Source organism: Urtica dioica, chromosome 7 (assembly GCF_054948205.1).
Source record: "Urtica dioica subsp. dioica isolate 48M chromosome 7, U.dioica_male_clone48M_v1_H2, whole genome shotgun sequence".
NCBI classification, from domain to species: Eukaryota; Viridiplantae; Streptophyta; class Magnoliopsida; order Rosales; family Urticaceae; genus Urtica; species Urtica dioica.
In genome coordinates, this window is record NC_142762.1 from 36,516,313 (window position 1) to 36,585,942 (window position 69,630).

The following is a 69,630-nucleotide window of genomic DNA, read 5'->3' on the forward strand; positions in this document are numbered from 1 at the left end:
GCTAAAACCCTCGAGTGCCGATGCAGTGTCTCCAGTGACAAGAACAGTGACAGACGGCTGTTGTCGAAGCAAAGAGACAACCTTTCCATGCATCTGCAGTTATGGCTGCACTCATATTTGAGCTGCCTACATACCCTCTCTCTCTCTTCTTTTTAGGGGAGAGAGAGAGAGAGATAGGGATCAAGCCCTTAGTTCGTATATCGACATGGCATGAAAAGTAAAATATGTCAGAAACCAAATGCAAATACAATATACAATGTCAACAATACATCAATGCATAATCTCAAGATCCTCAATTCCAATCTCCAACATTAAATTTTTCGGTACAAATTATTTTTGGGGTATAAATATATATATATATATATATATATATATATATATATATATATAGCTATATTTGAAAATCAAAGAGGTTGGTTATGCTCCCTGAACAGTTTAAAAAAAAATTAAAATTTCGGCCGGCCGGCACTTTTAAAAAAAAATAGAGTCAGTCAAACAAATAAAGGAGAGGATAACCGATCAATTTTTTATATAAAATGTTATTTCCCTTTTGTAATCAATTTAGGAATTTTGTGAACGAAGTCAAAGTTGAGAATCTCAAGATTATGCATAGAGGCATAAGTGAAAGATAGAAAGCATTGAACCTAATTATGTGGTCGTGTTCCTCGCCAACGACCCCACCGCCTGACGAGCACCGATCCGTCGCGTCCCACCGAAACCACAGTTACTGCTCCTCCAAATTCACATAGTAATCGTCCACCAAATCCTACTATTATGAGCGAGATTGAGTGCATATCAATCATGTGTGTCTATTAGCAGATCGAAGAGATCAGTTACAAAGATTTAATTATTATAATAAAATTAAATGAAATATTATCGACTTGACTTGAAAAATTTTATTTTATAAAAGAGAGTAGTTATAGGTTGATACCCAGAGGTGTTTCATCATGTGGCTATATCTTTTCAGTACCCAAAGAGGAAGAAAATTCGCCTCCACTTATAGCTGCAATTTATTCCGAGTTGTATTATTCTTTTTCGGCATGTATAATTTGGTTTACCAATTTTTGTTTACATTTAATACGTAATTGTTTTAATTGATAAATTGTAAGAAAAATAGTCAAGTAGTTACCCTCAATTAAAAATACAATCCAAGTATTCAAATATTAAAAATACAACTCAACTCCTCTCCTACCTAAGTCTGAGTCTGCGTGATGTCTAATTACAGTCGCGTATTATGATGCATGCGTGATGGAGATATTCCTTCACTAGGAAAACTCACACGACGCAAGCGTACGTATAGTTAAGTAATAGTGAAATTTAGATGTAAACTCACTAGCTTTTCTTTCCAAGTTATGAAAATGTAAATATCAAGGGTTTTGATGATTTTGAGAACAAAACAAAGTTAGATACTAAAGTAAATAAAAGCAATTAACAATTATTCAAAACAATAAGGAAAATAAAGGACGCGACTTTGTTAGTTCATCTATTTGGTTGAATTTGGTAACGATTCTAAGCTCGGGTTAGAGTGATGAATTCATTTTGTGTTAATATTTTCAAAATAGTATAGATAAATTATAATGTATTTAGATTAATTATATCATAATTATGATATATCTAAGACTAACACATTACATATTAATAAGTGGTATATTTATTCACACTTATCTTCGCATTTTTAAGCAAGAATCGAAGCTTGTTCTTAGGATTTTTTATATTGTTTAGTAGTTTTTAGTATATTTTCAGGTATATATATAAGAGAGTGAGAGTAGGTTGTGGTGCAAAAATGAGCTAAATCGGAGCTAAACATAGTAAATTACGGCCCTCTTAAATCAAGAGTCAAAGTTGAAAAGTCAACAAAAGTAAACGCGACGTGTCCACGCGACACAGTTTTGAACAGCCTTTTACGCATCGGATGCGCTCAAGGTTGCGCGACGCGTTCAACCTACGTGACGCGTCTGTCACCAGACGCGGCTCGTCCGGGCGCGGAGACAGTTTTTTAAAAGCTCATTTTTTGAGCTGCTCTAAGCCCTTGGATCTCATCCAAGGGTCACAAATGATCCGGAAACACACCTTTAAGAGCCTTGTTGATGCGTTATTTATTGGCTTTATTTTTTAGTGCAAGATGTGTGAAAGATGTCGGTTGCTATGTTTCATCTTCTGGTATGACATCTTTCCTCTAGTGTGCAGACTCTTTTTCAGGCAAGTTTCCAGTTTTTGACAGATTGCTTCGCTGGTGACTTATTGATGAGTTATTGCCTCGCTGCTGTCTTCATTACGAGATATCTACCTCGATGGTGCCTTCATTACAAGATATCTCTCGCTGCTGTCTTCATTGCATGATATTCGCCTTCTGGAGTCTTTACTTTGTGATATTCGCTTGAGGCCTGGTAAGGAAACCCGAGATACCTTCCAGGATTGTTCAGCTGCTATAAAAGCCATACGTTTTCCCTTAGCAGCTTCGACGTTTTTCATCAAACACTCAGAGCTCTTAGACGTGCAAGACTGGCAGACTGGGAGGCTGTCTGTTTTGGTGATAAGCGGTGTTTTCTCTCAAACACTATTCCACAAAGATTGAGTGTCTGTGAGAGTTGGGTTTTGTGTTATCGTGATTGAAGGTTCACGTACAGTTGAAGGCTAAAGGTCATTCGAGCCAGGAGGTTGCTCGAATGGTGGAATTGAGACGGAGCTCAAATTCAGGGGGAGTCCCTGACTAGGTGATCACTGGTGGTAATAGTCTCTAGGTTTTATTGATTTGTTGATTGTAATCGGATATAAACCTTGTGTGTACTATTGACTACAAGATAGTGAAAAACCTTTCCACTGGCAGCGTGCCCCCAGATGTAGGTGTGTTTCACCGAACTGGGTAACCATATCGTGTGTACTTTGTTTACTGCACTGTTTTGTTGTCTATCCATAATCTGTGCTCAAGTAAGTTGTCGGACACATTGTCAACACATTGTGTGCGACATCTTGTCTGTGCGTCTAATCAGAATTTCAATTGGTATCAGAGCAGGCACCTTGATCTTTTTGGTGGTTTCCTGGATTTTTTTTTATTACCTATTATGGATAGTTCCCGAAAGGGAGGTTCTGTCAATCACCCTCCAGTACTCGACGGAACCAACTATGGTTACTGGAAGGCACGCATGACCGCTTTCATGAAGACCCTTGATAGCCGAACATGGAAAGCAGTGATACACGGGTGGGAAGCTCCTGTGACTACTGATGACAAAGGAGCCCGTACTGGCACGAAACCTGAAAAGGACTGGACCCCCACTGAAGATGAGGTGGCCCTTGGTAACTCTCGTGCTCTTAATGCTATATTTAACGGAGTCGATAAAGATGTTTTCAGTTTGATAAATACTTGCACTAGTGCCAAAGAGGCCTGGGAAATCCTCGCTGTTGCCTATGAAGGAACTCAAAGGTCCGTGAGCAGAAGCTTCAATATCTCACAACCAATTTTGAAAAACTCATGATGCTCGAGGATGAATCAGTTGCTGAGTTCAACGTTCGCATCCGTGATCTTGCCAATGAATCATATTCTCTCGGGAAACCAATGACCGACGAAGATCTTGTCCGAAAAACCCTGAGAGCCTTGAGCCCTAGGTTCAAAATGAAAATCACGGCCATTGAGGAAGTTCATGACCTAAACACGTTAAAGTTCGACGAGCTCATGGGATCCCTCATGACTTTTGAGCTCTCTCTTCCTAAGGTGGAAAAGAAACACAGAGGGATGGCCCTCAAAAGCTCTGTTCATGAACAAAAGGAACAGGTATACTCAGACTCTGACAATGATATTGACGATACTATAGCTATGCTTGCAAAAAATTATAGCAGGGTCATGAAAAGACTCAATCAGATGAATGGGAAAAATGTCTCGCAAGATGTCAATGACAATTTCCAACAACGATTCCAGAAGAATGCTAATCCTCACAGGAATAGTAAAAGTGGTGAACGATCTGGCAAAGGCAAAGGCATTCAGTGCCACGAATGTGAAGGTTTCGGACATATTCAAAAGGAGTATCCCAACTTCCTCAAGAAATAGAAAATGGGATACAACGTTACTTTCTCGGATGAAGAAGATGAAGATAGCGACTCAGATCAGATAAGTAACTTTGTAGCCTTTACTGCCTCTGTCCATACTCATGAGTCCACTAATGAATTTGGTGAATGCTCTCAGAAATATGTTCTAAATGAAGAACTATCTGACGATGCTATGAATGAAGCATACAATACCTTGCACACCAAATGGGTTGAGGAATCCCAGATTCTCGACAAACAGAGTGCTCTTATTCTTACTCTGACTGAAGATAAGGCAAGGCTCCTAGAGACGATTGTGGATCTGAAGAAGGAAGTCAATCGGCTGAATGGTGAACTTGATCAAATGACTAAATCAGTCAAAATGCTGAACTCTGGGACTGACAGCCTTGACAAAATCCTCACCATTGGCAAACCTGCGAAGAACATGAAGGGGCTTGGATATGCCCGTGGAGCTTCATCATCCCAGACTACGTTCGTTCCCCAAAAGCAGACTGGCCAGATGTCGCGAAACATGCCTCAACCATTTGGTAATGACAATGCTCATGATTTTCCTCGGAATCATCTCTCTCTGGACCAATCAGGTCTCTAGTCAACAGACATCGTTGGGTATGCCATTATTGTGGTAGAAAGGGCCACATTCGACCTTTTTGCTATCGTTTATACGGGAGAAATATCCGTCAGCAAAAGTCCAGTTACAAGAATGTCCTACCTCGTCAACAAACTTCTACTCGGCTCGAATGGAGAGTGAAAAATACGTCCTATCATGCCAATATTGCTTACACATCTCTGAGTGCTTCCACGGGGAGTGACTGGTATTTCGACAGTGGTTGCTCTCGTCACATGACAGGTGATCACACCTTCCTGACCAACGTGAAACCTTACTCTAACTGTCATGTTACCTTTGGAGATGGAGTAAAAGCCAAAATTTTGGGTAAATGTCAGTTAAACTATCCTGGTATGTCTTGCTTGACTGAGACGTTGTTGGTAGAAGGACTTACTGCTAATCTTATCAGTATTAGTCAGCTTTGTGATCTAAACTTACGTGTCAATTTTACTCGTGATAAGTGTGTGGTGATTAATGAGGAACAGGATGAACTTATGCGAGGAACCAGATCACGTGACAACTGCTACATATGGTCACCCGTACCAAACAACAATTGCCTCTTGACCAAGGCTGACGAAACCAAGCTGTGGCACCAAAAACTTGGTCACCTTAATCTCAGAAGCATGCAAAAAATTGTTTCAGAGAAGGCCATCATCGGTGTCCCAAATCTGAAGATTGTTGAAGGAAAAATCTGTGGTGAATGCCAGATTGGGAAACAGGTCAAGAAGTCTCACAAGATGGTGCAACATCTTACCACATCTCATGTTCTTGAGCTTCTTCATATGGATTTGATGGGACCAATGCAGGTCGAAAGTCTCGGAGGGAAGAGATACGTGTTTGTGTGTGTGGATGACTACTCCAGGTATACGTGGGTTGAATTTATTCGTGAGAAATCTGACACTTTTGCTGTTTTTGAAGCTCTTTGTAAGAAGGTTCAGAGAGAAAAAGGAGAGAGCATCGGCAAAGTGATCAGAATTCGGAGTGATCATGGGAGGGAATTTCAGAACATGAGCTTCGCTAAGTTTTGTACTGAAGAATGGATAGCCCATGAATTTTCTGCTCCTATCACACCACAACAAAATGGAATTGTTGAAAGAAAAAATCGAACCCTCCAAGAAATGGCTAGAGTAATGATGTTGGCTAAAGACATTCCACCACATTTCTGGGCTAAAGCTCTTAATACTGCCTGCCATATTCACAATAGAGTTACTATTCGTCCAGGTACTTCAATCACTCATTATGAAATATGGAGGGGGAGAAAGCCTAATGTGAAGTACTTTCATGTCTTTGGTTCTGTTTGTTATATACTTGCTGACAGAGATCCTCGACGTAAATTTGACCCTAAAAGTGATGAAGGTATATTTCTTGGATATTCTAGAAATAGTCGGGCCTATCGTGTTTTTAACAAACGCACTAAGACTATGATGGAATCCATAAATGTGGTGGTAAATGATGATCATGATGTTACTAACAGTACTAACGATGAAGATGAAGTTTTTCCTAGTAACACAGATGTCAGGACAGATGCTGAAAACACTTTGGACAACATATGTTCTGGAAACCCAAATATCAGGACTGGTGCGGATGACAAAGTAAGCGACATTATTCCAGATGAAGGATCTCCACCTGAGACTGAACAACGAATTCCTTCCAGAAGAATCCAGAAAAATCATCCTGCTCATGAGGTGATTGGCGAAATCAGTGAAGGAATAAAGACTCGTCCAAAACCTCCTGTCAACTATCGGGAGATGATTGGTAATCTCTGCTTTGTTTCTAAGATTGAACCTAAGAATGTTAATGATGCTATTGATGATGAATACTGGGTCAATGCTATGCAAGAGGAACTTGTTCAGTTCGAAAGAAATGAAGTATGGGAGCTAGTTCCTAAACCCGACAATGTGAATGTCATTGGAACTAAGTGGATTTTTAAAAATAAATTTGATGAACATGGTAATATAACTCGGAACAAAGCTAGACTTGTGGCGCAGGGCTATACACAGGTGGAAGGCGTAGACTTTGATGAAACCTTTGCCCTTGTTGCGAGACTTGAAGCAATCAGACTCTTGCTTGGCATCTCTTGTCACCTGCACTTCAAGCTTTACCAGATGGATGTTAAGAGTGCTTTCCTCAATGGATACCTGAATGAGGAAGTCTATGTAGCACAACCAAAAGGGTTTACAGATCCTAGCTTACCACAGCATGTCTACAAACTCAGAAAGGCTCTCTACGGCCTTAAGCAGGCTCCTCGTGCATGGTATGAGAGACTGACCCAGTTTTTTGTGCAGAATGGTTATACCCGAGGTGGAGTTGACAAGACCTTGTTCGTGAAAAAGGAGAATGGCAATCTCATGATAGCCCAGATCTATGTTGACGATATCGTCTTTGGAGGAATGTCAAACAAGATGGTGGATCTTTTTGTTCGACAAATGCAGTCAGAGTTTGAAATGAGTATGGTCGGTGAGCTAAACTACTTTCTGGGCTTCCAGATCAAGCAAATGGAAGATGGCATTTTTATCTCCCAAAGTAAGTATGCAAAAAACTTAGTGAAGAAGTTTGGCCTGGAAAAATCCTCCCACAAGCGGACACCTGCCTCTACTCACATCAAACTTACTAAGGATGAGCATAGAGAATCTGTTGATCAAACCTCTACAGGAGTATTATTGGTAGCCTCCTTTACCTCACTGCCAGCCGACCAGACATAGCCTACTCTGCAGGTGTGTGTGCGCGATATCAAGCCAATCCCAAAGCCAGTCATCTGGCTCAAGTCAAGCGAATCATAAGGTACATCTCAAGAACTGCCAATTTTGGCCTCTTATATACTTATGATACTTCTTCTACGCTTGTGGGATACTGTGATGCTGACTGGGCAGGTAGCACGGTCGATAGACAAAGTACCTTTGGTGGATGTTTCTACCTTGGAAACAATCTCATCTCCTGGTTCAGCAAGAAGCAGAACTGTGTTTCCTTGTCCACAGCTGAAGCTGAATACATCGCCGCTGGGAGTAGCTGCACTCAGCTTCTCTGGATGAAGCAGATGCTAACTGAATATAATGTTGGACAAGATGTCATGACATTGTTCTGCGACAATGATAAGTGAGATTCATTCACACTTATCTATGGCTCTTAGATAAGAATCGAAACTTGTTGTTAGTGTTTTGATGTTATTTTGTAGTTTTATTATGTTTTCAGGATAAATAGAGTGAGAGAAGGCTGTGGTGCGAAAACGGGCTGAATCGGAGCTAAATCGAGGAAGTTATGGCCTTTTGAAGTCAAGTCAACAAAAGTCAACGATGGTCAACAAGAAGTCAACGTTTCAAGGGTGGAGCGCCGCGCCTGTTGTATGGCGCGCCGCGCCCTGGTTTTTAAATTTTACACCGAGAGCTCGAGCAGACGACGCGCAAGAGAAGCGCGGCGCGCCTTCAGAATTTCACGAGTGGCGCGCCGCGCCAGTTACCTTTTCAGCATTTTTGGAGCTCGTCTTTTAAATCATTTTTGGCCCTTGGATCTCATCCAAGGGTCCATATTTTCTCCGAAAACATCTCTTGAACCCTCATATACACTTGTTCAAGTGGGAGAGAAAAGGTTTTTTGGAATAGAACACTTTTTACTTTTGTTTTGAAACCTTGAGAGAGAAAGGGAGAGAGAGAAAGCTAGGGTTGAAACTCATTTTGTTCTTGAGCTTGGGAGTGAAGAAGAAGAGGGAGAAGTGACAACCTCCATCATCCTCATCACCTCCATTTGTTCATCCTTAACTCTATCTCTTTTATTTATTGTTATTTATTTATTTACTCCACTTATTGCTTTGTTGAACATATTTTAAGCTTTCAAGCATTCTATTTGAGTTTGTGTTGACTACTTTTATCTATTGAGCATTAAATATTGTGATTACTTTATTGTTTTATCTAAGTGGAATATTGAAGTAGTGTTTGAGTTAATGAAAGCTTTATTTGGTTGTTGAGATTAGCATTCAATGTCTTGTTTCTTTATTGTTTTACTTCTTTTACTTATTTCAATTTTACTTTGTTTATTCTTAATCATGAGTAGCTAAGTAGATTTGGGGTGCGATGTAGTTGAGTAGTTGAGTTGGTTGGTCAAACATTTGGATTAGATTGGTGCTTCATGGTTGGGTTGAGAGTGAAATTCTATGGGTATGGGTTGTGTGTTAGCGCTAACTAGAGTAGCTACCTAGTTAGTGAATCTTAGACGAGTTTAGACACCGAGAGGTAATAAACGAGTGAGCTCTACCCAATCCCATCTTTTACCTTCCTAAAGCTATAGAAAGACTAGGGGGTAGTTGTAGTTGATTGAAATCCCGGGCTAAATGCGGTTTTGTGTTTGAATAGAACCCAAACCGAGAGGTGTAAGTTCGACACATAGCTAGATTCCTAAAGACTCGAGAGAGATTAGTGAATGTTATAGAAGGGATTGAGACTAAGTTTTAACACTCTAAACCCGAGCTTAGAATCGTATCTTGACCGACCGACTCGATGAAATAACAAAATCGTACCCCTTTCTTTTAACTTGTGTTTAAGTATTGTTTTCACTTTTGTTTACATTTCATCTTGTTCTCAAACCAATCAAAAACCCCCATTTTTCATTTCTATAACTCGAAAAAGAAAGCTAGTGAGTTTGCTTCGGAAATAGTCTAGAGTCCTTGTGGGATCGATATCCGTGCTTTTGCACTCTATAACTTGACGACACGTTAGCTTGCGTCGTGTAGAATTTTTCTTTAGTTAAGAAAATTCCCATCAGACAACATTAGCGCGATCAACATCTCAAAGAATCCTGTTCAACACAGTAAGACCAAGCATATAGAGATCAGACATCATTTTATTCGAGATCTTGTAAAGAAAAGAAGATCAAACTCGAATACATTCACACCGAAAAACAGCTTGCAGATATTTTCACCAAGGCTTTGGATGCTAACCGGTTTGAAAATCTCATATCCTCTCTTGGTTTGTGCGTTATTGATCAATAGCAATTACTGTTTATCGGAAGGATTTTTGGTCTTATCATCTGTGCTGATTCCTCTATGATTCTTGTGAAAGTTCTCTCATGGGCCCATTTATCTGGTTGGCCCATTCGACTGTTTTGCCGGGCTAAAGTGCCAATTGTTGTTTCTCTGGGCCGAAGATCGATCAAGGCCCACTTTATGTCACGACGTCGTATTTCTCCGTGTTTTGCTCTCATTCATGCAGACGGTTCCATTCTCGAGAAAGAAGGGGAAGTTACTTCTCATTTGAACTTTGAAATTTCCCGTTTTTCTTCGGTGTTCTTAAGCTTTGTTTCCCATTTTTGCTCGCTTACCCTTTTCGACGGTTACCTGTGTGGAAGTTTTAAGAAAATTCTATTCAAAATGGTTGGCACCAGAAGCGGGATCAGCACAACCACTCCCTCAGAGAAAGTGAAAGCCACAGTGAAAAAGAAAAATGTCGCGACAAGGAAACCTGGCGCTGAAAGCAACATGCACGGGGTTAGGGTACGGGGACTGCGCCCCAGTGAACGCACCGATGGTCAGGCCGGAGGTGCAATCGCTGGGTCATCAGTTCCCCATGAGAATCCATCCCTCTCCGCCATCAGAAGCGCCATGCTCAAGAAAGCCGCTCTCTCGATCACCGACATTACAGGAGATGTAAGCTTCAGCAGTTCGTCTGATGAAGGAAGAAAAGATGATGATGCCCCAGAAGGAGAAACCCTCACCGGTGGATCTCCCATCGAAAGCCATCACCAGATTGTTCAAGGTAATCCTGTAGCCTCTGTCACCACTACTGATATTCCTAGGGATAGGGATTCGCTTCCCCTTGCTCAAGAGCCCATTCCTGAGGATGCCGTTGGAGGCATGTTGGGTTTGAGTCAAGAGGTCGCGAAAGATGTGCCAACATCTTCTCTGGGGCAAGAAGGAACGACTAAACAAGTCCAGGGTGTTGAAAAGGATATTCTTGCTTCTCTGAAAGAGAAGGTTCAGAAAGATGATGACGTGTGCCTAGCCACTCTTCTGTCGGAGAAGAGAAAGAAGAAAAGAAAGGTGGTGGAAGAAAGTGATGCTGCCACTCCCATCCTTGCTAAGAAGAAGATGAAGAAACCGGCGAAGATGGGTTTGAACAAGAAAAAGCTGAAGGGAAAAACTGTTGAGGAGCCAATTCCAGATGTTCTGAAGGATATTGAGGAGGAAGAGGAAGATACCCGTCTTGAGTTCGTGTCCCACATCTCCCTGAAGTCTGTTGGAGGTCAAAAGCTTCCTAAGGATGTTCCCGCCGCCCCTCTGGATAATGTCTCCTTTCATGAGGAAGACCGCGTCAGAAAATGGAGTTATGTCTATCACAGATCTATTTTTCCGGAAAAGGAACTGTCTAAGGAAGCCCTGAAGATTGATGTGATCATGGAACTTTTGTCTGATGCTCAACTCGGCAAAACTGTCTCTGGAATCGGGTCTTATTATCCTAAACTGGTGAAAGAGTGCATAGTCAATTTGTCCTCTGAAGTTGACCAACCTCATCACCCTGAGTTTGGGAAAGTCTACGTGCTTGGCCAATGCTTTGATGTCTCCTCCACTGCAATCAACGAGTATCTGGGAAGAGGAAAAATTGTCACTATCGATCGGCTTCCCTCCTTGGATGTGATTGCCAAAGAGCTCACTAACGATGAGAAGAAGACCTGGCCTACTAAGGGTTCTCTGCGTTCCTCAGACCTCTTGGTGAAATACTCGGTTCAAGCATCAGGTCAGACCTGGCATGCCTCATTTATCAGATTGGTACCCGGGCGTCCTTCGACTTTGGGGAGTTTGTGTTCAACCACCTGGCCAAGCATGCTAAGTCCTATGCTGTGAAGCTTCCTATTGGTTTCCCCTCTCTCTTGTCAGGTATGCTGGTGGCTCAGAAAAGAGATCTGCTAAGGTCTGATGACATTACAGGTAAACCTCCCAGTGAACTCTCCTTCAGTCCTAAGTTATTTGAAGGGAAACATGCCAGAGATCTTGTTATGCCTTCTGTTGCAACTTCTGTCTCTCTTGGTCGTACCATCAAAGTTGCTCCCCTATCGGAAAATGCCAAGAGCGATATTCTCAAAGGCCTGTTGGAAGAAGTTGCTGCTCTCAAGGAAATCATTGACATCTCTACTCGAAGGAAGACCGCTTGTGAGCGACTTATCTCTGTCATGACTCCCTCATCTACCATGGATGGTGCAACTACCTCTCAACCGAGTCCTTCTGTTTGTCCTGATGATGAAGATACAGAGGATGATGTCAGTAGTGACTCACAGGGTCCTGAAGGTCATACCAACGATGTTTCTAATCCCTCTAGTTGATGTTTATTTTTTCTGGTCTGTAACATCTAACTTCCTCCTAGACATCTTCTTGTTGGTTTTTCTTTGCTACTGTTGCTTGTGTTTCAGATTGAGTGTTCTCTCTGGATGTTTTGTAAAACAGTTTTCTCGTACTTTTGCTGGTTTATGATATGCTGTTGTTCTAGTTCTCATTCCTTTACAGGCTGTTGTTCCCCCCTTCTGTGTTGGTCTATCCTTCCATTTGGTATTTTTTTGAGGCAATCAGGGGGAGAGGCGTCATAAGGTCATTTATTTTGACTCTCTTCTCTGGTCATGACGCTTGTATGAGAACTGGTCCTGGAAGTGCTTGCCTAAAAAATAGCCAAAGGGGGAGATTGTTGATGCGTTATTTATTGGCTTTATTTTTTAGTGCAAGATGTGTGGAAAGATGTCAGTTGTTATGTTTCATCTTCTGGTATGACATCTTTCCTCCAGTGTGCAGACTCTTTTTCAGGCAAGTTTCCAGTTTTTGACAGATTGCTTCGCTGGTGACTTATTGCTGAGTTATTGCCTCGCTGCTGTCTTCATTACGAGATATCTGCCTCGCTGGTGCCTTCATTACAAGATATCTCGCGCTGCTATCTTCATTGCATGATATTCGCCTTCTGGAGTCTTTACTTTGTGATATTCGCTTGAGGCCGGGTAAGGAAACCCGAGATACCTTCCAGGATTGTTCAGCTGCTATAAAAGCCATACGCACCCCCTTAGCAGCTTCGACGTTTTTCATCAAACACTCAGAGCTCTTAGACGTGCAAGACCGGCGGACTGGGAGGCTGTCTGTTTTGGTGATAAGCGGTGTTTTCTCTCAAACACTATTCCACAAAGATTGAGTGTCTGTGAGAGTTGGGTTTTGTGTTCTCGTGATTTAAGGTTCACGTACAGCTGAAGGCTAAAGGTCATCCGAGCCAGGAGGTTGCTCGAAGGGTGGAATTGAGACGAAGCTTAAATTCAAGGGGAGTCCCTGACTAGGTGATCACTGGTGGTAATAGTCTCTAGGTTTTATTGATTTGTTGATTGTAATCAGATATAAACCTTGTGTGTACTATTGACTACAAGATAGTGAAAAATCTTTCCACTGGCAGCGTGCCCCCAGATATAGGTGTGTTTCACCGAACTGGGTAACCATATCGTGTGTACTTTGTTTACTGCACTGTTTTGTTGTTTATCCATAATCTGTGCTCAAGTAAGTTGTCGGACACATTGTCAACACATTGTGTGCGACATCTTGTCTGTGCGTCTAATCAGAATTTCAAGCCTTATACTATTTGCTAGGTCTTCACGAAGGAGATAATTCATCTTTTAGCTTTGATTTTTGAAAACCTAAGTTTTGAGAGAAGCTTTTTGAAGTTTTTGAGCTTTGGAGTGAAGAAGAAAAAAGGAGTTAATTGACACCCTCATCTCCAATAGTTTACTTTTTTTCTCTTTCTCTAGTTTATTTTTGTGTAGTTGAATTCATTTTCATTTCTTTATTGCTTTTGAACTAGTTCCAGTTTCATAGTTTTTATGAGCATTGAATATTATTAGTTGTTGATTTGTTATCTTGTTGAGTTGAATATTGAGACCTTGAGTTGAAGTTAATGCAATTTATTTTTGCTTGTTGAGTTTAGCATTAATGTCTCCTTTGTTTCTTTTACTCATTTCTCTTTTCCTTTGTTTGTTCATCACGAGTAGCTAAATAGTAAAATGGGTGCGATGTAGTTAGTGATTTAATTTCAGTTGGCCAATACTTAGATTAGAATTGTTCTTCATGGTTAGGTAAAATAGTGATAAGGAATTGAGTTGTGTGTTATCTCTAGTTAGATTAACTATCTAATTAGTGAGTTAATAAACAAGCGAGCTCTACCCGTCCTATCATTCACTTACCTAGAGCTATAGAAAGACTAGGGGGTAGATGTAGTTGATTGAAATCTCAGACTAAATACGGTCGTTTGTTTTATAAGAATCGTTACCAAAGTCAACCGAATAATGAACTAACAAAGTTGCGCCCCTTATTTTCCTTATTTTCTTTGAATCATTGTTAATTGCTTTTATTTACTTTAGTATCTAAATTTGTTTTGCTCTCAAAATCATCAAAACCCCTCATATTTACATTTTCATAACTTGGAAAGAAAAGCTAGTGAATTTACATAAAAAAAATTGGCCTAAGTCTTTTTGGCATTGGTATCCGTGTTCTTTGCACTTTATTACTTGATGATACGTACGCTTGCGTCGTGTGAGTTTTCTTAGTTAAGGAATATCTCCATTACGCATGCATCATAATACGCGAATTACACATCACGCAGACTTAGGTAAGAGAGGAGTTGTGTTATATTTTTAATATTTGAATACTTGGATTATATTTTTAATTGAGGGTAACAATTTGACTATTTTTCGTATAATTTCTCAATTAAAAAAATTTAATATTGAATGCAAACAAAAATTGGTAAAACAAATTATACATGCAGAAAAAAGAAGAATACAACTCGGAATAAATTGCAACTACAAGTGGAGGCGAATTTTCTTCTTCTTTGGGTACTGAAAGTATATACATGATGAAACACCTCTGGGTATCAACCTATAACTACTCTCTTTTATAAAATAAAATTTTTCAAGTCAAGTCGATAATATTTCATTTAATTTTATTATAATAATTAAATCTTTGTAACTGATCTCTTCGATTTGCTAATAGACACACATCATTGATATGCACTCAATCTCGCTCATAATAGTAGGATTTGGTGGACGATTACTATGTGAATTTGGAGGAGCAGTAACTGTGGTTTCGGTGGGACGTGACGGATCGGTGCTCGTCAGGCGGTGGGGTCGTTGGCGAGGAACACGACCACAGAATTAGGTTCACTGCTTTCTATCTTTCACTTATGCCTCTATGCATAATCTTGGGATTCTCAACTTTGACTTCGTTCACAAAATTCCTAAATTGATTACAAAAGGGAAATAACATTTTATATAAAAAATTGATCGGTTATCCTCTCCTTTATTTGTTTGACTGACTCTATTTTTTTTTAAAAGTGCCGGCTGGCCGAAATTTTAATTTTTTTTAAACTGTTCAGGGAGCATAACCAACCTCTTTGATTTTCAAATATATCTATATATATATATATATATATATATATATATATATATATATATATATATTTATACCCCAAAAATAATTTATACCGAAAAATTTAATGTTGGAGATTGGAATTGAGGATCTTGAGATTATGCATTGATGTATTGTTGACATTGTATATTGTATTTGCATTTGGTTTCTAGCATATTTTACTTTTCATGCCATGTCGATATACGAACTAAGGGCTTGATCCCTATCTCTCTCTCTCTCTCTCCCCTAAAAAGAAGAGAGAGAGAGGGTATGTAGGCAGCTCAAATATGAGTGCAGCCATAACTGCAGATGCATGGAAAGGTTGTCTCTTTGCTTCGACAACAGCCGTCTGTCACTGTTCTGGTCACTGGAGACACTGCATCGGCACTCGAGGGTTTTAGCACCGATTGCCATTACCCCCAAATTCAAGATCTCTCTCTCTCTCTGTTTTGTTTTGTGTTTGTCTTCTCACTGTATGTATTTTTTTTAAACGGTAACTTCATTATATATATTAGAAAAGGTGAAAGCCACTTCACAAAAGATGAGACGTTTATAGCCTGCTCACCGGATCCAACGTCGATCGAGCACGCGAACCTGGTCTGAGCAAAACCAGAAAACAAAACCACAACCAAAAGCTGGCCTTATAGGCCGTTGCACAGAGGAAAGGTGAAGCTTAGATACAAAAACTAATCTAGTGTCTGTCTTAGCGAGACATCAACCAAAAGGGACCGTATAGGTCTTTGTACATATGAACAAAAAAATTCTCTAAAGGGTCAAAAGCTCCCGCCCCTGGTAACCGGGAGAAGACACAAAACAAAAGGATGTAACTTCTTTCTTTTCGGCTTTCATATGGCGCTTGCCCAATCTCTTTGTAAATCCGCCAGAGAGTAGCCTTTGAAATCTTTCTCTGAGCTGTGAAGCCAAATAGTTATAAATCTGTTAGATGTCTCTTGAAGAGCTTCTGCGTTCCAGCCTTCGTCTTCGAAAATGCATTTATTGTTGGAAATTAAGTAAAATTAAATAGGTGTTTTAATTAGCTCAATTTAATTTATTCATTAAAAGACAAAATAGTGTGTTGTTGATTGAGAAAGTGAGTTTGTGAATGAGGAAGTGACGAGCTCGACTGGGGCGAGGTCGTCAGCTCGACTGGGGCGAGGTCGATTGAACGAAATGACGAAGTCATTTCAGTTCGACTGAGGGCGAGGTCGACTGGTCGACCTCCTGGCGAGCTCGACCTCCAGATGAGCTCGGCCTCCAGGCGAGCTCGACCTCCTGGCGAGTTCGACCTCCAGGTGAGCTCGACCGCATTTTCGCGGAAATTCTCGCCAACGGTCGAACCTCCTCATTTAGCAGTTATTTGTGGTTACCGTTCGAACTAACGGTCACGTCTCTTCAAAACGAACTATCGTTTGGCCAACGGTCGTGTCGTTTGAGACTATAACCGTAGTTCGACCGAAACGGTGCGTCTGTTCGCAGTTCGACCGAAACAGTGCGTCTGTTCGTAGTTCGACCGAAACAGTGCGTCTGTTCGCAGTTCGATCGAAAAAGTGCATCTGTTCGCGAAGACCGTTAGTTCGACCGAAACAGTGCGTCTGTTCGTCGAACCTCTTCGCGAACAGGTACGATTGATTATATAATCCGATTTCGGATTCAGTAATCAACAGGTTTTCGAACCAACTTTCTCAATTCCCGAAACACTAATCCAGAAACACAGTTCTTGCTTATTTTCGGATTTTCACTCTGTCTTGGTGCAGTCCGAATTAGGCTTGTCGTATCCTGCGGTATTCTTGTACAATAAACCTTAAGACACTTTGGGGTACTCGAAATACTATAAGAAAAGCGTTCCTATGCGTGATTCAAGCCTCGAAGTCTTCAATTTCGAAGAATTATCCAACAATCTTGTAGTATCTTGTGCTATGGCTACCGAGGCGTCAGTTTCGAGTTTGAAAGTGATGAGCCAGGACTTCGTCAAGTTGGATCGCTTCGACGGCACCAACTTCACCCGCTGGCAAGACAAGATGCGTTTCTTCCTCACCGCCATGAAGATCTTCTACGTGCTCGACCCGACTTTGGTGCCCATCCCAGAGCCGACGGACGAAGATGATGAACTTAAGGCGGACCGGAAGAAGCGTCAAGAGGACGAGCTGCTGTGCCGGGGTCACATTCTGAACACATTGTCAGACCGACTCTACGATCTCTACACCGACAATCCATCGGCGGTCGAGATATGGAAGGCTCTCGAGTACAAGTTCAAGGCCGAAGAAGAAGGTACCAAAAAGTTCCTTGTCTCGAGTTACTTTGATTTCAAGATGTTTGATGACAAGCCTATACTTGCTCAAGTTCATGAATTGCAAGTTATAGTCAACAAATTGAGGGCTATGAAGATAGATATTCCGGAGTCTTTCCATGTTTGTGCAATTATTGCGAAGTTGCCCAATTCGTGGAAAGGCTATCGAAAGAAACTTCTTCACAATACCGAGGACTTCTCTTTGGAGCAAATCCAGAAACATCTTCGAATCGAGGAGGAATCGAAGATGAGAGAGAAGACGTCGGATGCCGGTACTTCCAAGGCCAATGCGGTGAGCGCTAAAGGCAAGAGGAAGTGGAATGACAAGGAAGGAATTTCGGGTTCCAAAAAGGACTCGAAGAAATTCAAGCATTCCGGCAAATCCAAGTCCGGTAACAAGCCCGGATCCAAAGGGTCCAAAGGGGGCTGCTATGTGTGTGGCAAACCCGGTCATTATGCTCGAGATTGTCGACACCGCAAGACGGATGTAAAAAAGGTCGACGCCACTATGACCGACACTAACATAGTCGCTACGTTGAGCGAACTCATGGCGGTCAAAGGCAAGGTTCAAGGGTGGTGGTACGACACTTGTGCTACCGTTCACGTCGCCTATGATAGGGCTGCCTTCAAAACCTATTCTGAAGTCAACGATGGACAAGCGGTTCAGATGGGAAACGAGCATCGTTCTCAAGTTGTCGGCATCGGGAACGTGGATCTCAACTTCACCTCCGGGAAGACGGTCACTTTGACCAATGTTCTCCATGTTCCGGATATGTGTAGGAACCTAGTTAGTGGCGATCTCCTAGGCAAACCGGGGATCAAATCTGTGTATGAGTCGGGCAAGCTTATTTTGACCCGTAATGGTGTATTTGTTGGCAAAGGCTATTCCAGTGAAGGGATGGTCAAATTATGTATAATTGACAATGTTATCAATGAAATTTCTCCTTCTTCTTATATGCTTGATTCTGTTTCTTCATGGCATAGTAGATTAGCACATATTGGTTTTAGCAATATGAAAAGGTTAATTAAATGTGGATTAATTTCGTGCAAATCTGATAAATTAGATAAATGTGAAATATGTGTGAAATCTAAAATGATAAAGAAACCGTTTTATAGTGTAGAGAGAAATTCTAAGGTGTTAAATCTTATACACTCTGATATATGTGAATTTAATGGCATGTTAACCCGTGGGGGAAATAGGTATTTCATTACCTTTATTGATGATTGCTCTAGATTTACATATGTGTATCTTTTGAAACATAAAGATGATGCTTTTAATGCTTTTAAGGTGTATAAGGCTGAAGTAGAAAATCAATTAGGAGTTAATATTAAAGTCCTTAGAAGTGACAGGGGCGGTGAATATTTTCCTAGTGATTTTAATACTTTTTGTGAAGAAAATGGTATTGTTCATGAATGTTCTGCACCTAGAACACCACAACAAAACGGCTTAGCCGAACGTAAAAATAGGACACTTCAAGAGATGATAAATGCCATGTTAACGCATTCTGGATTACATTTTAGTTTGTGGGGTGAAGCTTTACTATCCGCATGTCATATTTTAAATCGTATTCCTTTAAAGAAAACCCAAATATCTCCGTACGAGGTATGGAAAGGGCGAAAGCCTAATATTGGGTATTTCAAAGTGTGGGGGTGTCTAGCCTACTACAAAAACATGGATCCTAAAAGGACCAAGTTGGGTCCTCGAGGGATGTGAAGTGTTTTTATTGGCTATGCTATGAATAGCAAGGCATATAGACTTCTAAACTTAGAGTCTAATGTCATAGTAGAATCCCGAGATGTGGAATTCTTTGAGAATCTTAACTCGACAGGAAAAGAACCTCAAAATTCCACTTATGAAGAACCTCGACCAGGCGAGCTCAAACCCCTGGCGAGCTCGACCAGCAGGGAGGCTCGACCTCCAAGCGAGCTCGACCCCAGGTGAGCTCGACCCCTGGCGAGCTCGACCTCCAGGCAGGCTCGATGCCTCGAGAGGAAAGTTCTTCTAGGGTAGTTGTAGAACAACCCGAACTTCGGAGAAGCAAAAGAGTCCGTAAGTCTAAGGAAATAGATTCTCGCATCATTTCTTTTTACCTAGTAGAAGGAAATAGAGAGAGTTTTGCACGGAAAATTCATATTATTCTTCTTATTGAAGACGATCCTAAGACTTATAATGAAGCTGTGGCTTCTCGAGACTCTGCCTTTTGGAAGGATGCTATCCAAGATGAAATGGATTCTATTATGTCAAACCACACTTGGGAAATTGTCGATCTACCCAAAGGGTCTAGACCTATTGGGTGCAAGTGGGTGTTCAGAAAGAAGTATCATAGTGATGGTACTCTTAATACTTACAAGGCTAGATTAGTAGCCAAAGGATTTCAACAACGGGAAGGAATTGATTACTTTGACACATATGCACCGGTAGCAAGGACAACAACAATTAGAGTGTTGTTTGCTTTGTATAACCTCAATGTTCATCAAATGGATGTCAAGACGGCATTCTTAAATGGAGATCTCGATGAGGAGATTTACATGGAGCAGCCGGAAGGTTATGTGCTTCCGGGTAATGAACAAAAGGTTTGCAAACTTGTTAAATCCTTATATGGATTAAAACAAGCACCCAAACAATGGCATCAAAAGTTTGACTCAGTCATACTTTCGAATGGATTTGTTCCTAACGTTTGTGACAAGTGTTTGTACTCAAAGGTGCGTGGTAACCTTGTGATCTTCATATGTCTCTATGTTGATGATATGTTGATCATTAGCAACGAGATGAAAGGAATATTAGAAACGAAGAGGTTTCTATCTTCCACTTTCAAAATGAAAGATCTTGGACAAGTTGATACTATTTTGGGTATCAAGGTTCGTAGAACAAGTGGGGGTTATGAACTTAGTCAATCACACTATGTTGAAAAAGTGCTTGATAAGTTCAAACATTTAAATTTTAAAGAAGTGAATACCCCATTTGATCCAAGTGTAAAACTTGAAAAGAATGATGGAAGGGCTGTGGCTCAATTGGAATATATGCTAGTGCGGTTGGTTGTCTTATGTACTTGATGCAATGTACTCGACCAGACATAGCATTTGCCGTTAGTAAAATGAGTAGATTTACCAGCAATCCAAGTGCCGAGCATTGGAAGGCCATTGGGAGAATCTTTTGATTTCTTTTGAAAACCAAAAATCTTGGACTTCAATACGGTCAGTTTCCTGCCGTACTAGAAGGATATACTGACGCAAGTTGGATATCGAGCGTCGGAGATAACAAATCTACGACAGGATGGGTGTTTACACTTGCCGGCGGGGCAGTTTCTTGGAAATCAAAGAAACAAACATGTATCACTAATTCGACCATGGAATCAGAGTTCGTGGCTCTTGCTTCAGCAGGTCAAGAGGCTGAATGGTTGAGGGATCTTCTTTTAGAAGTTCCATTGGCTAAAGACAATATATCAACCGTGTCGATACATTGTGATAGTCAATCAACTTTAGCGAGAGCATACAGTGAAGTGTATAATGGAAAGTCTAGACATATTAGTCTGAGACATGACTATATGAGGAAATTGATCAAAGATGGAATCATTTCGCTCACATATGTAAGATCAAGCTTTAATATTGCTGATCCGTTCACTAAACCTCTTGCAAGAGATTTGGTGAGATCGACCTCGAGAGGTATGGGTCTTAAACTCCTTGAGTAGCGATCTGACAATGATGGCAATCCAACCTAAGGTTAGGAAATGACTAACTATAGGTTCAATGGGTACGAACAAGTCATTGAATTGGATATTCATAACATTATATAATAATGTTGACTGTTACAATCGGGAGGTTGAGTTTCTTAACTCTTAATGAAGTTCAGTCTTGAGGACAAGTATCTATACGTAACAGAGATACTGTAAGAACTTCACCTATGTGAATTTTGGGATGGTGCCGTCCCAAAGTGAGAGTTAGAGTTTTCTCTCATAAAAAAATTCACGAGACATGATGAGCACATGGCCATTAACGGTGCTAAGCGTGTGATATAGGCGAAGAACACTAAAGAGTATGGGTTGAGTAACACCGATTTTATCACAAGGAAAATAGGTTCAAAGCTTGGCTACCTAATTTCCGATAAAGTCTTGTGTTGCTTATACTAAGGATAAGTTCAAATCGAAAGATACTTATCTATACTAACATTCTTTGTCTCTTTTCTGGATTCTATCTTGTTTTTCTGAACAAGTGGGGGATTGTTGGAAATTGAGTAAAATTAAATAGGTGTTTTAATTAGCTCAATTTAATTTGTTCATTAATAGACAAAATAGTGTGTTGTTGATTGAGAAAGTGAGTTTGTGAATGAGGAAGTGATGAGCTCGACTGGGGCGAGGTCGTCAGCTCGACTGGGGCGAGGTCGACTGGTCGACCTCCTGGCGAGCTCGACCTCCAGATGAGCTCGGCCTCCTGGCAAGCTCGACCTCCTGGCGAGTTCGACCTCCAGGTGAGCTCGACCGCATTTTCGCGGAAATTCTCGCCAACGGTCGAACCTCCTCATTTAGCAGTTATTTGTGGTTACCGTTCGAACTAACGGTCACGTCTCTTCAAAACGAACTATCGTTTGGCCAACGGTCGTGTCGTTTGAGACTATAACCGTAGTTCGACCGAAACGGTGCGTCTGTTCGCAGTTCGACCGAAATAGTGCGTCTGTTCGTAGTTCGACCGAAACAGTGTGTCTGTTCGCAGTTCGACCGAAACAGTGCATCTGTTCGCGAAGACCGTTAGTTCGACCGAAACAGTGCGTCTGTTCGTCGAACGTCTTCGTGAATAGGTACGATTGATTATATAATCCGATTTCGGATTCAGTAATCAACAGGTTTTCGAACCAACTTTCTCAATTCCCGAAACACTAATCCAGAAACACAGTTCTTGCTTATTTTCGGATTTTCACTCTGTCTTGGTGCAGTCCGAATTAGGCTTGTCGTATCCTGCGGTATTCTTGTACAATAAACCTTAAGACACTTTGGGGTACTCGAAATACTATAAGGAAAGCGTTCCTATGCGTGATTCAAGCCTCGAAGTCTTCAATTTCGAAAAATTATCCAACATTTACTTCTTAGAAGCCAAATCGCCCAAAATCTCGCAAGCACTCCTGCTTTTACTGCTGCCACCCATCGAGCCTTTTTCCTAGTGGCTGTGTGAACCTGGAAAAAATCAGCCAACAAAATAACAGAAGAAGCATGGATACCGACTTTACCGAAGAACCATCTCCACCAACTCGCCGCTGCAGGACAGTCAATAAATAAATGTTGATCATCCTCTGCAGCACGTTTGCACACCATACAGCAACTGGGAGACAAAACCTGATGTGGATTTTGCCTTTGGATGCGTTCAGCCGTGTTGACTCATTTGATAGCAATCCTCCACCCAAATTGGCGATATATATCGAACAATCACAATTCACAATCACAATCACAATAACAATAACAATAGTCTCATAGTAACGTATCATATTCAATTTTATTTGATTTCAATTCAATTCAATTCATATCGAAGATCACCATTCACAATTCATAATCATAATATCAATAGTCTAATAATAATGTATCATATTCAATTTTATTTTATTTCAATTCATATCAAACAATCACAATTGCCAATCACAATAACAATAGTCTCATAATAACATATCGTATTCAATTTTATTTGATTTCTATTCAATTCATATCGAACAATCACAATTCACAATTCACATACACAATATCAATAGTTTCATAATAACGTTTCGTATTCAATTTTATTTGATTTTCATTCAATTTCATTCAATAATATCGAACAATCACAATTCAGAATTCAAATTATCCTAAAAAATTTATTAATTCACTTTACCTTACCAATGTTATTTTTTTATGTAATTAAAAAACTAATATTATTTCATATAATTATAAACTTCTATTATTATTTCATGTAACTATGAATTTTTAGATTAATATTAAGATACTCTATATAGTATATCCCTCCATAACATTCCCTCATTTTTTTCAATGAAATTTCAATCTAATATTTTTATTTTGTTTTACCTCTCTTACTTTCCCTCTCTTTTTCAATTGATAAATAAACAAATAAGTCTGACCATTTAAAAAGTACAACACGTCAATTCATTGTCATTAAAAGTCATTGAGCAACTTGCAACGGTCAACAGAGTTTGAAAAGGGAAAGAAAGAAAATAGGGATATCAATATCACCGACCGATTTAGGAGAGAAAGATACAGAGACTTCAAAAAAAATAGAGATAAGTTGTAACAGAGAGAAATCGAGAGAGAGAATGTTGAGAATGTTGAGACGTTTATGTAAATATTTTATAAGTTTTTCTTGTAAATGTTTTCCGGAAGCGCTTCCACCACGGTTTTCATGAATTTTATTTTTTGTTAAGCAACATACGAAGATCTCTGCCGCGGCTCGTGGGCGAGCTAAGGCTCGCGGGTCGTGACACGGTTGTTGAGAAATTAGAAGTTCAAATTTTCTCGTCAGAGTTGTAAAGATTGAGTTTTCGGGGGAACGAAAAAAAATTCGATAGTCGAAAGTGAGTAAGATGGAATGATGTTGAGCATGAGAGAATGAGATGCCAAATAGTAAAAAAAATGGTTAAAAGAGTAAAAAAAATTGAAAAAACACCTAAAATTGTTTTATGATTTCTTTCACTAAAACAAAATACAACTTGAAATTTTTTTTGAATCGCATTATTAAAATTATAAAATAAAAAATGAAAGTATTTTTGTTTTACTATTTAAATTTTAAAAAAAAAAGTTTTCAAATTATCAAAGAAATAGGGCTCAAGTGTTCCAAAATAAAGTTAAGCATATGATTCTGTGTCCTTTGAGCAAAAATATGCATCAATATTTTTATAAGAATAAGATATACTAATATGAGTAATAAGTCCAATAATCGTGAGCATCTAATTAATCAATTTAAATGTCTTGACTTAAATTGGATGAGTAGACTCAGTCGTCATTTCGAATATATATGAAGACTTTGACTGAATGTCCCCACTCTGCAGGTCCAATCACATTCACCACCATTACTGCATTAATTGATTTGATCGCTTATTCCATGCAATCTCGAAGGTATGTAAACACAACCAAGTTGTCGTGTCCACTTGGTGACTGCCAAATCAAATTGCAACCTATGCAATCTCGAAGGTATGTAAACACAACCAAGTTGTCGTGTCCACTTGGTGACTGCCAAATCAAATTGCAACCTTTGTATTTTACCTAGGATTTCAAATGCCGAAGTTGGAGAAATTCGACGACGCCGCTGCTACTGAAATCTTAGCGGCCGACAAACATGGTATTTTTCGTTTCATTCGAAAAAATGAAATGTCGTTTCGCAAATAAACGATCTCCAAATTTTGATATATAAATCCTTAAAAATCGCACTGTTTTCATTGTTTATTAAGTGAAAATCGGACGAAAAGAAAAAAAAAACGATTTTTAGAGAAGTTTTTTTTGCTGAAGAAGATGAGAGAGAGAGAGAGAGAGAGAGAGAGAGAGAGAGAGAGAGAGCTGCAGAATTAAATTGGGGAGTGGGAAAAGAAGTGACAACTACAACAATAAATGTGGGAAAAGAAGTGACAACTGCACCAATAAATGTTTTGAAAAAATATTAAACAATAAAAATAATTTGATGTTGATGCATGGAAAATGAAGATGAGAAGACATTGACGTGAAGTGAGACTATGTACACAAATATTAAAATAATATGTTAAAATTTTTGCGTGAGATAAAATAATATATGGTCGTCGCCCCAGGTATTAATGTCGTGATTTAATTAGAATCAGTCTCTTAAACCGTGCGTGTGAGATAAACCAGTACGTGCATAGAATTTCGAGGCGCATACGACTGATCTTAAGACCTCACTTGTATATAAGCAGCTATATATTGCTACTTCTTCATCAACTCTCTTTATCCACAGCTTTGCATTTTAGCAATTGAAACATGAAACATAAACTTCTTTTAGCGTCAATAATACTGCTATCCAGTCTGCTGCTATCTACATATGCCTTCACTGCAAATGCCCAAGATCAAACTGGTAAGTAATTAATAACACCAACTACATAAATATTCATAACACGAATTCATTTATTACGATCTTATCACTAATAGTTAATACTTTTACTCAGGGTTTATCAGCATAGATTGTGCTTTACAAAGCAACGCTTCTAGGTATAACGAGTCAACGACGGGGTTGACCTACATTCCAGACGAGGGATTCGTGGAGACGGGTGAGAATCGGATGATAGGCGAGAAGTACAGAGATCAGAAACAACAGCAATACCAGTCTCTACGGAGCTTCCCAAAGGGAGACAGAAACTGCTACAGAATAGAGGTGGTTCAAGGTTCCAAGTACTTGGTGAGAGCCGGGTTCTTCTATGGGGACTACGATGGCCAAGAAATGCCTCCAGCATTTGACCTATATCTCGGCCCGCACTTGTGGAGTTCGATCAAGATCGAGAACTCCTCGACCAGCGTGGATGAGGAGATCATACACGTTATGACCCAAAACTATGTCGACGTTTGCCTCGTCAATACCAAACAAGGAGTTCCGTTTGTCTCGACCATCGAACTCCGGCCTTTAGATGGATCGGGTTACCAAACCCGGTTCGGGTCCTTGAAACAATATCTTCGTCTCGACATCGGTTCTAGTGAAGGATATAGGTAACGTGTCTGCTCTCCTCTTTACACTTCCAATTTTATTATCATTTATATAGTTACTTGTGTACCCTGGATTTTATTCGATCGTAATCCTCCCTTAAATTTTAAATTATTACTTATTGTTAGAAATTTATCTCTTAATTTTCATGTTGGTTAAACTTTTGCTATTAATTTACACAAATGACACGTCTCGGTCATTGGTAAACTTCTGAAGAAAAAAAAATGTAATATATATATATATATATATATATATATATATATATATATATATATATTAATTAACATACAAAAGTAAAGCCAAATGTCCATAGACATGAATAAATTTCAACAATTAAAAAAAAAACATAATGTTAATTTGATTATAAACGAAAATGTGAAAAGATGATTGACTTTAAAATGTTTGAGCATTAAATTATGAAAATAGTCAATTTAAACGTTTGACATTGCTAAATAGTCAACGTTCAGTAAATTTTAGGTAAATAATCGTAAATAATGATGTGACCTAATATATGGAAATGGCTATTTATCTAAGATTTACGTCTGTAAATACATGAAAATGACTATTTACGTAAGATTTACCAAACGTTGGCTATTTAGCAATATAAAACATTTAAATTTACTATTTAATTTCTTAATGGACCTCAATTTATTATTTGCTAAATAGTCAATATCTAATTCATTATAGTTAACTAACTGCTAATTCTATTAATAAAGCGACATATACGAATGATATTTTTTAATAATAAATTAGTCAAATATATTACTTTTTGTGGAACCAATTTAGTTTTGGAATGAAATAATTATTTTTTTAAACAGATCAGGTTATCAATATCTAGTTTATGTTCACAGTTCACAGTTTTCATAAATTAAATTATTCATTTTTTTATTTTTACTAAATTTAAAGATTTGCATATATAACTCCTAATTTTGAAATTATTTTTCATAATTTTTTATATCCATTCTAATCCGCATCACATGGAATGTAGCTGAAAATTTTCTCCTCATACATGGTATTTAAAAAAAAAAATTACACTAAGTAAGCAACAGAAAACATTTAGATTACAATTTAGCTAACATTTATAGTAAGAAAAATATCACCGATATCTTCTGCGTTCAATCGAAATACGATATTTATACCCTCAGTTTTTAAAAATATAAAACATCTCCTTTCAGTTTAATATAAATGACACATACCATTTTCAATGATTTTTTACAAAAAAAAAGGTTGAACTCCCCAAAATTCTCTTAATGAAATAACTCTTTATTTTCAATTTTATATATAAAAAAAATTAAATCAAAATCTTTCATTATAAAAAGTTAAAGATTTTTTTTATAAAAAGAGATTTTGATTTTTTTAATAAAATAGTAAATAAATATTTATTTTTTTAAAACATCTTTGGGAAGTTTAAATTAAAAAAAAAAAAAAAAAAAAAAAAAAAAAAAAAACGGTGGTATTTGCTACATAACATATTATTAGGGGATGTATGCATCATTTATATTAAATTGAAAGTGATGTCTAATATTTTTGGAAACTGAAGGGATAAATTTCGATTAAACGAATGAGATAATCTTAATATTTTTCCTTTATAGTAACTAGAATAGAGAATGTATTTTCTTTCTTCCTAATTAATAGTCCGTGTAAAGATAATCTATAGCCCACACTTGATAGGTTTTTAACAAAAATGTCGGCTTAGATCAGATATAACATTCCAATATTGAAAAAATGACGCCTTGTGTTTTAATAAAATATCGAAGTTAACCTTTAGTTTTTAAAAATATCGATTTCATACACTATGTTTAGCTAAAATGACGAAATTATACTTTGAAATAAATAACAATGCCATGAATCTTCCTTTTATTGAATTTTTCTTGACTTTTCATTGACGTTGACTATAATATTCATATGTAAATATCAACTATCTTTATTCATTCGCGCCATATATGTAATTATTTAAATTAAAAAAAAATACAACAATCTCTTAATCATAAAGAACACAGAAAGAGACAAATGGGTAAAAATCGACAGTTGATAGTCATCAAAATCACATATTCGAACAGAGAATCTATGATTTAGAGTTGTAAATTCGAACACAGAATGAAGTCATCTCTTAGAAGATATGAATTTTATAATTTAATTTCAATTTAATGCTATTTTTATTTCAAAATTGAGAATTTTGAAGTTAGGGTATTGGTTTGAATTTGATTCGCTTTTTCTTATATAAGAGTTTAATATCAATGAAAACGAGATTTGTGACACTGTTATTCACTTCAATGTATAATTTCGTCATTTTAGTTAAACATAAGGTATGAACTTGACATTTTTTAAAACCAAAGGTTAAACTCGATATTTCACTAAAACACATGGTATATATATATGTTATTTTCCCTTCAATATTTGACTTTTATTTCCTATAATTTCAGGATGTGGTTATTTCTTATATCTCGTTATTGATTATTTAAATTTTTTTCTTTGTGGTGCACTAACTTTTTTTTATCTTTTATTTAGATATGGAACCGGGAAGGATGTTCATGACCGATTCTGGTATCCGGGCACGGTGTACGCTGATTATTGGGCAAGTATTAACACTAGTGAAACCATAGACTCTGAAGCAGATCCAAACAACCATTTCAATGTGCCGTCTGTAGTTATGAGCACAGCTGCAACACCCAATGTCAGTTCTTTAGATATTTGGTGGGATGACTACTCTAACGCCAATTTGAGCCAATATATGTTATTCATTCACTTTGCTGAGATCGAACGGCTTAGAGCAAACGAGTCAAGAGAGTTCAACATCCTCTATAACGGCGCCTTCTTCCACGGCCCCATCTCCCCCTCCTATTTGGAAACCACTACGGTGTCAACTCCAACTCCTCTCTCAGGAGCTTTGCACAATTTCTCGTTACGCGAGACTCCAAATTCGACTCATCCGCCCATAATCAATGCCTACGAGGTTTACAGCATCATGTATTTCCCACAGTCAGAATCTAGCCAACAAGATGGTAATTGGGTCTTTCTTTTATGTTTGGTCTTCAATTGCTGTCAATTTTGTTTAAAACCTGTTCTTGGATATATGTGGAGCCAAAAAATCAAATTTTGGGGACTGGATGTCAAAAAGAACATAAGAGGGGGAAAATATGGGCAAAAAGTAATCCTTAAAAAAGACTCCAATTTTTTATTTTATTTTTAGTACATTTTGGGACTATGAAAAATATTATCCAACCATACAGAGTTCGTGTTGAAATAAAGTTAATAAATATTATTTATTAACATGTGGATGGTTGATTTTGTGGCAACAATTTGAGTGGGATCCACTCATCGGAATTGGATAATTCCAAGTGATACTTTGCCAAAATCGGACCTAAGGTGAATGAGAAAGTGACGAGCTGGTCTGGACCAAGTCGACTGGACGAAGTTCCAGCTCGACTGAGCGAAGTCGACTGGACGAAGTTCCAGCTCGACTGGGCGAGGTCGACTGGACGAAATGACGAAGTCATTCCAGCTCGACTGGGCTAGGTTGACTGGACGAAGTGACGAAGTCATTCCAGCTCGACAGGGCGAGACCAACGTACTCGAAGTGACGAAGTCATTCCAGCTCGACTGGACGAGCTCGACCAGACGAAGTGGTGACGAAGTCATTCTAGGTCGACTGGACGAGCTCGACCAGACGAAGTGATGAACTGTACGTTTGAGAATTAAAGCTAACGGTTTGTGTGCTTTAATTCAATGGTTTTTGAGTTTTAAATGCGCATTATTGCTGTATGATAATGCCATTAAGGCTGAAAAAACGTTGGACTGTTCGCTTGGTTTGAATTCAGAACGTTGTGTTAAATGGTTGTAATAACCTGCGTTAAATGCCTTTAAGGCTGGACGTTTTGAACAACCAACATAGCCTAGCCTTGGCCTATATGAAGAGGCTTCAGCTCTCATTCAAAACACACAGAGATATACGAGATTTCCATTTGTATTCCCCACTGTTCCCGAGCTCTCTTCTTCCCCAGAAATTTTTCTTTTGGTTTGTCGTGGTGGTAGTTTTCTCACAGGTTCTAGTTCGCCGAAGCCGAGTCTTGTGGTGCATTGCTCGTCTTGTAGTCGTTGTATCCTGGGAGGCTTTCGCTCACGAAATCCAGCACCCGTGGGAGGGCGATAAAAAGCTTCAAGGAGACCGTCCAACGGGCCTCGACTTTTTCCTTTCCGTTGTGTTTTCCGGTTTTTTTAAGGTTTAGCCGGTTGTGATGTAATCTTTTTACGTGTATTTTTCCTTGCATGCGATTTGTCTTTTATTTACGTCAATATTACAATAATATTGCTAACAATCTTGAAGCTTTTTAGTTGTTCTAACACAGGTTGCAAGGAAGGAAAAATAAGTTATTTTTCCAATATTTATTCCGGTTTGTTTTCAAGGTTACTGACTTGTGAATTTCTTTTGTAGAAAAATGTCTAACGTAAACGACTCGATGAACGTGAGTGTTGGAGGGAACGTCATTGACAACCCCTCGTTGGTGGACAACCTGACGAACTTGATCAACATCGGCCAAATCCCCGTGGCTTTGGGACAAGGCTCGATGGCGGCTACGGCCGGGAACGGACCCGCGGGTCTCGTTCAACCGATGGCAGGTTTGGGCCTAGATGGTCCGAACATGGGTGTGGCTCGAGGGCCTCCCACGGTGATGCCGGCCGAGAGTCCTGGGAAGTTTGACGGGCTCAACTTCAAACGTTGGCAACAAAAGATGGTTTTCTTTTTGACAACCATAGGACTTGCTCGGTTTTTGACCGAAGATCCTCCGGCCACTCCTCGTGAGGGTGAAGCCGACCCACAAGTGCTTAGGGCCTATGTGGGGTAGAACGAATCCGACTACCTATGTCGAAACCACATGTTAAATTGTCTCGCCGACTCTTTATACAACGTGTATAGCTCTAAAGCCTCGTCTAAAGAGCTTTGGGATTCGTTGGATCGAAAGTACAAAACCGAGGATGCGGGCTCTAAGAAGTACATTGTGAGTCACTTCCTAGAGTACAAAATGGTGGACACGAAGACCGTGGTGAGTCAAGTGCAAGAGCTTCAACTCATTTTCTACGAGATTCAAGCCGAGGGAATGACCATTAGCGAGTCTTTCCAAGTTGCCTCCGTAATTGAGAAATTGCCACCTGGGTGGAAGGAGTTCAAGAACTACCTCAAGCACAAGCGAAAGGAGATGAGTCTTGAAGACTTGGTTGTGCGCCTTCGAATCGAGGAAGACAACCGTGGCTCCGATAAAAGACTAAGAACCGTCTCCGAGCGAGCCAATGTCGTCGAACATGGCGAGAACTCGAATGGGAAGAAGCACGCCCACCAGCTTGGTGTCAAGGGAGAGACGTTCAAGAAGAAGTACCAACAAAAGATTGTTGGTAAATGCTTCGATTGCAACAAAGTCGGTCACCGAGCTGCCGATTGTAGAAAGCCAAAGAAGAAGAAGGAGGCCAATGTCATGGAGGATGATAATGACCTCCTCGTCGTTGTGGTATCTGAGGTCAACATGATTGACTCGAACCCGAAGGAGTGGTGGCTGGACACTGGAGCTACCCGCCACATCTGCGCTGACAAGAACTCCTTCTCCACCATTGAGCTGCTAGGAGATGGAGAAAAGTTGTTCATGGGCAACTCTGCCACCTCTGAAGTCAAGGGGGAAGGTGAAGTCTTCTTGAAGATGACCTCTGGGAAGGAGATGAAGCTCACCAAAGTTCTCTACGTGCCTGATATGCGGAAGAATCTTATCTCTGGGACTGTGCTGGATAACCATGGTTTTAGGATGGTTTTAGAGTCTCAAAAACTTGTATTGTCTAAGAATGGCATGTATGTGGGCAAGGGCTATGTCAAGAATGGCATGGTCAAAATGAATGTAATGGCCATCAAGGCAACAAGATATGAATAAAAGTTCTTCTTCCGCTTATATGATTGAGTCGTCTAATTTATGGCATGGTAGACTAGGTCATGTAAATTATGACACACTGAGGAAATTGATTAATTTGGAGTGTATTCCAAAGTTTAATATTGACTCAAATCATAAATGTGAAATTTGTGTTGAAGCAAAACTCACGAGAACATCCTTTCATAGTGTCGAAAGAAGTAATGAATCTCTCGACTTAATCCATACTGATTTATGTGATTTAAAGTTCATGCCCACGAGAGGTGGTAATAAATATTTTGTGACTTTTATTGATGATTGTACAAAATATTGTTACGTATATTTGCTTAAAAGCAAAGATGAAGCAATTGAGAAATTTGCTATATACAAATTGGAAGTTGAGAATCAACTTAATAAGAAGATTAAGAAAGTGCGAAGTGATCGAGGAGGTGAATATGTTGAACCATTTGGTGCTTTTTGTGCACAACATGGAATTATTCACGAAGTCACTCCACCTTATTCTCCTCAATCAAACGGCGTGGCCGAACGTAAGAATCGCACTCTCAAGGAGATGATGAATGCGATGTTGTTAAGTTCTGGGTTACCCCAAGAAATGTGGGGGGAAGCGATCTTGTCTGCAAATTATCTTCTGAACAAGATACCCCGAAAGAAGGAGGATAAGTCTCCGTCTGAGCTATTTATAGGAAAAAGACCTTCCTATAAATACTTACGAATGTGGGGGTGCTTGGCCAAAGTAATGGCTCCCGCTCCAAAGAAAATGAAGATAGGACCAAAAACTGTAGATTGTATCTTCATTTGGTACTCACACCATAGTAATGCATATAGATTCCTTGTGTATGACTCGAAAAACCCCGATATACACAACGATTCGATTATGGAATCTAAAAATGCTTCGTTCTTTGAACATGTATTTCCTTATAAGTCTAAGGAAGATGAACCGAGTTCATCAAACCATTTTCTTGAGGATATTGAGGAAATAACTCAAGATAATGATGAAGAGTCCGAAGAAGAGATAGAGTCCGAGGGACTTAGACGAAGCAAGCGAGCGAGGGTAGAAAAATCATTTGGTTCTGATTTTTTCACCTATATGCTGGAGGCTCCACCTCTAAATTATAAAGAGGCCGTGAACTCTGTTGAGGGTCACTTATGGAAAGAAGCCATAAGAAGTTAAATAGACTCTATCATGCAAAATCATACTTGGGAGTTGGTTGATCTTCCTCCTGGAAGTAAAACACTTGGATCTAAGTGGATCTTTACGAGGAAGATGAAAGTCGATGGCTCAATTGATAAATATAAGGCACGACTGGTAATCAAAGGGTATAAACAACAAGAGGGTGTTGATTACTTTGATACTTATTCTCCTGTGACGAGAATAACTTCTATTAGATTAATAATTGCAGTTGCTGCTTTACGCAATCTTGAAATTCATCAAAATGGATGTAATAACAGCTTTTCTTAATGGAGATCTCGAAGAAGAGATATATATGAATCAACCTGAGGGTTGTATTGCACCTGGTCAAGAAAAGAAAGTCTGTAAACTAGTCAAGTCGCTTTATGGCCTTAAACAAGCCCCAAAGCAATGGCATGAGAAATTCAACAACGTTATGATGTCGAATGGATTTAAGATCAACGAGTGTGACAAATGTGTGTACATTAAAACCTCTGAACATGGATATGTGATTCTGTGTTTATATGTAGATGACATGCTCATAGTGGGGAGTAATGATCGTATGGTCCAATCCACAAAAGATATATTGAACTCAAGGTTTGATATGAAAGATCTGGGAATTGCTTATGTAATTCTGGGGATCAAGATTACCCGAACACCCAATGGGATCGTACTGGATCAAACAGACTACGTTGATAAAATTCTAGACAAGTTTGGAAAGGACGATTCTGGAGTCTCGAGAACTCCCATAGACATTAGTCAACACTTGTCTAAGAATAAAGGTGAAAGCATCTCTCAAATTGAATATGCTAGAGTGATAGGCAATCTCATGTACTTGATGAGTTGCACGAGACCGGATTTAGCCTACACCGTAAGTAGACTAGCTCGATATACGAGTAATCCAAGTGATGAACACTGGAAAGCAATCGTAAGAGTATTAAGGTATCTACGATTCACTCGTGATTATGGTCTACACTACACGAGATATCCTGAAGTAATTGAAGGTTACACTGATGCAAGTTGGATATCTGATATTCAAGATTCGAAAGCCACGAGTGGTTATGTATTCACTCTGGGAGGTGCGGCCATATCTTGGAAATCCTCCAAACAAACTGTGATAACGAGATCCACGATGGAATCTGAGTTTGTTGCATTGGATAAATGTGGGGAAGAAGCCGAATGGCTAAGGAACTTTGTGGAGGATATTCCTAATTGGACAAAACCTATGCCTGCAATATGTGTATATTGTGATAACCAATCTGCTATTGGTAGGGCACATAATGTGATGTATAATGGTAAGTCTAGACATATCCGTCGAAGACATTATACCATTAGACATCTTCTCTCATCTGGAGTCATTAGTATTGACTATGTTAGGTCCAAAGAAAATATTGCGGATCCGCTAACCAAATGGTTATATAGGGACCAAGTAGAGAAGACATCCAAAGGAATGGGGCTAAAGCCCATGGCAAATAAAGCCAAGGCAAAGGAAACTCAACCATGATGACTGGAGATCCCAAGATCTTGGTTCAAAGGGACAACCTAATTGTCAAAGGCTATGTGAGGTCACTGTGGGGGAAAACCCCGAGTCCTATTCCTATATTCAAAAAGTGACTCCCGTACGAAGTTAAGCTTAGAGCTTTTAATGATTCTGTGAAATCGGATTGTTGAGATTCCGAATGAGTAATGCGGGATTACTCTTGATAAAAGAATCACCTATGTGAGAGAGAAGTGGGGCCGCTTCGAAGGAGAATTAATTGGGCTTAATTCTTTAGAAACTCTTGCAGAACCAGGCTGATGTTCAGGGCCAAAATGAACATAACCATGAGAACTGAACCTGTGTCTGGGAAATATCAGTGGGGGGTATGTGTATCGTTTATACAAAACGGCTAACAGTTCAAGGACAACGTGTCTACTGAGTAGTCAGTAAAGGTGGCATATCTTTCCGAGGGAAGGTTCAAAGGCTTTGCCTACCTATCCTATACTGGTATTGACCGTAGAATCTATCACCACATCGAGTCGTGTCTTTATAATTGTCGTCTCAATTTCATTCATGTGGGGGATTGTTGGAATAAAGTTAATAAATATTATTTATTAACATGTGGATGGTTGATTTTGTGGCAACAATTTGAGTGGGATCCACTCATCGGAATTGGATAATTGCAAGTGATACTTTGCCAAAATCGGACCTAAGGTGAATGAGAAAGTGACGAGCTGGTCTGGACCAAGTCGACTGGACGAAGTTCCAGCTCGACTGGGCGAAGTCGACTGGACGAAGTTCCAACTCGACTGAGCGAGGTCGACTGGACGAAATGACGAAGTCATTCCAGCTCGACTGGGCTAGGTCGACTGGACGAAGTGACGAAGTCATTCCAGCTCGACAGGGCGAGACCAACGTACTCGAAGTGACGAAGTCATTCCAGCTCGACTGGACGAGCTCGACCAGACGAAGTGGTGACGAAGTCATTCTAGGTCGACTGGACGAGCTCGACCAGACGAAGTGACGAACTGTACGTTTGAGAATTAAAGCTAACGGTTTGTGTGCTTTAATTCAATGGTTTTTGAGCTTTAAATGCGCATTATTGCTGTATGATAATGCCATTAAGGCTGAAAAAATGTTGGACTGTTCGCTTGGTTTGAATTCAGAACGTTGTGTTAAATTGTTGTAATAACCTGCGTTAAATGCCTTTAAGGTTGGACGTTTTGAACAACCAACATAGCCTAGCCTTGGCCTATATAAAGAGGCTTCAGCTCTCATTCAAAACACACAGAGATATACGAGATTTTCATTCGTATTCCCCACTGTTCCCGAGCTCCCTTCTTCCCCAGAAATTTTTCTTTTGGTTTGTCGTGGTGGTAGTTTTCTCACAGGTTCTAGTTCGCCGAAGCCGAGTCTTGTGGTGCATTGCTCGTCTTGTAGTCGTTGTATCCTGGGAGGCTTTCGCTCACGAAATCCAGCACCCGTGGGAGGGCGATAAAAAGCTTCAAGGAGACCGTCCAACGGGCCTCGACTTTTTCCTTTCCGTTGTGTTTTCCGGCTTTTTTAAGGTTTAGCCGGTTGTGATGTAATCTTTTTACGTGTATTTTTCCTTGCATGCGATTTGTCTTTTATTTACGTCAATATTACAATAATATTGCTAACAGTTCGTTTATGATTTTAATATTCTCCTAATAAAAATAATATCATCCTGATATATGGAAAACGTACAGTCGATGCGATTACGAAGATAAAGTTAAGTTCTAGAATAAGTAGAAACTGGCAAGGAGACCCATGCTCTCCGAAAAAGTACTCATGGGAAGGTTTAACTTGTACTTATGATGGAGCCCCAAGAATTTCATCCTTGTAAGTGCAAAGTGTATTTATACATGCCTTTTTTTAATCTACTACACCTACAATATTATTGGATTTGCCCTTTGAGCTAAGTAACTAAAATGCATTTGAGATATTCTCAGGAACTTGTCAGCAAGTGAACTAGCAGGGGAGATACCTTCTTCAATAGCCAAACTATCAATGATAGAAGTATTGTAAGTATATAATATTTTTATCATCTTATAATTAATGCGACTATGTATTTCGTCTGAATTTTTACTTTGATCTCAGAGATCTGTCGAACAACAACTTTACGGGATCAGTTCCAGACTTTTTGTCAACATTACCAAACCTAAAAATCATGTACGCAGAGCAACTTCATCGTCGTAAATCTCGCTATACATGTAAAATGACATGCTTTAATAACAATGACAGAAACTTGGAAAATAACCAGCTCAGCGGGTCAGTCCCATATGAACTCATACAGAAACAGAACAAAGGCTTTCTATCTCTAAGGTGAATTTTTTTACACTTCAAAACATGAACCTAGTTTGAACCTGCTTAAAAGCTGTTGCATGTTTCCTATTATTAACGTATCTAATTTATCTTTAACTATGTAGTATAAATGGGAACACGAATCTATGCGCATCAGCTTCTTGCACAAAGAAAAAACCTGCATCACTCTCAGTTATGGCAATTATAGCAATCGCCGCTGCCGGATCTTTAGCATTGATATCATTTGTTGCAGTTGCTTGGTGGGTTCTTATAAGAAACAGACAGCGTGGTAAGCCCTCTCGAATATCATTTGCACGCTAGATGTACCCTTAAACGAAAATAAGAATTTTGATTTATAATTTTCACTTTTTTTAAGCTAGGTTAATTTTAACCGATAAAATTAAGGCCACCTCTGCTTTGGAAAAGAGTTTTCGTGTTTAGGAAAAGTATTCGAAATTGAAAATATTAAAATTAAAGAAGTAGTAGAACTTTTAATGGAAGAGAGAACTTTGATTAGATTGATTGAAAAAGTTAAAGAGTTTAAATATCCATAGTACTGAATCTCTTGATACAACTTTTACTAGAGAATTCTCGTAATTCATAATTATCTAAGAATTACATGATTATTCTAAAATTTATTTACTCTCTAATCACTCTAGATATATTAAAGAATATTCTAAATAATGACTATTATATAAGAGGTCAATATACTACAAGCTCATACTACAAACCAGAGATAACTAAACCCAAATACTATGACCCAAATCAAGTTTATATTTCAACAATTCAAAAAAAAAATAATAAATAAACGAAATAAAAGGTCTACTCTTTCTAGGAAATTTTAGAATGTGAAAAGTGACAATAAAATGTTGGTTTACTTAAACACCGTTGACATTTTTTACAAGGTTAACCGAAATTCAGCTCTTTCTTCTTCTCATAAACATCAACAGAAACTTTGGGTTGATATTAACTGAAATTAACATTTTCCTCACCGCTACTTATAACTAATTTTCAGGTGTGGCCAAGGCAAATGATGCAAAATTTGGGAAATATCACGAAGGATCATTAAAAAAACAATTCAGCTTCTCCGAAATAAAAAAGATGACCAACAACTTTGAGAATATGATAGGCAAAGGGGCATCAGGTATGGTTTATCACGGTCACATTGGTGATGCTCAAGTCGCTGTCAAATTGCTTTCATCCACGGCGGTTCAAGGGTATCAGCAATTTCAAGCTGAGGTACTTGAAAGATTACCAAAGTTTAGTTTTATTATGTTCTTTACTTCCATCAATATATAAATAATAACATTCTTTTCTAGGTTAATATTCTACTGAGAGTCTATCACAGAAATTTAACGACTCTTGTCGGCTATTTCAACGATGAAAATCGCTCTGGCCTTGTCTACGAGTACATGGTCAACGGAGACTTACGCTCTCATCTTTCAGGTTTTTCCTTCAACACATAATTGAATAGCAGTAGCCTTTTATTAATTTTGTAAGCAAAATAGTCCTTAATAAATTATTAATTTTGTAGCATTTTAGCCATGTAACAACATATAATTTTTTTAAATGAAATTCAACATCTAAATAAAATCACCCTATTTAAAAACTTGAGTAACTTCTTTATAATTTAAAAAAAAATCATCAAATCACATTTTTTTTTCCTAATAATCCAAATTAATTAGATTAACTTTTATTCAGTGAGTCTTACTTAGATTATTATATTATTACTCTTTTTTTATTAACCTGATGATAGATATCATTGAATATTTTTTAAATATTATAAAATGGATTCTATAGATATATAGCCTTATAAACATAATAAAATTTCTTTATAGCCAACCTTTCATTAAATGTAAGCAAATAATCATGTTTTTTAATTTAATATGGCCAAATTTATGTGATGCTCAAATGGGTATAAAATGTTCGAATTGTCCAGATGACGACACATTATCCGAATGCTTATTTATTTATAATTAACAAAAAGTTGACTATTTAGTAATTAATTAGAAATTTATTATAAATTGAAGACTATTTTCCTAAAAAGTTAGTTTAATCAGACACCAAATTAAATATCACTCGTACTATAATATGCGCCAAAAAACCGAATTTATGAAACTATATGAGACAATCCCTTTAACCATTTCTAATATGGGTATGACTGCAGCTCATGCAGATGGTCAAAATGATTCTACTCCCACAATATTGACATGGGAGGAGAGACTTATGATAGCAATAGATGCAGCGCTAGGTTTGTATATCAATTATTGACCATCTATAGACATTATGTCTCATTTAATTATGCTTTAGCTAAGTTGGGTTTGGTTTAAACATATGTAGGGTTGGAGTATCTACACCAAGGTTGTAAGCCTCCTATAGTCCATAGAGATGTCAAGTCTTCCAATATTTTGTTGAATGAGAACTTTCAAGCAAAACTCTCTGATTTTGGAATATCAAAAACTTTTCCAACCGACTCTAATGCTGCTTATGTTTCTACGATTGTCGTTGGAACCCCCGGATACGTTGACCCCGAGTAAGTTTACCTAAAAAATAATTCTTATACGTATAGATTTATATAAACTACATTTGTATATACTTACGTTTCAAAAATAAGAGAACTAATCCTATGTCATTTATGATTTATTTCGACAAAATAACTCAGCCGTAAAGAAAAAACCATAAAAATATATCTTTGTATTTCATATAACTTATAGTTCTTAGTAACATTTATTTTACGGGTAACTCACGTTCAATACATTTAATTCACAATGAAAGTCAAATCCATATGTTATCAAAGGGAAGTTTTAATCAACGATTTTGTTACAGGTACTACAAATCAAACAGACTAAACGAGAAGAGCGATGTGTACAGCTTTGGAGTATTGTTGTTGGAGATCATCACAGGGAGACCTCCAGTATCCAAAGGCATGTGTATCGGAAATTGGGTTGCTTCGATGATCGGAAAAGGCCTCATCGATCACGTCGTAGACTCGAGGCTACAAGGGAAATTCAACCTCAACTCTGCTTGGAAAGTTGTTGAAACAGCAATGAGTTGCGTGTCTCTGAGGTCGGCGGATCGTCCAAACATGTGCGAGGTTGTGGGAGAACTCAAAGTGTGCTTGCAAATGACACAGAAAATGGAAGCCATGGAGAGAGATTTAATAGATCAATCGAGTGTAACCATTCCTTTGTATTTCAACACTGATGATTATCTTACAACTCAACCCTCAATAAGGTAGCTTCACTTGTTTAGCTCTTTCTACCTATCTGTTTTATAAGCTCTTGCAATGTTCAACATTATTATAAGAGGAGCATAAAGATTATATATTGCTGTACAAGCTAAATATGGCTACTAGTAAAGTAAGTTTATTTGTGTTATTTCATTGATCGGCTATGTTTGTTGTTTGAAAAATCTGCCCGAGATGACCCGAGAAATTTTCATTTTTTAGTTTAAAAATATTAAATTTTAATTGGAAGTTATTCTTATTTCTAAATCCTTTTTAAAAAAATTAATGATATTTTAGTTATCTCCAATTAACTTAATTAGCATAATCTTTATTGAAATAACTTCACGTGATTAAGATAGTTGTTCAACTAGCGTGTGGAACAACTTGTTGCATAACTGATTGCTTTTAATAGTTTTAATCAAGGTGATAAACAAACAAAACAATCGAGCAGAAAGCAATAAGGACACACAAGAATTGGTAACCCTGTTCAGTATAAACAACCTATTCAGGGGGACTGATACGTCCGGGTGCGGGGTGCAAATAATCCACTATAATCAATCGTCAAATGAATATAAATATTAAGTTTGACAAAACTCTCTTTTTCAAACACCGTCGTCTTTGACCTCTTCAATGGATGTAGATCTGGGCTCTCCTCATATTAGAGACTCTCTTTCTATGTTTCACCCAATCTTTACCCGAAGATTATCAAGAACGTCAATGCAGAAACACGCACTTGCAAATATATGAAAGTATTGAAGGCTTCTTGTCATTCCATAGTTCACAATATATAGGTCTTAGCAGTACCAGTACGAATGGACACCATGTTTATCATGTAGCAAGCTGTATGAACAGCTTAAGAATAGTTCGATTCTTGCGCTCTACAACTTCATTTTGCTGTGGAGTGATCGGTGAGGAGAATTGATGAAAAATCCCTTGTGATTCACAATAATCAGAGAATGCCTTGTTCTTGAACTCCCTTCCATGATCGCTGCGAATAAAGGTTATCCCAATCATTTTTCCCCCTGAAGCTTGGTAACAAGTTAATGAAGACTTTAACTGCTTTTGATTTTTCTCTGAGAAAATCCACCCAAGAGTATCGTGAGTAGTCATCAACACAAACAAAAACATACTTCTTAGCCCCCTAAACTTTCTACCTGCATGGGACCCATCAAGTCCATATGTAGAAGTTCAAGAGGTCTTCTAGTGTTGATCTAGGGGTAGCTTTAATGAGCAGTCTTTGTCTGTTTGCCAATCTGACACTTTCCGCAAACAATACTGAGATCTCATGTGAGTTCAGGGATGCCTTGAACAAGACCACAAGTAGTAATTTTCTTCATATACCTATAGTTCAAATGCCTCATTCTCCTATGCCAGAAGCTCATCTCATCAGACTTGCTGATCATACAAATTGCTTGAGAAGTAGTTCGACCAACTTCTAGAAGATAGAAATTGTTAGAAATTCTATTTCCTTCCATGACACATTTGTTTCCTTTATCAAACACTTGACATCTTTCTCTTCTACACTCAACACGATGATACTTGTCACAAAACTGACTGATGCTCAAGAGATTTGCCTTTAATCGATCAACATGATTAAGATAGTTGTTCAACTAGTGTATGGAACTACTTGTTGAACAATTGATTGCTTTAATAGTTTTATCAAGGTGATAAACAAATAAAACAATCAAACAGAAAGCAATAAGGACACATAAGAATTGGTAATTCTGTTCGGTATAAACAACCTACTCGGGGGGGTTGATACGTCCGGGTGCAAACAATCCACTATAATCAATCGTCAAAGAATATGATTATTAAGTTTGACAAAACTCCATTTTGCAAACACCATCATCTTTGACCTCTTCAATGGATGTAGATCTGAGCTCCCCTCGGATTAGAGACTCTCTCTCTATGTTTCACCCAATCTTCTCCCGAAGATGGATCAAATACGTCAATGCATAAAACACGCACTTGCAAAGTCCGATCAAGGGATAATCAAGAAACTTGCAAGAATCAATAGCTAGTTGTCGATGAAAATCTTCGTGTAGAGAGACTATCTAAAGGTATAAGGCAGCGTGAATTTACCTACCAAAAAATGACAATGACCTAATTCACTCAGAATGAGCTTTATACTAGGTCATGTCTCAAATCTCTCACGTATCTCACATAATCTGAAACCAAATATCAGATAAAATATACCCAATATATTCTAAACTGAGAAACATGAAGTTTCCAGTTTTGGTCGCACGACAGAACATCATAGAACAAGTAGCCCGAGTCTTGTACATCTTCTTGCAGCTTCTCTCAAACAACTTTAACATAATATTGATTTGCCAAACAAATCATGCCACATAGGAACTAACATCTATCTATGTGAAAGTTTTAAATAAATAGATATTTTGACTCTTTTGCTTCATCACCCTTAGCAAAAACTACTTTATATATTTTTTTAAAAAGTTTATCACCGATTCGGTCACTTCAAACATAAATTTTTTTATATAATCAAGGTTTAGAAAAACATTAAACAAATAGCTAGGCTGACGTGTAAATAATCCTTTGTTGTTCTTCTTATAACTAGTTAATTATATTTTACTTAAAAAAACATAATTTATATAAAAAAATCTTTAATTTCAAATCACAGAATTGCTACATACGTTGAGCTTAATCATCTTATATTTGAGCATACCTGTCAAGGTTTATGGAAAATGCATACTAATTCTATGTGGTTTAATTTAATTTAATTTTAATTTTTGTATTGTTTTTGTTTTCATTTTTCTCTTTGTAAGGCATGATTCAGAAGCAGAGAGATTGGTGCGACTAGACCACATCGGTGCAACGGCGTGCACATGGGCATGGAAGTTCCTTAATAGGATTAGGTTTCAGCCGCAAGAGCGATACTTTGGGCTAATACAGCGACGACAACCGGAGATTAGGTCATTGTCGATCAGAGGCTTAGAGCCGTAGATGAAACGACGACAACATCATAAATTTTAGATTTGTTAGGTAACGCTAATAGGTGCTGATTTTATAGAGTTTACAGGTTTTATATTTATGAATCGTTAGTATTTTTTTTTTTGTTAATTGTCGTTACTAGCAGCTGGTCTTGTATAGTTTCGGGTTTCTTTACTTGTGAATCATGAGTAATTTTTTGTTAATTAACGTCAATAGAAGGCTCTGATTATGGTTTTTGTGTTTTATATTTATGATCATTAGTAAATTTTTGTTAAGTATCATTAATAAATTTATGCGTCTTTAAATTGTAGTGCACTAGCAATTCTAATTTTTTTTCGATGCAAGTGAAATTGAAATGTAACAATTTTTTTTTGAGAAATAATTGATTGTTTGCATATAGGGAAGCAATTACTTAATTTTTTGGATTCTAATTAATTTCTTTTTTATTTTAATTCCTGAAAATAAAAAATTAAAGACATTCGGATAAAAGACTAACAAGTCATGACTAGTTATTAGAACTTTCAAAACGTTGGTCATACTGACATTACAATGTTGTAAAATTACTAGAAGTCTAGAGTGCCCATCTTCATAATTAACAAAGCCACTTGGAATATGATGACTCCATTATAGTAAACCAAGGTTTTAAATGCCGGAGAAATTCGCCGACATTCGCCAGTGAAGTCGCTGCCGGAGCACTGACAGCAGACGAAGACTTGTTTTTTGGTTTCGTCGTATAATATTGTTTGATTTTTGGGAAAACGACGTGTCGCCTGATATCTTCGATCGATCTCTCACATTGCTGAGAAAGTTATGATAAGTCATTTTCATTCAATGTCTCTTGTCTTTGATTTAACCCTAATTTTGAAGCTCTCGGTATTTCAAAATTGGAAAGTTGATGTGTGTTCGTGTTTTGGATTAGAGAATCCGAGGAGATTCAGTAGTTTTGGATCAGAGGCTTGCTTACGCGGATGAGCGAGGTCCGCTTGATGAGTTTCAGATTCGTTAATTAATGTTAATAAATGTTGATTTTGTATGTTTTTCAGGTTTTATACTTCGTTAGGAATTTTTTTTTTGTTAATTATCATTACTAGGTGTTAGGGTTTTTACTTGTGAATCGTAAGTAAATTTTCGTTAATTAACGTTAGTAGGCACCGGTCTCTAATAATTTTTAAGTATTTTTGCTTCTGAATCACTTGTATTTTTTTTAATTATCGCTTATAAGTTTATTCGTTTTCAGATTTTGGTCCCGTAACAATTAATGTTTTTTCGATGAAAAGGAGAAATGGAAGGGTGACGATTTCTTTTTTGAATTCTTTATAAACAACTAGTCTACTTATAGAGGGGACTTTTAAATTATAGCCCAACTATATATTTATTTAGGGAAATAGCCCATATTTCTCATACTTCCAAAATTGCCCTTGGTTTCATAAAACTTCGTTCTTATTTGTTTGTTAATTCTAGATTTTTTCCAATTATTCATCATCGGATGTGAATCATGGAATCGTTTGCCAAATCGGAGACATGTATTTTATTTTTTCGAATGGTAAATAATATTTACTATCGGGTGGCCCGACTGTAAATATTATTTACCATTAAAATTATCCTGCGATTTGCAACCAGAATATTCGACAACTCATTTGGAATAGTAGGATCATCGAATTCGTAGATGTTCTTCTATTGTTCTTATATTATCTGTTCGTTTAGGTTAGTCATTTAATCCTTCTTAGTTTATGTTTGTCTAGTGTATGTGTTTAGGTTCTTTAGTTTCTTACAACTTCTTCTTATTTGGTTGTTGATTCCAAATTTTTTCCAGTTATTCATCATCAGATTTGAATCATGGAATCGTTCTTCAAATTGGAGACGAATATTTTATTTTTTCGAATGGTAAATAATATTTACTATCGGATGGTCCGATAGTAAATATTATTTACCATTCGAAAAAACATATTTTATAGTTAATCTAACACAGAATTGATCGGAGATGCGGGGAAGGGTTTCGATTATGGTGTTCTATGGGTTAATCGAATTGGAAATAATATATACTTTCCATTTTTTCCATGTCTGAGAACGGATACGCTTCGTCGGCTTCGGAAGTGGCGAAATCAGAAAATTGGTGGTGGAAAAGGAGGTCGGACGCAATATCGAAGGATTGAGGGATTCGAAATCGACGGACAGTTCGGAGGCAATATCGGAGGATTGAAGGATTTGGAGTCGGATCCGAAAATTTTGGTGTGTATTTGATGAGGGGTAAGATAGGAATATAATATTGTTTGGTAGTGGATTGAGCTAGTTACCTAATTTAAGTAATAGTTGGGCTAGAATTTTAAAAAATGTGGTCAATTTGGGCTAGATACCTAACCGACCCTTCTTTTAAAAGTAATTAATTTAATGTATTTAGGAAAATAATTACTTAATTTGTGAGATTCTAATTACTCTCTCTTTTTTAATTTATGAAAATAAATCATTAAGGGCATTTGGGTAAAATGCTAATATATCATGCCTAGTTAATTAAAACTTTCAAAACATTGATTATATTGGAGTTAAAACGTTTCAAAATGACTAGTTGGCTAGAGTGTCCGATGAAATTTTATTTTCAAATTTTAAGTGATTAAACTATTAAAAATTGTGAATTGCTCGTTAATTACAAATAAGTAGTCATTCGAATTTGAATGATGCATCATTGGACAATTCAAACATTCTATATATACTTTTTGTGTCTTATATGAATATGGGTATTTATGTAAATTTAACAATAGCAATAAAATGACATGACTATTTATTTATAAATAATAAAATATTAATTTTATAATAATTTTATTATTTTTAATAAAACTATATGTCAAATGAATTATTTTTCCCTCATTTTTCCGGGTCCCTTTTGGACAGAAGATGGAGTTTTCGGGTTGTATTTTGGAAAACTTAACAAGTTGGTTTAGTATTTTTACTCTGTTTTTACAGGAGTAGATAAACTAAAAAAATATAAAAGTTGAAAAGAAAATTAGTGTTAAAATGCGAATTGGTCTTGATTTGCTAGTGGTGTCGCTATAAAGAGCGAGGGTCATTGAAACAAAAAAGAGAGAGAGTGAGCGCGAGAGAAATTAGGGCTGGCCGAAAACTGAAGAGCAGGTCGTAGAATTTTCACGTCAAGGCAAGGAATCTTTTATTCCACTTTCTTTTTGTTTGAATTTCAGAATTAAATATACATGATTTGAATAGAGAATCAGAGTTGGGAATTCTGGAATTGAATGGTTTTGGTAATAAAATTCAATGATGATTCGACATTTGTTGTTGGAATTGTTGTTTGACACTTACACCTCACTTTCCACATATTGCTTAAACCGATTAACTCTTAGGCATGTTTGGTTGGTCCATTTTTAAAGGAATGGAATGGAATGCATAAAATGGGATGAATGAACCATTCCATTTGAGAATGAAATATTTTTCCCAAATTGACCTTTTCGATAACTAAGCCGTGACGGACTCTCGTGGAGAAACCCGAAACCCTCCTATACCCACACTTCTCTCTTCAAATTGCTCCCGTCGTTAACAGTTTCAGTGAATTGCTGGCCGGCGAGGTCCATCAACGAACTTGTCGACGATAACGGTGACAACAACATCAGAACACTTTCGCTTAACCAAAGAATCAATCACACTCCCTGGTTCAGGAGTACGATTCAGAATGTCTTTCATTTTTATGCTTTCTTTTTTTTTTTGTTCTGAATCGTTTTGGGTAAAATAGGTCTTGTCGATGTTCTCTCCAACTCTCGACCTTTTTTTTCATGGCCTTCGTTCGTAAGCAGACCATGCAGTGCGTTTTTCATTTTTTTTTATTATAATTTATGATGGATGAATGTTTGTTCTTGATTTGAAGAACACCATCACTGTTTTTCTAGAAGTATTGACATCTCTGTATATCAGTTTATGTTTGGTTCATAAATCTATTTTATTTTATATGTATCTATATATATATATATATATGTATATGTGTGTGTCTGTTCATCAAGATAGGAATGACTAGACCCAATTGTTTATCAGACTCAGCACATAATTTCCATTACTATTACCATTCTTATTCCCATTCACATTCCATTCTCACTTTTATTTTCTACCAAACATGCCCTTGGGTATAGCATCAAACGCGGATTTTGTTTTTACATACGTAGACACATTGTTTTTTATGCTTTTTTCTGGTTTGGGACTGTGCACAGCCTTACACTGACTCAATCTTAGTTTCACACGTTCAAGCAGCTAATGGCCATCGCCGCCACCATTTCAGCTCCGGTGAGCTCGCCGACTTCACGCTCTTTCTTTTCTCTCCGCCGCCCCTCTCCTCCGAGCTTTCTCAGAGCGCCGGTCTCCTCCAAAACTGTCCCCACCTTCCGGGCCTCACCTTCGATGTCCCTCACCGCCGCGGCCGCCTCTCGTCCCTCCTTTTTGGATCGGAAAAGCTCCGAATTCCTTCATTTCGTCAAGTACCACGGTCTCGGCAACGACTTCATTCTGGTTACTGCTTTCTTCTTTAATCATCTAAAGATTGATTCTTTTAAAGCTTGTTGTTGATTTCTAATTAACTTTTTACTTGCTCTTCAAACTCAATTAGGTTGATAACCGAGATTCTACGGAGCCTAGGGTCACCCCCGAGCTAGCAGTGAAGCTCTGCGACCGCAATTTCGGAGTTGGCGCGGACGGTGTGATCTTCGCAATGCCTGGCATCAAAGGCACCGACTTTACCATGAGAATCTTCAACTCCGACGGAAGTGAGCCCGAGGTGATTTTTCCACTGGACCTCCATTCATTATCCGTTTTTGTTTTTGTGATTTTTAACACTTTGATGCTCTTCTTGTAGATGTGCGGTAACGGAGTTCGGTGCTTTGCTCGGTTCATTGCCGAGCTTGAGAATTTGCAAGGGAAGCACAGGTTCTCTTTTCACTTCCACTTAGGATTTACTTACTTATTTTTTATGAAAAGGAAGAGAAGTAGTTAAGCGTCCCTAATTAAGATTGCAGTTTTAAAGTTCACACCGGTGCTGGTTTGATTATTCCAGAATTACAAGATGATGGACAGGTATGCTATATTACTGTTGAGTATGAATCTGATGATTACATTAGCTAGCTTTTTGAGGTTTGGCATCGTTTATTATGAATCAAGGTTAAAGTTGATATGGGGGAGCCGGTACTCGAAGCAGAGAATGTACCGACAAGACTAGCGCCAAATATGGGTCAATCAGTTGTGAAGTCAGGCCTAAATGTTGATGGCAAAACCTGGAATGTGACCTGTGTTGGCATGGGAAACCCCCACTGCGTAACATTTGGCACAACCGAGGATCAGGTTGGCTTCTTTCTTTCAACTATGTATTTGCCAAAGCGATTTGGATATTAGTATGTTACCCATCTTGAGTTGTTTTTAACTCTTGTTTTGATGATGGGGTGTGCAGAATTTGTTAGTCGATGAACTAAACTTGGCTGAGATCGGACCCAAGTTTGAGCATCACGAGATGTTCCCGGCGCGAACCAACACAGGTCAGGATTCGTGTTTGAAATTTGAATTAAGGAAATACGGAAGTTCCGAGTCGGTAGTGAAAATGTTTTTCTCCGGGCAGAATTTGTGCAAGTTTTGTCTCCGTCACATCTGAAAATGCGAGTCTGGGAGCGCGGTGCAGGTGAGTGATTGTGCGCTTTCTTATTCTAAGAAGAGAGAAACAACACTGATTGATTAAAAAGAGCGTGAATCGTGATTTCAATGGTTTAGGAGCGACATTGGCTTGTGGAACTGGTGCTTGTGCATTGGTTGTGGCCGGTGTTCTCGAGGGCCGCGCTGCCAGGGTATCACATCTATCTCTCTCTCTCATGTATGTGTATATATATACATACATACATAGAGGCTTACACTCTTTGCTGTGTGTGTGAATGCAGGATTGCAGAGTGGACTTGCCGGGGGGACCGTTGCAAATCGAGTGGAGGGAGGACGATAATCACGTCTACATGACCGGCCCTGCTCAGGCTGTCTTTTACGGCTCTCTGCAACTTTGACTTTTGACATTTCCTTTTTGTCGTTGACTTGTATTGTTATGGATAAAATAAATAATCATGGAGTCGTTTATTATCATTTGCGGACGCAGTTGTGCTTGCTTAAGAAAGCCTCGCCCAACTTTTTTATGTAGACAAAGGCTCTGGCCGCGGGAAAAGGAGACGTGCTCGCCTACCTCACTGCCGTCAATGACCTATGTGCTTCTACCCGAGTGACGAAAAGCCTCAGCAGAAAGAAAGAAAAAAAAACCGACATGAAAGAGAATGGTAAACTCTTCTCATGATTTGGGGGTAAAATGCAAAGCTCTGATGAATCAAAGGGTTCCACAAAACAGACGGTAAAGTGGTGGATTGATGAAGAAACAAAAATAAGGTTTGGGATAAAGTAAAATGTCTTTGCTCTGTTGGATTTTGTTGTTAATTGGAGTAACGCCTGAAAAACAAGATGGGCACAGACATAGCAAGCTTCTAATTCATGGTTGCGAGTGAACAATTATCTATCTCTCGAGACTATAATATTCAGTTTTGGTGTTTTGTTTTTTATGATCTTCTAAATATTTTTTGTTCCTAAATCTATTTTATAATGGACAGAATGAGCTTGTGTAACATTGAAAAAGTTTAAGAGAGACGTGTGTCATGATTCAAAGATCAAGGGGCATTGCCTAAAAATTTAGGGATAACTTTTTTAAATTAATCTTACTTAGAAGAACTTTCAATAATGACTTCATAGCCATTGTTATCAATATACAATCTCACACTTTTTGTTAGTTTTAGTCCCAAATTCAATTTAAGAATTAATAAAATTGATGAAATGTGGATCGTATTTTCTTGAATAATTTTTTTTAACATTTGTCAAACATATTCGTTTGCAATTTTATGTGAGCAATTCATCTTCAAAATTCAGTGAGGTTTGTTTCGATTTTGTCATCATATTACTAGATTTTATTTATATTATTCTTGTTCGTTGCGGTTTTTTTTTACATTGTACATAAAATTTTTACATGGTACAAAAAAATGTATTTTAGTTTATTTCATGTTTCTCTCATTTTTAAATTTTCATTTTATGTGATTTATTTATTTTCAACGTTGAATTCCTTGTGTTGTTTAAATGAAATGGTTTATTGTTTATATGCTTGTTCAGCAACCAGCTTGCATATAGTTCATTCATGAGATTTATTTTTATTAAAATTAAGATAAATCTCTTGATTGGATTTGCTCATTTTACCATACGTTCGAACTACGTGTGGTTTCATCTGATTTCATTCATGGGTCCGACTCCGACTTACTTGAGAGGTCAAGTCTATCCTTGTATAACAAAGTATGTGCATTAGTGATCGGATAGCTTCTATGATCTAATAAACTTACTTAGGTTTTCCAAAAAAAAAAAGAAAAAAAAAGGAGAGGTTTTCGATAAAGAATTGAACAATTTATTCGCCGGTTAAGACAGAAAGCGTGTAATTGGTCAAAAATACCAGACATAACCCACCGAAAGCTCAATCGGAAAGATGTTCTAAAATAAAAGGGTGTAAATCGTGACTTCCATTTTACCATCGGAGAGAGAGAAATGGGTGGTTGTTGCAATATGAACTCAGCAGCAATGGCAACACTATCATCGTCATCATCATCATCACCGTACTTCCAATCCAACACTCTCTTCTTCTCCCCCAAATCTCGTCCTCTCATCTCCGTCCACCGCTCCGGCACAAGCAAGCCCGCTCCGACCAGGTTCTTGGTAACCCTGTTTCCTCTCTATTCTCTCTCCCTTCCACTCTTAAATATGTCCAGATTTCTAATCGCCCTTGTTGGCGTGACAACGACAGGTTCTGGGGAGCGCCGCGGCGGAGCCGCTGAGGGTCATGATTTCTGGAGCTCCCGCTTCCGGTAAGGGAACCCAGTGTCAACTCATCACTCACAAAGTACGTCTCTTTTCCACAAATCAAATAAATTTCTTTTCTGTTTAATAGCCGCCTTGGAAGTCATAGCCATTGATAAATTAGACAGTGTATGAGTGTTAGTGTCCAAATTTTAGTGCTTTTTTTTTCAAGTGTTTTTGGCTTGGCTGGGTATTCATATCCTCTATCGCCTCAGATTGGGCTGAATCGGGAAATAGAAGTTCTTGTTGATGATGTGAAGATCAAGTGTTTCAATTTGTTGCTGTGTAGTATGGGTTGGTGCATATCGCTGCCGGGGATTTGCTTCGAGCGGAAATCGAGAGAGGGAGTGAAAATGGGAGGCGGGCAAAGGAGTATATGGAGAAAGGGAACTTGGTCCCGGACGAGATCGTTGTCAATGTACGAGGACTCTCACGTTCTCGCTTGCGATATATATATTAATCACAATGTCGCTTGATTATCATTGTCCATAATCTTGTAGATGGTAAAGGACCGGTTGTCCCAGCAAGATTCCTTGGAAAAAGGATGGCTTTTGGATGGGTATCCACGGAGCTCGTCTCAGGCGCTCGCCCTCAAGAATTTCGGGTTTGAGCCCGATCTTTTCATACTCTTGGAAGTAAGAAATTCACTTACTTTTCATCTCTGAAAACATGTTTTTTTTTTTTATTGGAATTTTTCTATTATGAGAATTTAATGGAGCTGAGTTTTGCAGGTTCCGGAAGATATCCTCGTTGAGAGAGTTATTGGGCGAAGATTGGATCCCGTTACGGGGGAGATATACCACTTGAAGTACTCTCCTCCCGAGACTGAAGAAATTGCATCAAGGCTCACTCAACGCTTTGATGATACCGAAGAGAAGGTTCATTATATTACGTTTTTTACCCGGTGTTTTAGTAGCTCAACTCACTAAAGGATGTCTTTTCTATCATTTTCGCTTCGATACTCTAGTCTAGTCAAGCTGGTATGTTACTTTGAAGTTCACACTCTGCTCTTCGTGATTTTAGGTGAAGCTGCGATTGCTCACACATAATCAAAATGTCGAGGCGGTTCTTTCACTGTACGAGGACATTACAATCAAGGCAAGTTCTATCACTAAATCTTTCAGTCTGAGTTATTAGTACCCATTTTGTAAGGATAGATGAAAGATGAGGATCATTGAAATGAGCCAAATGGTAGATCGGAGAGCATGAAACTGAACTCTATAAACTTATCATCTGTGCGAAACACTTGTGTCTACTTACAAGTAATCTTTAGCTTTGTAGTACATCTGAACACAACCATTAACAGTAAGTACCCAAATAAAAGGGAAATTAGGAAAACTAGCTCAGATTCGCAGACTTCACTATCAACCAGTGGACACACAAAAGTTCCCAGGACAAAACTGCAAAATGTTTTACCCTGCAAAACTTGGTATATAAATGCAGAGTCATTCATAATATTCACTTTCCAAGGAAACTCTTGGATCCTGAAGAGGAAATTAGTAATTTAGTCAATTACATTTTCGTATAGTTAAGTGATTAAGGTGTGCCATTATAGTTAGGGAAAAGAGTTATTAACTTGGTTATTTTATTTTCTTTAGCTGGAAAGTAGTATAATCAGAAAGATCGGTTCACCTCCAAAATTGTGGGCTGAGTTCGTCAATAATACTACTAATCGGTGTATCAGAAGAAACATACGGACTCCCATTAGAGTGTAGAAATGTAAACACAGTTAACAAAAGCAAATGAAGAAAGAAAGAGAGAATTAATGGTGGTGAATGTTACTTCTATGATCCAATTACAAGCTGTATTTGAATTCAGCTTTTGACTGAAAAATTTAAGAAATTGGGTAGTTTTCTCTAGTAAGAAAATCCAACTAGGAGATTAACTCTGCTTGTTTATGTGTTTGATTGATTCAGATAAAAGGTAACGTTCCGAAAGAGGATGTGTTTTCGCAAATCGACAGTGCCTTGGAGAATCTTCGTCGGAAGAAGGCAGAGCCGAGCTCTCTTGCAGCATAGAAATAAATATAAAAGGAATTAAGTTAAAAAAAAAAAGACGCCATTAAATTTATGTCTACCTTCCTCAATATTCCCAAGCCAAGAAACAGGAAGATTTTAATTTCTATTTTTTGTAATTTTTAATTATTTATTTATGAATAAGCCTTCTTATTTTTATACAACCCCCACAAGAATGTGACCCCATCATCATATTCATATGCTGTGTACAGAAATTATCTTTCCGTCCCAGAATGATGTCTTGAAAATGACAACATGAAAAAATAAAAAGAACAGAAACAAAAGGGGTACTTTTTTGCATTACGAGTTTGGTATCAGTTCTTTATTACAACTGTTCGGATGATAAAGATGTCTAGTGTGAACGCTTCATTTAAAATGTGTCGAATTGTGCGAAAGTCACAAAAGAGTGATTCGGTAAGATGAAATATATTCTAAAAATAGGTACAACCAACAAATATTAAAACTATGTCTACAACATATATTATAGGCATATTCCATTACGTAATTTTTTAAGCGACTTTTTTTTTTCTTCCTTTCGTGGAACTACTCGCATTAATTTGGACCGCCATATTAATGTTGTGGGAGTAGGAGTTCTTGTGAGGGTTTCTTTTCCCATGAAAAGTGAGTTTGAAACTTGAAAAGAAGAATTATGAAATTAAAGTCTTACCCCTTTTTTCAATATCATCAATTATTTAAAATAATATAAAATAAAAAAATATCATAACCTATCTTCGTGTCAAAAGGAATACTGTTTTTCAATCTGCATGCATGCATGCATTAATATCTTTACAATTCCAATGATTGAGAACAAATGTCAAGACGACGTCCAGCTATTCCTAGACTTCTTAGCTTTCCAACTTCTAAAATTATTTCAACGTGTTTGACAATTTCGTTAAATTTGAAATAAGTGATTATATTAAACTATGACATATTAACAAGTAATTAATATGGAAAAAGAGGTTGACAAAATCACAAGGTTCCAAATTACACTATCCGCTCTTTCTAGAACATTAGGTGGCTATCAAACACTTTTTTCGACACAGTCATATAGCAAGCATCGTCTAGAACGGAAATACTTTAGTTACGTATACATTCAAATATATAGATTTTATTTAATCTTGCGGAGCGAAAAGAAACTTTGACTGAATTTAAAAAAAAAAAAAAAAAAAAAAAAAAAAAAACTTTGACATTGGATTTAAAAACTGAAATGAACAGATGTTCACAGACAAGATACCTATTCTTGTCATACCTTGCATTTCTTCATTCCTTACGTACCTACTGTCTCCACGTGAAACATTAAAAAAATATATAAAATTTATGGCTAAGAAAATTAATTTCATATATGATTTTAAACAACGGGTATGATACGCATCACTACATGCACCAACTTCGGTTTTGCAAGAAAGATTAAGAATTCAAGCTCTAAATATGATTTTAAAATTAAAATTGTATAATTGGATCATTAGCGTGAATTAATTCTTAACATTGAAAGATGACAAAACGCACAAAATTAATCCCTCAAACGTTGATTCATAATATCAAACACATAAAAATTTACTCAACATGAAAAATAACCTCCGTGTACTTGTACATCCAAAATTCTAATAGCAGTAAACCCAAAGATATGAATATTTCATATTTATAATAAAAGGTCCGCAATAGAAATGTTTTAAAATAAATATTATGTTATAGAATCATTTTCTCAACATTAAGAAATGATACTCCTATTAAAAAAAGACTATAAAGACTCGAAAAACAAATTGGACCAACGAGACTAAGGAGATCTTCGGCAAAAAGAAGCCTTAGTCCTTAGCAAAAGGAGGTCCTCAGCCTCAAAATCCTTGCTAAGGCCTCAAGTCCTTGGCATAAGGAGACCTTGGGCACAAGATGATGCGCCGGACCTCGTGCCAAACCCCACACAATGCCCGTGCCACGCCTTCATGTGAGCCATGCTCCCATGCCTCCACACCATGCTTCTCCGCACACACCACGTCCACACAACCTCGCGCACGCGCCACACACAACACATGTGCCATCTCGACACCAAGCCTGCGCCACGCCAACACCAATGCCCCCACACCTGCACACCATGCCTCTGTGCACGTGCCACACCCACGCAACCTCGCGCACGGCCTTGCGTCACGCCCCCACACAACCCCCGTGCCATCTCAACGTCAAGCTTCTGCTACGCCTAGTCCTCGCGCCAAGAATTTGCGTCCAATAAAAAAAATCCATGACAAAGACATGAGTCCACGACCAAGATTGTCCTTGGCATGAGTCCTCGTCCAAGAGGATCTATAGCAAAGGCACGAATCCACGACCTAGACACGAGTCCACGACAAAGAGGATCCTCAGCACGAGTCCACAACCACAGCTAGTTCACGGAAGAAGGGGATTCACATCATAAGGCAGTCCACGACCACAGCTAGGTCGACGACAAAAGAGAGGTCCACATTCATGGTGGGTCCCACATCCTATTTTGCCTAATTATTGACCCGAATGTCTTCAAGGCCTACTACTCTCACGTCTCAAGACACTCGCTCCTAAGTTCTCTCAAGTAAAGAAAAAAAAAACTCTGCGTTTCTCTCACTTTGCTTTCTTTTTCTACTCTCAAGACGAGAATGAGACCCTTCACCTTACTTAGATCTTCTAACTAATATTGAGCATAAGAGCACGTGTCCGAGGAATCACACGCCCTCTTAGTTCATATTTCTCGCATTTAATTATCAGGTGACAAAGTACCAAAAATCACTTTCCAACGTGAACAAGACAATAAATTAAAATATTTCATCACTCTTTAATTAACTCACGTGCAATCATAGGGTCCGACTTTAAATCGAACCGCGAGTTGTTTTAAGTGTTATTAAAAAACGGCATCAACACTTTCTAAACTAGAAATTCAAAACACATGAAATAATATATTTAAAATAGTATCCCAACCTTGTTAATAATTAACTGCATGTCGATCCGCAAGCTCCGAAAACAGTAAGACCCACTAAAAATGGCGCTAGAGGAGCTCGACCTTCTATTTTGTAGAAGAATGATGATGCGGAGGAGATCCTGAGAGGCCCTGGGGTCCACCATGGTGATTAATATATTACCAAAACGTCATTGTTGAAATTTATAGGTTTTTTTTTAATTTATTATTAAATATGACATGTAATGCTTACATAACGTAATAAATAAATAAAAATATTGAAGATGGTCAAATATAAAAATGAAGAAAACGCGAACAATATATAGGGAAGTACTGAGCCGTTCTCATTTTCAACAAAAAAAATAAATAAATAATTCATTTACATTTATTCGAACGAACGAACCCAATCACCCCCCACCCAGTGTACACGTCTGAAAGCAAGAAAAGAAAAAACAAAATTGTTTGAATACACACAAACGTGATCCTATGCCACAAAGAATCAACTACATATATAATTGACCTGGGCAAAGTCCCGTATAAAATCATGTATTCATCATTAAAATGTAAAAATAATAATAAAAAGAGTGGTCCCTATCTATCTTAGGTGGAAGACTCTGTGGTTGACCGAGAAAACTGTTGGCGGGGAAAACACGCGGCGAGAGCCCTCTCGAGGCTTCCCACGACCTCAGCCATATTGGGCCTATCCCTCCCTTCCAACGCCACGCAGTCCGCCGCCAGATATCCCACGTACGCCACCGCCTCGATCTCGTACGGCGTCGGCGGCGGGACGCTCCGGTCCAGCGCGCGGTGGATCTCGTCCCTCAGAATGTACGGCACCGCGTAGTCCACCACGTTACGTGGCGACCCCCCATTGGCCGGCCGCTGGATCGCCCTGTGCCCCGACAGAATCTCCAGCAGAACCACCCCGAAGCTGTACACGTCGCTCTTCGTCGTCAGCTTCTGCAGCCGGAAGTACTCCGGGTCGATGTACCCCACCGTCCCCGCCGCCCGGAGCGACAGGTGCGACGCCTCGTCCTCCGGCCCCATCAGCGACAGCCCGAAGTCCGACACTTTCGCCGTCCACGCCTCGTCCAACAGTATGTTCGCCGACTTTATGTCGCGGTGGATTATCGGCGGCACCGCGAAGTCGTGGAGGTACTGGATCCCTCGCGCTGCGTCGAGAGCCACTTTTATCCTCGCCGGCCACGACCCCAGCTCCTCCTCCGGCGAGCACATTTCTTCCTCCGTCGCCGGAGGATTTCGTCGGTGGAGGTGCTCGTGGAGCGTGCCGTTCGGGAGGTACTCGTAGACGAGGACTCGCTCCTCCGAGTCTTCGTAGAAGCCGAGGAGGCGGACGAGGTTCTTGTGGTGGAGGCGGGAGAGGAACTCGAGCTCTCGCACGAATTGCCGGTCCTTGTCCGAGCCTTGCCGCTTCGTGATCCCCGAGCCCGTGACGGCGCCGCCGGGGTTCGGCGGCGGAGGAGTGGCCTCGGCGCGTTTCACGGCCACCTCTCGGCCGTCCGGGAGCTTCCCGCGGTAGACGGAGCCGAAGCTCCCGGCGCCGATTTTGTTGTCGTCGGAGAAGTTTCCGGTGGCTTCCAGAAGGATTTCGAGGGGGAACTCCTCGAGGGAGGCCGCGTTGTTTGGGTTGCTACCCATGCTGAAGAGGTGGCTCAGCCGCTTCGAGAGGACCGGCCGGCGTCGGGCCGAGCCCGAGCCCGGTCTGATGACGTCATCGTCGGGTCCGGATTCTTCGAGCCGGCCCGAGTCGTGGACTCGGCACACCCGGCCCTTGCAGAACCGGAACAGAAAAAACCCGAAAACCAACAACAAAGTGGCGCTCCCGACGCAGCCAATGACCAGGAACGCCACCATCTTCGGGCTCAGCACCAGCTTCTTCGCCGGAGGCTGGGGCACCGGCGACGGAGGTAGTATCTCCGGCAAGGGCGGCGATCCTACGACACTCCCACAAGGCTTGCAGATGCTCATCCCGGTGGAGCAGTACTTCCCGGTTCCGGACAAGAGACCGCACTCGCAGTCGGACACGGCCGCGCACGGACCGGGAAGGACGCGCTCGAAAACCGCGGCGGAGTAGAACCCATCGCCGCCCCAACAGTGAAGAGACCAGCTCGACGACTCGACACCGCAGAACACGTTTCGCTTCCCTTCGATGGAATCGAACTCGGTCTCTCGGAGAGGCTCCGGGAGAGAAAACCCGTTCCTTCCCCAACACTCCACCCTCCTATTATCGCCCCTCAAGCCACACCCCCGATTCTCCCCCGAAGCCAACGACACGAACTTATTCATTTCCCGCCGGAATCCCTCGATCTCTCCCCAGCATCTCAAACTCCCGTCCATTTCCGCCACCGCACAGACGTGGGTGGGCCCAGCGGAAACCTCCACGAACCCTCCCGACGGCTCTCGCCCCGTCACCTGGGCGTTACTTCCGACGCAAGTTACGCTTTTCTCGGCGGCGCTCGAGATCCCGCACACGAAGTCTTCTCCGACGGAGATTTTCGAGAAATTCTGGAGCGCCGCGGCGGGGGTGTGGTTTCGGAACCACCTCCACTGCCAGCATTGGAGTTGGTTTGTTGCGACGGCGATTGCGCAGACGTGTGAGTTTCCAGATTCGAGCTCTCTCAGCGCCGGGCCCTTGTAGACTCGGTTGTAGCTCAGATCCGAGCCGTCGGTCGCGGAGAATCTCCAGCAAACTAAAGTCGAGGTCGAGGGCGGGCGAGAGTTTATGAGGCCGCAGAGGAAACCGTCGCCGGAGACAGTCTCCGAGAACTGAATGTTACTGCTGCGATTGTTGGTGGTCGTGTTTCGGACGCCGCCGATGAAGGTGGTGCAGTTGAGATGGTGATCGGTCAACGGCGGGGTCGAAATCGTGAGAGCGCAGACAAGAGTCCGGTTCGAGGATTCGGAGATGGAGACAGTGGTGACCGAGTCCGCGGCGAAGAGGAAGAAAGCGAAGAGAGTCGCGAGAAGAAGCCTGGTGTGGTTATTGTTGGCAAGAGAAGCCATGTTCGAGGTTTGTGAAATTGGCGGTGTGGTTTATATTCGTGTGTGGGAACAATTTCATGGTTATGGAGTGTATCGGAGAGAGAGAGAGATAGTAGAAAGAAGGAAGTGAAGGTGTGGATTGTGTTGGAGAGAGAGAATATAGAGAGAATGAGAACGCGGTTTGATTATGGGATGAACGGTATTCGTTGAGGACCAAGGACTGAGTCAGTCCTGCGTTTTGAAACTTATTTGTGTGTTGTTTTTTCTTTCTTTTTCCATATTCGTCAAGTCGTACTGAGCGCCTGTGGTCAAGCACTGGGAAATACTCCACCTTATACGCTCCTAAAAAAGAAAGCGTTTTAGTGTATTTATTTACTTGCCAGCCTCGTGTTTATTCCCAAAAAAAAAAAAAAAGCTTATGAAGCTCATGTTAATCACTTTTTTTTTTTTTTTTAATTATCAATATTACAGCTACATATTCGTATAAAGCATGAGTCCAAATTCAACTTCTAAAATATATATGGTTCGAAATTTTATTATTACCAAATTAGGAACCAGAATTTTTAGAATCCCTGTTTTATTGAGCTTACTATGAAGATAATTTACACGCCTGATTTTTTTAGGCTCTATTTTACATTTTAGGTGGTCTTGATCATAAAATAAAACGATCTTAAATTATATATTAAATCTTTATTTAATCATTTATCGTACGTACGCCCGACTCAAGTTTGAAATATATTTCATTCCTTTTGAGTTCAGTCTGACACAGAAAATACTGTTATAAATTATTGTTGTGTCTAATTAAACCTTATAAGAAGTCTAAAATGTCGGCGTATGAATATTTCAAAATGATTGATTAATTAAATAATTATGATGCGCACGGAATATAAAACTTGAAGCATTTTTGTCGAATCTGAATTATAAGTGAGAAATCAAGATCTCCAAGTTCAGTGACCTATTAGCAAAAAATGGTAATATAGAAAATAAGCATTAAATTTTCACGATCTATTATTGGAACGGCATTGGAAAAACATGAATAGAAAATAAAGTTGTGATGCGAATATTATCAGTCTACAAAAAGATACATGACATTTGCAAATACTTGGTCATAAACCTGGCTTGGCGGGAGATACCGCGACTCCCGTTACTTGGCCAAACGAGAGTCTAGTCACGTTGACAAACAGGACGGTAACAGGAGTCTCCCCTAACGGGATTCGGACCCCGTTAGGCGTAAAAAAAAATATTAAAAAAATGATTTAAATGAATTTAAATAATTATATACAATGACGTAATTGAAAAGATTTTAAAGTAAATGGGTAGAAAAAAATAATAAAGAAGAATGTGAAATTAAAAATGGACATCCTAAAAAACCTCACCGACCCCTAAAAAGATGCGACGGCGTGGAAAAAGAGCACTCATTTCCTCGTTAATTATTTGAAAAATTATCTCGGACAAGGGCCGGGATATCCCTTAGTTATACAAGTTAGTCTAACCATTGATGTTTACATTTGCGAAATCAACTTCAAAATCGTCAAGAATATCGAAGCACATGAATATTTCTTGTGCTCGATTTCTATGTTGAATCCAATCATTACCACACGTCAATGCTTCGGCCATCTCCGGTTTCAAGTTACATCTTCTATCGTTGATTATGCGGCCCGTGCTACTAAAAGCCGCCTCAGATGACACGATTGAAACAGAGATGGTGAGGATGTCTTGTGCCATAGATGACAAGACCGGGAACCTCCTCGCATTCTGTCTCCACCAAACCAATAGGTCGATGGCTTCGTCATCCGGTTTGACCCACTCGTTCCGATCGTACTCTTGGATCTCCGGATGGGACCGTGTCTCGGCTAGGCTCGACCTCGTCTGACTTGTCTCAGCTTCTTGTTGTTGAGGCGATGGGCTGTAAGCGGGCGCGTTGACGAAGACATTCGTGTATTGGTGTCTTCTTGGATACTGCGTCTGTGATTGATTTGCTTGTGTTCGATATTGCGGTAGGAGTTTGACCTCGTATACTCTGAAAAGATCATAAAAAGCTTGCACGATCCTCGCGAGATCAAGTGCAACGTAATCTTGGTCCTCGAAATGGTTTCTAATGTACTTAGGAAATTTTTTTAAACCACCAATTTTACATCGGCAGTCTAGAATGGCTCCAAAACTGTATAATAATGGAACATTTCCAGCCCCCCAATATTTAAAAACTTGGCTCTCATTGCTTGAATACAATTTTAAAAAATTGTTTCGTTTTTATATTTATCAAAATGCACAGCAATTGCGGTCATAGTATGAAGACCGAGAAAAGAAGTAGGAGTGTAAACAGCAGAGAGATAACAAGTTTCTTTGTAAAAAAACGTCAAGAAAAGAAACAAATGATTCAGCCATCCTAATATCATATTCGGTGATAGCGTCATCGCCATGTTCACTGTTAATGTAAGAAACAATAACATTGACATAATGCTCGGATAAAAAGTTGGTCAACATGAGAAATGTAGAATTCCACCTAATTTTGTTATCTATGTGAAAGGTGCGCTCTTGGAGACCGTTTAGTCTAAGGCGTCTCTTAAGCTCGTCTACTCTAGAGGTTGAACTATTTATCCAACTAATGTTGTTCCTAATCTTGTTGATCGAAGGGTCATAACTAGCGGCTCCAGCTTGAACTATAAGGTTTATGATATGGGTAGCACATCGTTGATGCAAAATGGTATCATCACAATGAAGTCTCTCCTTTAACTCTCTAATCATGGCGTTGTTGCTTGTGGCATTATCTAAGGTTACAGATATAATCCTATCGCTCAAACCTCACTCGGCTATAACACTAACTATGACGTCTAAGATGTTTTGACTAGTGTGAGAACCTTCTATCATCCTAAAGGCTAGGATACGTTTGTTGAGGTTCCAATCGTCGTCTATATTATGCACTATAATACTCATGAAATCCATCTTTGATTGACCAGTCCAGATATCCGAGGTTAAAGTTACGCTATATCTACCAGATGATATTGTGTCTTTCATTTGTTCCTTTTCTTCTAAAAATCATTTTAGGGTATCGGATCTCAAGGCTTTCCTAGACATTATTTGAACGTTTGGAATTATAGAACTCATGAATCTAACGAAGCCTTGAGATTCGATATGACTAAAAGATTGATCGGTGGAAACAAAACATTCTACTAAATCTCGTCTAAAGCTTACAGGATCGATGTGACTTACAGCGCTTGACGAGGCTCCAGATTGCGTCACACGGAAGTGCCTGTGATGACTCCACAATAGCGACGTCCCGACTCTTGTGTTGTGAGCGCTGAAGATTTTGCCACAACTGTGACATTTTCCGGCTTTTTCGCCGTTCGCAATCACCTCTTCAATGAAAGTCCACACAACGGACCTAGCACGACGTCGTGGTGGTTGTTGTTGTTGAGGTGGTTATTATTGTTGTTGAGCACCTTCATGTTGTTGTTGTTGTTGTCGTGCTCGTCGTTGTCGTCGTTGTTGTGTCTCCTCTTGATGTTCACGTTGTCGAGGTCGTGGAACTTGACTTCGACGTTGAGGTAGTGGTGGTACGTCTTCTTCTTCTTTCTCCTCCTCTTCTTCATTTGGATTTTGGGTTTCATCGTCATCTTGTTCTTCATTTGGATTTTAGGATTCACGCATATATTGTTCGAATTCTTGAAATGCTTCATAAGCCACCTCGGATGACAGAATTTGAGCTTGATAGGCTTGCTCGGGATCCATTTGAAGTTAGTATGGCACTTGGGTGTTTGAAATTTCGGTGAATTCCGAATGGCCGAAAGTAAGAGCAACATAATTTGGATCGAAACTGTATTCGGTGTTTTGGTCGGGGACGTTTTGAGACAAGTGCAACCAATTTTCTTCAAATCAGTGCATTTGTTGACCTCGGGAAGCTCCTCCCCTTCGACCTCCTCGGTTGTGGGATGAGGATGCCATTAAAAATTGAGAGCGTTTGAGAGAATATGAGTTGAAGATTGAGAGAGTTTGAGAGAATTTGAGATTGAGATTGAGAGAGTTTGAGAGAAATGTGTGAAGAAAATGAATGAACTGGGGGGAATTTATAGATTTGAGAAATAAATGGATAAAAATAAAAAATAAAAAAACTCGGAATAGCAACCAACGGCTATATTTCAACGGTAATAAAAAACGGCTATTTTTTCGACCGTTGGATCTTTGATCCAACGGCCACAATTAAAAAAAAATAAAAATCGGGACTAACGGGATCACCGTATCCCGTTAGTCCCGCTAACGGGACTCCCGTCCCGTACTGTTACAGTAATGGGTCTCCCGGTCCTGCTACTGTGCCTAACGGTAGCGGAGATTCCGTCCCATCCTACTACCGTTAGACCGGGATTACTTGGTCATCAAACAAAATTCCGAAATTTGGAACGTAGGTTTATAGGATTAGGAAAGTTCTTAGCATGAACTATATATCTGTCCAATTTTATAACGAAAGGTGATAAAGTCATGTAGACGAATTCCTCGTCACAATATTATAAATATCACGCATCTAAATAAATGATACCATATGTTGTGGGAAATGAAACATCTTATTAGAAAATGACATCCATAATTATACGAAAAATGGGGTTTTATGCATTGAATGTATTGATACCAAATACATTTTTTTTTTCCACGCACGCAAAAGTATTAACAATAATAATTGTCGATAACATTTCATATACTTTATTGATGACATCGGAAAATAAGTTAATCTACATATCATGGCCTTAATTTCTCCAATATTAATAGACTCATTTAAACGACTTTACAGCTTTCAATCTTTTTTGAGGAAAATCATACTTATCCTAAACTGAAGATTAAAATACAACTAAAAAATATCGAAAAGCCAGAGAAGTTTTAATTCTTGTTGGTTACCGGTAAGCCGAAGAGGTTTTTTTTTTTTTTTTTGTTACAGACAGTAAAATTTCAACGAAAAATTATTTTTGTTTTCAAGGAAAAATTAATCGGTGCGTTTTCCACTTGTTATAGTACATTTATAAAAGAATAATTAACTAACTTTTATATAGTGAGAATGAAAAATAACGTTATATATATATAAGCTCTTAAATATAAAAAAAAAAATTAAAAAAAAAACTTGCATAAATATAACCCATTATTATATATTTTTACTAGTAGTTCAAAAAATTTGGATTATTACTTTGAGTGAATACCGAACATTTTTCATTTTATTTTTATTTTTGAAGGTTATATAAACCAAACTTTATTAAAAGTAGTAACCTGCACGTATTTGTTAGATTTTTTTTCTTTAATATTTGAGTGTAATGAGAGAAATAAAAAGAGGCAATAATTAATTATAAGAACTACTTAGAATTAAACCGAATATATTTAGTTCATAGTAATATATATTTCAACATAAATTAAATTATTAGCTATAAGAACCCATATATTGTAAAACTCTAGGTCAAAATATTTCCCAGCTGATATTACTTTAAAAAAATTAGAAAAATAGCAAACTTAAACGTGTGATATTGCTAAAGAGAAATTTCATTTTATAGACCTACAAGTTAACTAAATTCAATGACATACGAGGGAATCCGACGAGCTATGATAACATAAAATGACAAAATTTTACGTGAATTTGACTTTTTCCGCATAAAATGTCCAAAAAATATGAATTTTATCGTATACCATCGTCCGACATCGTACGGCATCGTACGACATCGTACGTTATAATTATAATGTACATTATAATTTGTATGAATTTTATCGCACATTATAATTATAATGTATCGTATCTCATCGTACGGCATCGTACGGCATCGTACGACATCGTACGTTACAATTATAATGTGTATGAATTTTATCGTACATTATAATTATAATATATCGTATCTCATCGTACGGCATCGTACGACATCGTACGTTATAATTATAATGTACATTATAATTTATATGAATTTTATCGTACATTATAATTATAATGTATCGTATCTCATCGTACGACATCGTACGGCATTGATAATGTACGATGCTATACGATAAAATTCATATTTTTTGGATATTTTAAGCGGAAAAAGTCAAATTCACGTGAAATTTTGTCATTCTATGTTATCATAGCTCGTCGGATTCCTTCATATTTCGTTGAATTTAGTTATATCTCGTCGGAATCGAGCGTGAAAGATCGAATGAAGGATTGAGAAGATATCTCAAGTGAAATTAGTGTATTTGTTCAAAATGGTATTTATGTCCGAAATTGGAATAAAAGTCCATTTTTAGATATTTTTAAAGTGTGAGGTCTAATCCCGATATTTTTAAAGTGTGAGGTCTAATCCCGATATTTTGTTAACTTGTAGGTCTATAAAATGAAATTTCTCTTGCTAAATAATCAATGTTTGGTAAATATTAGGTAAATATGATGACGTGGCTTTATATGACAGTAGTTATTTACTTAATACTTACGTTTGTAAATATATAAAATTGGTTATTTACTTAATATTTACCAAACATTGGCTATTTAGCAATTTCCAACGTTTAAATTGGCTATTTTGCTAAATTACCCTATTACTTTTATGTAAATGTTTAGTCTAGACTTTGTGCTGCATGTAATGTGCTAAAATATATATATCAATGATATAGTTTTGTAATGTAAATCTATTATTGTGTGTTTTTTTACCAGTCCAGAACCTCTAGGTAATTATATGATTACTGTTTTCAACCTCAGAAACAGTGATTGAGGGAATGTTCCTGACTCAATTTTAAATTAAGGAAAAATGTCAAGAGTATCCCTTGTATTTAATCTAAATGCGAGATTCATCTCTTCAATTTCTAAAAATATCAGACATATCCCTTCAGTTTAATATAAATTACTTATGCCTCCCCTAAAAAATGTTATATTACAAATATCACCCTTTTCGTTTATTTTTTACACAAAAATAATTTGAACTCCCCAAAATACCCTTAATATAATAATATAAAAAACAACTCAAAATCTCTCTTTATAAAAAAATCCTTAACTTTTTATAAATAAATTTTTTAATTTAATTTTTTTTTTGTATATAAAATAGAAAACAAAAAATTATTTCATTAAGAGTATTTTGGGGATTTCAAATTATTTTATAGTAGTGGAAATGATATATTATTGGCAGTTTTTTTAGGGGAGATATATGTCATTTATATTAAACTGAAAAGATATGTCAGATATTTCTAAAAATCGAAGGGATAAATCTCGCATTTCGATTAAACATATGAGATATTGTTAACATTTTCCCTTAAATTATTATTGTTCTTTTTTACTCCACAAATTTTTATGATAATTTATCGGGAAATCATAGAGCAAATTGTCAGTTACCAACCCAAAAATTAAGGAAAAGTCAATAAGAGTGAAGTGTAAATAACTTGATGCATGTGGAAGTCATAATAATTATAGAAAAAGAAGAATATGAATAAACTAAACGCAACGAATCCACTAGCTCTCTCTTTATGATGTGTAGGTAGGTAGGTTAATATAAAAAAGAAAGATAACTCCTACTTTAAAAAAAAAAAAAAAAATTATCTTTGTAGTTTTTCCTTGTGATTATTTAAAAAGTTAGATTAATTTAAAGGTTTTTTTTTTTTTTTTTATCTATTTATATTCTTTTTATGATTATGTTTGTTATCATGTACAGCTTTTTCATGACATATTTGTCATTAAATACAGTTTCTCGTAACATGTGTTATAGAAATGAAAAAAAAAAAAAAAACTTGCTAATGAATAATGAAAATAAAAAAATCTTACATTTACTCATACTTTTAAAATTGCTCATTTGTATTAATAAAATAAAATGTACTCTTATATTTGGAGTTCGGACGAAATGATAGGTTTCCAATCTCCCTCGGCATAACATATGCTATGATTAAAATTCCTAGAATCAATTACTAAGACTAACTTGTTAGATGAATATTTGAAAAGCAACTCATTGAAGAGTCCAAAATGTATTTTGGGACGGCAAATCATATTAAGTATTTTTTTTTAACTTTATATTTTTTATTATTTATTTTTAAATACTATACAAATACACATTAGTTAGAAATAGATGTTCGAATAAAGTAGAGATTATGGATAATAAAAAGTATTTATTATCGTGTGAACGGTTGATTTTTGGCAAAAATTTGAGTAAGATCCACTCAACGGAATTGGATAATTCCAGTGTGTTATCATGCCTTGCGGAAATTGGTATAATATTGATTACAAGTTTGCCAAAATCGGAGCTATAATAAATGAGAAATTGATGTTCAAAGTATCCTTATATAAACATATTAATTGTATAAACACATTAGTTGTTTGTAGGAAGTGAAATGCAAGAGTCCCACATGGAATGGTAATGGGCAAATGAGTAATCTTATATATGCAATTTGTGTCAAAGAGTTAGGATTCCTAATGGTGATCCAGTTTTGTAGATGTCCGTCGGTCGTACCGAGCCGGGCTTGGACTTGTTTGTGGTAATCCTTATATTTTAATTGCATCACTTCATAAAATTTTAATTCCACAAAATGAAATGTGCATTGAATGGCACGGTTTCGGCATACAAATCAAACGCTTCTGAATGTTATTATCAGCGGTATTAAAATGTATTATAGCTGGACAGTTTATCGCATTAAGGCTGGAGCTTTAAGTTGGACGTTTTTTACATTAAGGTTGGAGAATTAAGGCTGAACGGTTTTGATTCAAACCTTGTAATTAACCGTAGGTGGGTTTAGCCTATGAATCTGTGTTCTCCCTTCTTTCCTCATTCGAACACACCTCAAATCCATGTTCTCTCTTCTTTCCTCTCCTCCAGAATTTGCTTTGTTTTCTTTGTAGTCGACAGTTGGTTCTGTTACAGGTTTAGTTTGCCGGAGAAGTTCTTTTGGTGCAAAGCTCTTCTCATTCCGTCATTGTATCCTGTGAGGTAAATTGCTCGTTGGTTTTCCAGCACCCGTGGGAGAGCAATACTTTAAGGAAACTGTTGAACGGTCCTCTACGTTTTTCTTCTTTTCTTTATTTCTGTCATTCTCTTGTTCTACCGTGTTGTTGTTGTTGTTTATTGTTTTTTCAACCATATTATTTTATTTTATTATTATTTCGACCAAATTTGACTATTTTTTTCAAAAAAATATATATATATATATATATATATATATATATTTACGTAATATTTCTAACAATATATTTTTTATTATTCTTTAATTCAATTTTAATTATTTATTTATTCTCACTAAAAAGTCTTATATGGACACTAAAATAGTGGAGATCACTAATTGATGTCAAAGTCAAACACCACACAAAACGTAAGTAAAGTTGCAATGTAGGTTCCATAAACCTTGATTCCACTCTAGAGATCAGTTGTCCAATAATGATGTTAATTAGTCCGATTGAGATCCGAGATCACATATCGGAGTGATTGAGTGAACAGCATTAATGTTTGAACGTTGAACAAAGAAATCTTTGAAAGCTTATCTCAATTAACTGTTGTCGAATAATGGCTTTCTAATACTATCAACCAATGGGAATTCAATTACGTTAAACTAGTCGTCAATATTCACGTAAATGACCCTAATGACGTGTATGGGAACTTTCATCGATGTCTTTCTTTCATCGGTTCATTGATTTGTTTATTGCTGACTTCTTTCTTTATATATTTGATAGCTGATACGACCACTTCAAAATATATGGACCACAAAAAAATATTGACTAGGGTGACTAGATAAGTTTTATTTTTAAGTAGGAAAATTATAAAAATCACTTGTTGAGTAAAATGGATGTCATGTAATACCGAGGTTAATTTTATTTTTTGAAATTTTTTTTATATGGAGGCAAAATACACCCATTGTTAAGAAAAAAAATGCGTTGCTTCGATAATAAAGATATATTTTGATAACTCGTTTCGGTGCAACATCAATTACGTACGTTTGGTTGGTTGTGACATAATAAAAATTCAATAATCGACAAATATAGTATATGTCGATCATATCTAAATGATCACATATTAAGAGCCATTCTCTATTTCTACTAGTGTATTTCGACTTAAAATCTCCTTAAAATTCAAACCCGCACACTTCCTCTCTACCACTCAACAAAGTGTTTTGTTACTCTCAATTACCAATGTCGTGAAGCAATTATCATGAATTACAAATTCAATATTTATCACTCACAAATAAGAGGGATGAACGAGGTAGAGAGATACACGAACACACTCACAAACTACTTTCGAAATACAAAGGAAGACTCAAAACAATGCATAAAGAAAAACTATAAAAGGCAAAGTCTTTCTTTTAAGTGGTTGATCAAATGGATGAATCAATCGCAACGAACGCTAGTCTTCCTCTTCGGTTGTCTCTTCTCTCCTAACTAACCAAACACTCTAAAATACTCAATTAAAATCTAACTTTTGATTATGAGAGTTATATATATATATAGGGTGTTTTATATTATTTTCGCAACAATATGGACCTTCGGATTGGATCCAATGGCTCCAAACGTTAACGCTTAAAACGGCGTTTTTGGACCGCGATGAAACTGGACGACTGCGTAGTGATTTTGAATTAGCCGTAACTTCTTGCTCCGATGTCCGATTTTTGCAAATAAACATGCGTTGGAAATCCAAGAGAAAACTCTATCCAATTCTAGAACAGGATCATCCAAAATATTCAATTCAAAATCTCAAAATCGTGCAGAATAGGATGTCATGTTTCTTGTTTCATTCTAAATTGTCCAAACGTGTCTGAATCGTCTTGAATTACTTCGATTACATCC

General features: G+C 38.1%; 4 protein-coding genes across 6 annotated transcripts; 3 read left to right on the plus strand and 1 right to left on the minus strand.

Moving 5' to 3' along the window:
* Positions 1–31,196: 31,196 nt before the first annotated feature.
* LOC149391187 (putative LRR receptor-like serine/threonine-protein kinase At1g05700) lies at positions 31,197–40,190 on the plus strand. The gene is made up of 11 exons (XM_089619953.1): positions 31,197–31,389; positions 36,286–36,418; positions 36,529–36,600; positions 36,677–36,748; positions 36,821–36,901; positions 37,006–37,169; positions 37,896–38,119; positions 38,200–38,326; positions 39,048–39,131; positions 39,221–39,413; positions 39,707–40,190. Exons 1-11 carry the CDS (start codon positions 31,197–31,199, stop codon positions 40,116–40,118), a joined length of 1,755 nt encoding a protein of 584 aa, XP_089476079.1. The 3' UTR covers positions 40,119–40,190.
* A 5,880-nt stretch (positions 40,191–46,070) lies between these two features.
* LOC149391188 (diaminopimelate epimerase family protein) lies at positions 46,071–49,622 on the plus strand. 2 transcript variants are annotated; one of them, XM_089619620.1, is made up of 10 exons: positions 46,071–46,203; positions 47,304–47,558; positions 47,656–47,823; positions 47,902–47,972; positions 48,062–48,119; positions 48,204–48,383; positions 48,490–48,574; positions 48,655–48,714; positions 48,804–48,877; positions 48,968–49,622. In XM_089619620.1, exons 2-10 carry the CDS (start codon positions 47,307–47,309, stop codon positions 49,082–49,084), a joined length of 1,065 nt encoding a protein of 354 aa, XP_089475746.1. In that variant the 5' UTR covers positions 46,071–46,203; positions 47,304–47,306; the 3' UTR covers positions 49,085–49,622. The 2 variants fall into 2 exon arrangements, with proteins under 2 accessions (XP_089475746.1, XP_089475747.1); XM_089619621.1 differs by lacking the exon at positions 46,071–46,203 and having other exon boundaries at positions 47,287–47,558.
* A 627-nt stretch (positions 49,623–50,249) lies between these two features.
* On the plus strand, positions 50,250–53,131 carry AMK2 (adenosine monophosphate kinase). 2 transcript variants are annotated; one of them, XM_089621462.1, is made up of 7 exons: positions 50,250–50,813; positions 50,902–50,997; positions 51,244–51,372; positions 51,455–51,589; positions 51,686–51,832; positions 51,978–52,052; positions 52,871–53,131. In XM_089621462.1, exons 1-7 carry the CDS (start codon positions 50,646–50,648, stop codon positions 52,970–52,972), a joined length of 852 nt encoding a protein of 283 aa, XP_089477588.1. In that variant the 5' UTR covers positions 50,250–50,645; the 3' UTR covers positions 52,973–53,131. The 2 variants fall into 2 exon arrangements, with proteins under 2 accessions (XP_089477588.1, XP_089477589.1); XM_089621463.1 differs by having other exon boundaries at positions 50,255–50,806.
* A 3,076-nt stretch (positions 53,132–56,207) lies between these two features.
* On the minus strand, positions 56,208–59,002 carry CCR4 (CRINKLY4 related 4). Its single transcript, XM_089620691.1, has one exon. The coding sequence runs from the start codon at positions 58,908–58,910 to the stop codon at positions 56,487–56,489; it is 2,424 nt and encodes an 807-aa protein (XP_089476817.1). The 5' UTR covers positions 58,911–59,002; the 3' UTR covers positions 56,208–56,486.
* Positions 59,003–69,630: the final 10,628 nt, after the last annotated feature.

Excerpts from the sequence above, each read along its gene's own strand:
- AMK2 (XM_089621462.1), top strand. The coding sequence starts at position 50,646 with ATGGGTGGTTGTTGCAATATGAACTCAGCAGCAATGGCAACACTATCA. Across the intron at positions 50,998-51,243 it reads GTCAACTCATCACTCACAAA|TATGGGTTGGTGCATATCGC; the intron begins GTACGTCTCTTT and ends GTTGCTGTGTAG. Across the intron at positions 51,833-51,977 it reads TTGATGATACCGAAGAGAAG|GTGAAGCTGCGATTGCTCAC; the intron begins GTTCATTATATT and ends TCGTGATTTTAG.
- CCR4 (XM_089620691.1), bottom strand. The coding sequence starts at position 58,910 with ATGGCTTCTCTTGCCAACAATAACCACACCAGGCTTCTTCTCGCGACT.
- LOC149391187 (XM_089619953.1), top strand. The coding sequence starts at position 31,197 with ATGAGTCTTGAAGACTTGGTTGTGCGCCTTCGAATCGAGGAAGACAAC. Across the intron at positions 36,749-36,820 it reads TTACCAAACCTAAAAATCAT|AAACTTGGAAAATAACCAGC; the intron begins GTACGCAGAGCA and ends TAACAATGACAG. Across the intron at positions 39,414-39,706 it reads CCCGGATACGTTGACCCCGA|GTACTACAAATCAAACAGAC; the intron begins GTAAGTTTACCT and ends ATTTTGTTACAG.
- LOC149391188 (XM_089619620.1), top strand. The coding sequence starts at position 47,307 with ATGGCCATCGCCGCCACCATTTCAGCTCCGGTGAGCTCGCCGACTTCA. Across the intron at positions 48,384-48,489 it reads TTGGCACAACCGAGGATCAG|AATTTGTTAGTCGATGAACT; the intron begins GTTGGCTTCTTT and ends TGGGGTGTGCAG. Across the intron at positions 48,575-48,654 it reads CCCGGCGCGAACCAACACAG|AATTTGTGCAAGTTTTGTCT; the intron begins GTCAGGATTCGT and ends TTCTCCGGGCAG.